Consider the following 56,287-nt stretch of genomic DNA (forward strand, 5'->3'; position numbering starts at 1 on the left):
GGAGATGAAGCGGGCCGAGCTGCTTCAGACGCCCAGGCATGATCCTGGGGAAATGCAAGGAGGCTCGTCTCAACCCTTGAGACAGTCGAACCCCGACGTAAAAGTGGTTCGGTCTCCTCCTCGTCAAGAAGAGCCGCTACCACCCCCTCCAGTTGCTTCGAGTGCGGAAGGGGGTCCTTCCCAACCACCTGTGAGGACCCTTTCCCACGGCGCTCAGATCCTAATCCACTCACTGGAGAAGAATTGCACGGTTCGAGAGAACCCGGGTTTTTCTAAGGTCTTGGGTCCTCCATCTGCCTTCGGGAGGATCGGGATAGGCTATCCCCGAACAGCCTCAATAACATCTTGACCCAAACTATGAGCCTAAACGTGGAGAGCTTTGTGAACCAATACATTGTCCGAGAAAAGGCTCACCGCTTGAGGCAAGAGGTCGAAAAGGTGGGTCAGGAAGCCGCTTCCCTCCAGTCTCAACTTTCATCCGCCCAAAACTACATATCTGAAATTGAGGGGCGGATGAAATTCTACGAGGATAAGCTGGCCGAACAAGCCCATGTTCTTGAAGAGGTTCGGGCGCTTCGAGCCGCTAATGTCGCTCGCCTCACTGAGGAGCTTAAAGCAAAAGAAGAAGAGCGTGTGACGAGGAGGTGCTTATGTGAACGCCCATGGGGATCTCTTAGCCGAGCTCAGGAAGCGATATCCCGAGGAGGACTTCTCTTGGATGGTAGATCTGGCTCCCCAGGACGATGGTGAGGATAGTGAGGAGGAGGCTGAGGGTGAGAGAGGAAGCGAACAAAATGTAGATCAGGCTGGGGGTGATCCTCCAGCCGAATGACTTGTATAAACTTGAAATGAAATGAAAGCTCCCTTTTTGTTCAATGTTTGGATGTGATCAGAAAGTCTCTAAGTTACATAAGCACTTGATTGTCTGAGCATATTAGAACAACAACTAAAAGTGATTATTAGTCTAAGTGTAAGAGGTCAGAAAACACTATAAGCTTGAGATCGGCTGGGAACCAACGCTAAACGGGACTTAATTAAAATTGAAAATTTGACTTGAACACTTAAGATCGGAATCATCATTAAACCGGATCGGAACCTTAACTTTATTATTCCCAAACTTTTAAAAGAGAGATCGGCAATAAGACTGGTGACATAAAGGTCTAGTGTTGGTTCAATTTTGTTTGACAAGAGAGATCGAAAATGTAACTGACTAGTCAGGAGACTTGGCAATTGGTTTGAGAGATCAGTGAGGCTTTAAATGATATGGGGACTTAGTATTGATTCGATTCCTTTTGAGGAGAGATCGGAAATGTGATTGACTGATTAGGAGACTTGATTCAGGGGATCGGTTTCAAAGTTTATTGATTTCGGGGATCGGCCAAAATATGGTGTCGACAAAGGTTATTTACCAAATTTTATTATTGCTTTGAATAGAATCCATGATGGTTTTACAAGTCCTATGCAAATGAAATTAGTAAACTTGTATTGTAGTATTCTTAGCTCTTTATAGATTATTCTTTAAAATAGTTGTTATGTTACCTCTAGATTGAGCATATACTATACATGTGTTCTAAGTGCCTCAATGACATAATTATACTCATGTTCAATTTCAAATCAAGTTGATTATGCACATTTGCTTAACTACCATATAACCACCTTAATGGTGTCACTTTTTGTGCTCAAATCCATGGTGGTAAGCCTTTGGATAATGCCATAATTTTTGTGTGTTTTTCCTTCTAGAGTGCATTTTGATGATGCCAAAAGGGGGAGATATATAGCTAGTGGATGAATTAGCTAAGTGGATAAACAATTCCAAATTTTAAGCTTTAAACATGATATATAAATGATGATTTAGTGGGATACATGTTTTGGGTATACTTATGTGATGCTTCTTGGTAATCCTTTGACACATATTCTGAATTGTTTTTGATATAAAAATAACTTTGCATCATCATTCACCTAGGACTCATGACATTGCATTCATTGAGTCCAAGCCTCTCTTATGTGCTCTTCAAATTCTATTTAGTAAGGCACAAACTGTTTTTGAAAGGGAGAGTACATTAAGGGGGAGAATTTCTGAAAAACACACACTTGACTTGTGCTTAATTTTTCTCATCCACTAATTCTTTATCATCATCAAAAAGGGAGAGATTATTGGACCTAGGTGTCTTAACCCATATTTTGATGATAATAAACAATTAATGTGCTACTAATATACTTTGGAAGTGTTTGTGTTGTGTTTGTAGGCTATAGATGCAAAATTGCCAAATTGCTTCAAATCAAGATTAAGGAAGAGCAACATAAGAACATAAGGAAGCAAACATTTATGGGAACCTACAATGTAACTTTTATTTATTTTATATCTTGTAAATCCCATTTTGTTAATTATGTTGGCTCAAGTCTAGTTGGTATTAAGAATATCTTGTTCAACTTAATTTTCACCTAATTTTTTATCAAGGGAAAATTAAATAATTTTTCAAAAATGAAAAATTAATTTTGAAAAGCATTTTAGTTGCAAAATACATTGAATTAGCTTTCCAATTGTTCAAACGGTTCAAAAATCTGAGTTCGGATAAAAAATTTATGAGTTTTTTAAACTCTTAATTTCTTAGTGTCTTTACTTATAACTTTTTCTTGACCAAGGGGGACTAAAATAAAATTTTCACATTTGATAAATGCAAATTTGTTTTTGAAAGTGCTTTCATTGAAAATTTTATGAAATTAGCTTTCCAACGGTTCAAATGGATCAAAAATCCAAGTTCCGATCAAAAAGTTATGTCTTTCCGAAGTCGAAGTGTCCTTTTGACACTTTCTGTCTAGAGAGCACTTTGGCAACTAAAAGTGGGAACTTTGGCTGCCAAAGTTTACTCTTTAAATCATGGTTTTTGAGCGTTAAAAGTCATTTTTTCTAGAGAGTACTCCGACAGCCGAAAGTGGGAACTTCTGCAGCCAAAAGTGACTTTTCAAAAGCTATTTCTTTTTTGCACTTCAACCTTTAGTAGCCAAAGTAAATAACTCTGGCAACTGAACTTGGGTTTTACAACTCAATAAAATAGAGCTTTGGGTAGTTGAACGGCTAGTTTTGCATTTAATGCATCCCCAATGGCTATTTTCTTGCAAAAATTATAAATAGGCACTATTTATTACTGGAAACAAGTTTTGACAATAATAATCTTTTGGAAATTTATTGTGTTCTAAAGATTTTCTTCATTCTCTCTCTCTAGAACTTGAGCTACCATAGTTAATGTTGAGAACTTGATATTTGAGTTTTGAGAGTTTATTCAAGGTTATTGTGAGCACTTAATGTAATTTTGAGTGTGATAGAGCTTTAAATAGCTCTTGAGTGTAAAGAGATTTATAAAAGAGCAAGGGTTTGCTTTTGTGGTGATTGTAAGGTACTTATTCTTACCCAAAGAAGAATTTTAGTGGAGTTAACTCTCAAGGAGGGCCTTAAGGAGAGGACGTAGGCTTGGGATAGTCGAAACTCTATAAATCTCTTGTGTTATCATTCTTCCTTTTCTCTTCTTTGTGTTTAAATTTCTTTTAATCTTTAATTTTGCAATTAGAACCTAATTTAGCCCCCCTCTTGGGTTGCTACAAGGGACAATAGTAAGCATCTTCTTGCTTAACACAGGTTTTGAAATGGACTTGGGCCTGTACACACCTTGGGTTTATGCATAGGCTTAGGTTCATCTCAACTACCATTAGAACTTATGGTTTGAACTGTAAGGTTATAAATCCAGTACAACAAAAATCTACGGAGTACCTAGGGCTGAAATCTATGGCTCATAAGCTTCATCGGGTAGGAAAAGAGTCACCCATGCGAGAGCTTGTCCATTACACACAACGGCCGGAGCTGTGGCTCTTTTATATACTCGAAGGTACGGGTATGGGGTGCTAGGATTCACCATTTCATCATAGCTCGAGTAGAATTATGGTCTCCTTGGCTAGTACTAATGGGGCTAAAAAGGATAAGGGTGATCCGTGTGATAGTGTAGTGCAATGCAAAAAGTTTAACAGAGGAATAATATTAGAGTAATAGAAACATGTTGGAGTAACTATCCATTTAGTCCCTAGTGGAGTCGCCAAACTGTAGGAGCCGAGGCGTGAGGCGAAATATCATCCACTAAAATTATATAAAATGCACCAAGTAATGCCCAGGAAAGATGGTGGAGTCACAATGGTCTCACTTAAGTACAACCTCCTTAGACAACATTTTCTAGACATGCACTTCATACAATCCTAATAGAATCAAATCATTAGTAAGTACCATCTTCCCATAACACTACCACGATACTAAGGATTTATGCCACGAAGGCATAGATAAACAAGAATCGCCACCCAGGTAAAAACCACGACATATTTAGTGTTTCTTCCGAGGGTAATAGATGGCAACTTACTCCTTGCAGAGTTTCCACAACCGTCATTACCATAACCCAATGTCTAGATTCGGGATAATGGGTATGTAAGGGGAAGGTGTTAGGCACCCCTTACGCCTGGTCTAACCTCATTAATTCGAGTGTCAACCCTCTACTAATGTTTCTAGAAGTCTTATTTATTATTCCTTTATTAAACTTTATCTTAAAAATGCAATTCAAATCCTACACACGCAAGTAATTCACAAAAGGGTTGTTGTTTACAAATAATTTTTATGCACAAGTAATTCATATCTATGGGGTTGCTAATTATTTAAATGATATTTACCAGAATACTAAAATTAATTTATTATTGATAATTTAATTTACAAACAAATTCAATTTCAAATAACCCTAAATTTCTATTTTACCTAATTAATTACCAAGTTACCATAAGGATAATTAAACTAAATTAATTATGTACATGAGTAATTTATTCTAATATCACATAAGGCCTAGAAAATCAGAACCTAATAAAGATTTCTAACATGTAAATTTATTTTACAATTACCAAGTATTAAATTAAATTTATTTTACATGCCAAGGTTAGTTTAATTTACAAACAAGATTAATTTTAATTTATAAAGTATTTATTTAAATTAATTATATGCAAAAGTCAATTAAATTAAAACAAAGTTAATTTTAATTTACCAAATAAAAACCTATTATTACTACAATTTTATGCCAATGGTTATTCTAGGAATTTAGGATTACTTACTTGTTAGTAATTGTAATTGTCATTGGGGCAAGCTACCCTTAAAAAAGGGTCTTCTCTTCTAGTATGGCAATGATATCCCTGACTTACTCTCATTTAGCTCCATATAAGCTCCATGTAAATGCCCTCTTTGCTACTTACCTTAAAGTTACGTACCAATTTTGTTTGTAATAAAAATAAAGAAACTAAAAAATAAAGAACTAAAGAAAATAAGAAAATACTAATAACAATTCATATTTGATTTTAACTCTAGTCTACTAAGGCGTTAAAATTTCTAATTAGTTATAACTACTTAAGGGTCCAGGTCTTTTAACATGATCCAAACACTTCTTGGATTAAGAGAACTCAAAAAAATAAATCAAATATCAATTAGAACTCAAGAACACACAAGAACATACATAAATATATAATTCTCAGATTCTGGCAGATTGATAGTAGGAAGAAATTTAATTTTTGAAAAATACTTATACATGCCTAAAAATCATGAAAAAAATTACAGAAGATAGCCAAAACATCATATAACATCATAAAATTTATAGATTAAACAAAACCTTAGCCAAATAATCTACACAAATCGTAAATTTTCCTGATGATAGAATTGCACTATTTTTTTGTAAAATTCATAACTCACAAACCATAACAGATATGAATGCGAAACTAATTGGAAAAGATTCACAAGATTTCAAACTTAATTTTAGATACCATATTTGCACAAAAATATTAAGAAACAAGGGAGATATGGGCTCCACAAATCGGGTATCCTGCAAATTGGATTTTACAGGAACACTAACTTCAAATAGCCATAACTTACAAAATATTAAAGCTTTTTTAGCAATTCTTGAGCCTAAAATTAATAGAATTTCATGTGCAATATAAATATACTTTTTTAAAATTTTTTTACAGATTCAAAAAATAAAGAAAAATAATAAAAATATGAGAGATAGAAAACTAAACATGTGCAGAGTTGTGTATCCCCTCAAACTAAACATGATTACATGATTTATATCAACATACAAAATAAATTAGAAACAAGAAACATATAATTAAATATTACATGGCATAGATCTTGAAAAGAAAAATAAAAGAACTAACCTTCAAGAAATATTGCAAGAAAGAAAGAAGAACTAAAAGAAATTTTGACAATTTCTCTCTTTAAAAATTTTTCCTTTATTTTTTATTATTCTTCTCCTCCTTCCCACACATTTTTTTTTTCAATAGGGTATTTATAGGGTTTTGGAAGAGAGGTGTGATAGGGTTTAGAGTCCTAGGGTGATAAAGTTCAGATAACTCAAACAACTAGGATTGCAGAATTTGGGTGAGACTGCGATACGAATGAAGAGTTTCAACCAATAGGAAGAGAGGGGAAGGGGAAGGCACCAATAGGGAGTGAGGAAGAGGTGTGGTAGGGTTTGAAGTCCTAGTGTGATAAGGTTCAGATAACTTAAACAACTGTGATTGAAGAATTTGGGTGAGATTGGGATAAGAGTGAGGTATTCCAACCAATAGGAAGATAGGGAAAGGGGGTGGTACCAATAGGGAGTAAGGAAAAGAGTGGGGCCAAAGTGGGAGAGAGAGTTTGCATGGGAGAGGGATAGAGAAAAAGATATTTTCTTATTTTAATTTTCAAAAAGTAAATTAAATAGATCCTATTTAAAATTCCTTAGTAGGCTTTTTTAGGCCCATAGGGCCCAATTAAACTTAATTAGGTACATTTAAAAACTACCCATATTAAATCTAAATAAAATAAAATTTTATTTAAATTTAATTAAATTCACTTCCCAAAAAAAACATATTATTTTTTTTTTCAAGATAATGCCACGGAATTAATAATTCAACTCCATGCCTCCAATTACATTTTACAGTCATATAATTTTTCATCATCAGGTTTTCCACAACCTCAATGCACATACTCATCACAAAATAAGGGTCTACACAGCTGCTTTTATGGACCTAATGAACACAATTTTTAGGCCATATCTAGATCAATTTATTGTGGTTTTCATTGATGATATTTTGGTGTATTCGAAGAATGCAGAGGAGCATGACAAGCACCTGAGAATTGTGCTGCAGACTTTGAGGGAGAAATAGCTGTATGTCTAACTTTCTAAATGTGAATTTTGGCAGAACGAAATTGCCTTTTTGGGTCATATTGTATCAGCATAGGGTGTAACATTCCTAATTTTTAAATTATTATCATTATTTTTTTTTTATTCTAACCCTGGTATTGTGGACTTCGCGTATGTACTTTCATTTCGTGGAAATTCGATCGTCGCCCAGATCTGTAATTTTGGGCCGAGCAGATAAGCTGCAGGAACCATTTCAGAACCAGGTCAAGATTAGAGGCTACCCCACCATTTTCAGACGTTCTGGACACGTTCTAGTTGTCAGATTTGGCATAGGTAAACTCGAACTCTACATTACTCAATTTTTGCCTTGTACTGGGTTAGAGTAAAATTTATAAAATATTCGTAGATGATAAGAAAATTACGATTCCTATTGCAATAGTCTTATAATATTGTTAAGGACCGCGGGGTAGGTTTATAGAATTTTCAAAGTTAGTTTGGATAATTTTAAAAAATATTAGTTTTGAAGTCTTATAATTGAGTTGTCTGATGGTGTGATTATTGCCTCGTTTGGAGGGCCTAAGAGGAGCCATATAATGATGATGAGATATGGATTGAGTTTAGAAGTGTTATTTGAACCGTTTTATAGGTTGGATAAGTCCTAGGTATACTCCTCTGCTGAATTTTCGGCACGACTTAGGACATCTTTGGTCTTTTCTTAGTTTGTATTGAGTCAAATGTATTAAATAATTGTAATAAAATTGACAGGTGAGCTGAGATAACCTTCCTCCTCCGCCTAGCCGCCACAGTGACTTCGGTTAAGTCTGTGAGTAAAATATTAATTTTAATTGTAATTTCGATATTATTATATGTTCAAGTATGTCCATGCATCACTTATAAATATGTATCTATGTAGTTAAACACTAGGCACATTTTATATTGCATTCATAATTGTTAAAGTGCCATAGATGTTATTTGTGGTAATTTGGAGCAGTTTGTGTGCGTGGCGTATGTGTGGTATGGTATTGGATATGGACAGGACGGGTAGACACGGATTGAGAGACATTCACTGGGACTCTGCATTTGGTTTATTAAGCAAAAGTCCTGCTTGAGAGACACTCGCTGGCAGAGGTTGGATTAAGAGGGCTGTATAAGGGATCAGCTCCCATATATGTATTGTTTGATAGTAATGGGTGTGTGAGTGCTCCAAATTGCCTTTTTGCTGTTATGATATGAAAATTATGACGATATTGCATTTCACTCCACATGGTGCATTAGCTTTAGATAGCTATAGAGATTATGGTTAAAATTGATATTTTACTCTCTGAGTCGAACGCTCACTCCTGTTCATCTATTTTTCCAAGCTATAGGAGGATTATTTGTTGTGGCTAACCTGCTCTTCTTCTTCGCAGGTCCATTAATAGTATTTAATGTATTTTGTACAATTGAGTTAAATTTTAGACTCCGCATGTGTTAGAAGCACTTATTTTTATTTTGGGCCTGTATTATAAAAGTTATGTTGGACCTGTAAAATTATTAACTGTATGCATGATGGGATTGGATGAGGGAGCTGAGCTCCTATTTGAGTTATGACATTTTGATTATGTTAAGGGCAAGCTGAGCTCCCTATTTTATTATATATTGTGTTTATAGGTCTGGCGAGTCAAAAACTCTCTTTTGAATGGTCCATTTTATTGTCGGACTCTGTCTAGTTGAATTCTCACTGAAAGAGTCATATGTGTCTAAAATAAGAGTTATGGAGATGAGAATGTTAAGGTGGATGAGTTGCCATACTAGACTAGATAAAATCCATAATGAGAGTATTAGAGAAAAAGTATGAGTAGTGCCAATTGAGGATAAGTTGAGAGAAGGGAGATTGAGGTGGTTTGGTCATGTGAAGCATAGACATACGGAGGCTTCAATTAGACAAGTAGAGCACATTAGGTTAGAGGATAGAAATAAAAGAATGGGTAGACCTAAACTGATTTGAAGAAAAGTAGTACAATATAACTTAGAAGTATTGCACATTTCCGAAGATTTAACTCAAAATCATTTAGAGTGGAGTAAAAGAATCCATATAGCCGACCCCAAATTTTTGGGATAAAGACTTAGTTAAGTTGTAGAGTACATTTAATACTATAAATACATGTTATTTAATTATTTTACTAGAGAATTTATTTTTATGCATATTATAATTGAAAATTAATAAAAAAAATTGATATTTGTTCATCTTCCCTTTCTGAATATTTCTTGTGTTTGCATGACATATACATTGAAGGTGCCAACAGAATACTTGTCCTTCACTTAAACCACCAACAAAACACAAAATAACCAAACTTGTTGTCCTGCAACACAAATCTGCAACTTCAATTTCCAAATTAAGGGTTAGGATATGAACGTTTGAACTATGCCTTGTTGCTTTGATTAAGAAAAAAATAAAAAAATAAAAAAAGAAAGAAAGAAAAACCTATGCCTTGTTGAGTAAAGGGACCAAGCTCATTGAGTAAGGAAGCACAGTAGGACAAAACATGGAATTCGTACCAAACTTTGAAATGTCACAGACTTCATCCATCTTACACCTCTCAATGTGATATAAGTAGATAGTGTTTGATACCCTCAACAATAGGACCCCATCTTTGAAGGCTAAGGGATCCATCCATGGGTTACCAGTCAGCCGCTGCTTCACTCTCTCCTGTAAGTTGTAGAAAAACTGACCATGTTCCTGTTCCATCGCCGCAAGAGTTTTGCAGTGCTTCATTGACCATTTGCAGTCAAAATAATCCTCAAGAAACCACACATGAAGTCCTTCTTCGGAGATCATTATATAATGTAAGCAGCCTTTAGAGTCTCAATGCAAGACTCAGGTACACTATTGAGTTCCATAGCAGGAAGTGGTGCTGAAATCAACCAAGCGAACTCGTTTTCAACATTAAATGTGAGGATCTGATCACCATCAGTAAGCCAGTGTAAGATCCCTCCAATGAAAACACCTTTGTTCTTGTACAAATTGCTGTTGCACCAACAAATCTCCTTTGATAGTTTCCAGCTCCTAGTCTTTGAAGAATATATTTCAAATGAGAAGTAGAATTCTTCCTGCTCAGTCTCTGATTGTGAAACGCTAACCAGTTTGAAATTTGCTGAATTGTCTGAAAAATCCTGAAAGGGATCAAATGCCAGAGCAATGCTTTTTTCTTTGTCAGGTTCAGCCCAGTCTAGTTTAATCCATTCCTTGTTCAAGGGGTTGCAGACAAAGATAGCTGGCTGCTCAAAAGGAAAGCAACTTCGACAACAAAATAGCCCATTGCAGGATGTTAAGAGAACAACATCCTGAGGGAGGAAATCAAAGACTTTTTTGTGCAATTCAGCTCCTTCCCATTTCATAGGAATGTAGTTGATAATTACAATGTCATCCTGGCACCACTGGAACCTCTGCTGGAAGAAGAAACCTGATAGTGGTTGTATTCTTTGTGACTGAACTTGGATAAAGGAAGGATCGGTTACCAGTTGGTGCCAGCCTTTTGAAACAAACTTCAACTCAACCAAATCCTTTGTTGGTAATCGGGAGAGCACATCAAAAGGAATGTCAGTGTTCAAGTTCCCAAACTTATCCATTTCCTAATGCAGAAAACAAAACAAAATGATGAGACATTGCATGTTCGTTCATAACTCATCAATAATTTATGCAAATTATGTTAAATTATACTTCTTCATTGATTAGGGACTAAAGGAACCAACAATCAGATAGAGAGACCTTGAAATGTATTTATTACTCGGTTTGTTAACAATTTCATTTTCTTTCCATGCTAGCAAACACAAAGTCTTCTTTCTGAATTCTATGCAGGGAAACATCTAGTCAGCTTGTGGATGGAAGATTCCAGACTGTGGTAGTATGTATAGTATATATCTTATAGAGAATTGGGAAATCTCAAAAGCCACAACATATCAGCAGATGTTGGCGTGAGACGGTAACCCAAATAGAACTCTCTTATTTACTTGACAAATTTGGCTAAACAGATTACTCAAAATCCTTTTTAATGATCCTTGAATTAAATTTCCCTCATCCCTTTTCACTAAAAACAAAAAAAGAAAGAAAAGAAAAGAAAAAGACACTCATTGATTTTCTTCTTCATGGGATGAAGAATGGTTAAAGATGAGTATAGAAGGTCCATAAGATGCAGTGAGAGGGTTGAGTGGCAAAGCCTTTGTGAAAAGTACTATCTCTGTGTAGCTTGTCTATCCAAAATCCTGCCCTGTTTGGCAGCTAAGAAAGAAAACAATAGAAAAGGAAAAATCATCTTATTTTCTTGTACCTAAAACAGAGTATATATTGGATGACTGCATTTATTATTTTTCACATTTGATGCAATAAAAACACAAAAGGAAATTAGAGTTTTTATAGTAATTTTATTTTTCGCTTAAAAATTATCATCAAATAAATCGTTGAAGTTAGTAATGATAGAAGAAACCAAAAGAAATACAAAATCCTAAAGAAACCCAGAAAGGGAGATAGACAAACTTTAAATATTCAAATTAAAATAGTAGGCTTCTATTCATTTTCCTAAATGCTTTTCATTTTCTTGCCAATCAAACAGGGCTTAAACTCACTAATGCTTCTAAACCAGTTTTTAAAAAATGGGATATCAGTGAATCACCATTGAAAGAAAACCGCATGGTATACATAAGAAAAATACATAAGAAAAATACCATAACAATCAAAAGAAAAACCAAGCAGAACTGTGTTTTCTCACGGTTTCTTGCCAAGCACGTAGCAGAGACACCAGCACCACCATGCACCAAGCTATTCTCACTTTCTTTGCTCTCCCTATCCCTATATAGGAAGCGATAGTGAAAAAGAAAGATCTCTCTCTGTCTAACGTAACAAAATGTGCATTCTGTAGCGCCAGTAGGTTAGCAGTAGCTCAGCATGTAGGCAGGTACTGGGAGACGGTACAGATGCCAAAAGGTCTCACTTGGGTGTATCGAGGTTCAATATTACGATACTTCAAATAATCTGATCAACGGCTGTGATGGGAGGGACTTGATGCTCTAAGCTAGCACCCAAAACACGGGGATTACACCGAGGACTTCTTTGCACCAAGGAGAGAGAGGGAGAGAGTGCACGCGCATTGAGGGGCGTGACAAAAAATAGAAACGTGGCTTGTTGTCGGGAAGTGGCTAGGATGTTTTAAGCCCAGGGAAAAAGTGATGCTAGTCTATTTTGATTATAATCCAAAAATTGAACCGTTTTAATTAAGTTTCTTTTTTTATTTAAATAATATACTTTAATTATTATTTTTCAGAAATTTTAATTTTTAATTCAATCAAAAGTATTTAGCTGATTGAAATGAGTTACTATTAGGAATAGCTTTCATTAATTATTGGTAGATTCATTAATCATATAAATTTTTAATCTATTTTGTGATATTACTCACTCGTCTATAGTGTAGTCGAGCAATATATGTCACACTCGGTATAGAAGCATCAATCTTATTTTACTTTATTTTTTTAATAATTTTATTCTTATTATATTTTAATATCAATTATTTTTCTATGAAAAAATCAGCGAAATTTCTCCTATTTTATTTTTGTTTGATATATTTTACTATTCACTTACTTGAAATTGTTCAATAATATTCTACAATAAAAATCACATCAATTATTCTCATAATCATCTCATATTTCATTAATCATCTATATATTTCAATTTTGTCTTCAAACCCATACAATCTCATTCATACTCAAATTACATAAGCAAAATTTTCAAATTTCATTAATTTACATGCTTTACAAAATAATTACATAATTTCATAATTTACATGATATATAAATTACTTACGTATGAAAAAACTACTTTATTAATTTACATCACATTCCTATTAATTATATTTTCATAATCTACATTATAATACTATAACTAAGCATTTTATACAACATACAAATTATAACCTATATGGGCTCTATCTATATGCATTGCTGAGGAGGTGACAACTTTGAATACTCTACAGATCAGAACTCTAAAATCTCTGTTTAATATTCGTTGACTTTACCTTCAGTATCTGCGCGAGGAAACAAATCCATCGTGCTAAGCATAGCTGCTTAGTGGTGCAATAATATAATAAAGAAAATAATATACAAATAAAGATAAATATAAAATAAAATTCGGATTATTAAGATTTATTTATACTTCACATGCGATTTCTAAACTTTAATATGTTTTATCCTAATTTAGTCTTCTTTGGAAGTGTTTTTTTCGCAAATAGACAGTAATAATGTACAATAGAAAAATAATCTAAAAATAATAAATTTATGCTTATATTATTATGTAAGTCACATTTACAATATTTATTTATGTTATAATTTCCTTTGCTAATATTTTAGCATTTTCTCAATACTTTCTAGGTTGTTTCAGATTATTTCATAATAAGTAAATTTTAATATCAGTCCAGTTCATTTCGATTCTTTTTAATAAATAACTATTCTAATTTATTTTAGATCATCTTACTCATTTATTTTATTCAATTTCTAATATTTTTAATTGCTAATATTCTTAACTTATTTCAATAAATTTCACTGTCCAAGTAACCTATGACAGCTGACTAAACTAGATAACGAGTCGTTGGCACTGGACACCGCGGTGCCTCAGGCCGTCATACCATGGGACGCGTAAACTCAGTATGTCAACCACGTATGCAGTTAGTATGGCTAAAAAGCCATAATAACATATGAGTATGGCTAAAAGCCATGATAACAAGTAATCGGACATAAAAGCCATGAGTGCAAGTATAAAGCCATGAATACAAGCATAAAGCCTTATGCAGTACTTCTAAAACAATATTCTATTGGCATGTCAATCTATCCAATTTGACATATATGTCTAGGCAATACAAGGGCACATAATATCATTATTTTATTAAATACTCCGATTCTAATTTATAGCATTTTAACTTTTATTCATAGCAAAAGCATAATGTGACACCCCTTACCCGTCTATAGTGTAGCCGAGCAAGTTATGCCACTCAGTGTGCCGAAGCACCAATTTATGTTTCTATTTACAATTTATCCCTTTTTAATTCATTTATTTACAATTTTGATAAATCTGAATTTTCTACAAATTTTATAGAAAATCCGGTGAGTCTTGTGATAAATTGGAAAAAGCAGTTCTTCGAACTGTTTAAAAACACTTCTAATATAATTTCCAAATCCAAACTCCATTATTCACATTCAAGTCAATCTCAAAATCTCAAACTCAAATCACAACATTATTTTCAAAACTTTTTTGTTCACTTCATCACCAGAAGCTCATTCATAAATATTTCTCAACAATTCATTTATCAACACACATTATACAGAAAATTTCAATAACATGAAATTTCATATATTTACATCATTACATAATTACAAGAGTTTATATTTACAACCCAAAACTAATACAAAATGCCAAAATACAAAATGCTCCCAAAATCCTATGTCCTACCATATGCACTGCAGGTGTGAGGTGACTCGGGACTCCGGATGCAAATCTGAAGGCTCACCGTCGATGTCTCTTTGGGCTCACCCGGCTAGGTCTCCGATTACTGCGCGTGGCAAAGCGATGCTAAGCAATTCTGCTTAGTGGTGACAATATAAAATAAAATAAAATAGAATAAAATAATTATGCAGAATGTATGATTTCATTTTTTGGTAGACTTAATTTCTGGTATTATTTGTAGTATTATTCACTTAAAATTTGATAAGATTTATTATCATTGCCCGAGTAACCCATATTAGTTGGTGGATTTGGATAAATGGGTAAAATAGCCTTTGAGTACTAAGTACCTCGGACCATCACATCATCGGTCTGCTGTGTCTCCCGATTGTGCAAGCGACTAATAATTTGTAATAATTATCGGGGTTAAAACCCAAGTGTAATAGTTCAAATAACATAGCCAAAGGCTATTATGTCACAAAATGGCATGGGAGCCATGAAACACAAAATGGCATGAAGCCATATGCAGTACTACTAACAGAACCCTATTGGCATGCCAAGCTATCCAAACCAATCTTGTTAGGTATACTAGGGCATTTTACACTTTTGAGTTTTACAATTTTTGAATTTCAAGTTTTGGTGTTACTATTCACTTCATTAGTCAACTAAAATGTTGACTTTTGCATAGATAATAGATACATTGATTTTAATACTCCCAACATACCATATTTTGCATTTAAAATTTATTAGTATTGGTTGCCAATACCATTTTTAAGCTTAATGTTAATTAAGCAGAATTTTCAGTTTTCATGCTTCATCTTTACTGTTCAATTGGTCATTTTTACAGTGGGAATTTGGCAAAATGATCAACATAACAGTTGTTCCTTATTTTGTCTAGTTGAATTTCTTTTTTTGAATCACTCCATTTGGAGTTTTTTAGCTTAAGTTATGGTCCAAAAACCACAACTGGCCGGATTAAAATTTTTCTGGACTGACCATATCTGCGGTGCAGTGAATAGTGACTGCAACTCACTTGTTGGATACGTTCTGATCATAATTTGAGTTAGGTTCCTTCATGAAAGTTGTTGGTCTATATCTCAGCTTATTGCTGGTAAAATTTTAGGTCAATTGGACCTTTCTACATTGAGTTATGGCCAAATGAAATTGTTTATTTGGTCATTCTGCAGAAACAGACTGCAGGTCACCCGGATTAAGGCAAGCTTTTGGTCCACTTGGTTTGGTTTTATGGGCATGGTTTCTTCACCAAAGTTGTGTCATTATGTGTCTAGTTTCATGTCTAATTGTCTTTGCACCAATTGAACCTCTACAATTCAAGTTATGGCTGCCCAAACCTGCTGGACTCATGTCCAGTCTGCAGTCACCTAGAGCGACCACACTAAACAAATCCATCAATAAACACACTTCATTTTTTATTCAAACCAAACCAAATGGTCACTAATTGACCATTAAAACCTACTTCCATCATCACATGGTCAAAGTCCCATTTTTCCACCCCAAACCCTAACTCAAACATTACCCCACATGCATTTTCACTTCATTTCATCAATCCACTTAGTAAATACATGTTGTGGATAGCCATGATAGTCTTTTAATTTCATTAAACTCAACAAAATCAAACCCTAACCATGGCTACCAAAAATCTAGGGTTTACATACAAATGGTATTCAATAATTTTTTTTTCTTTGTAATTTATACTCATTCAAAGTCCTTAACATGAATTTAAAGTAAAATTCATGGTTAGGTCACTAACCTCAAAGGAGTGAGATTTTTCCACTTGCTAAAGCTCTTGTTTTCCTCTTCTTTTTGCTCCCAAAAGAATCACCAAGGTGTAAGAGCAAGTTTTTATGTTGAGAAGTTTAAGTTTTAATGGATGAAAACCCAAGAAATCAAGCTTGGTAAAGCTTTGGTTATAGAGGGCAAAGGGGCCGGCATGAAGAAGAAGGAGAGAGGAGCTTCACAAATTTTTGGACTTCTTTTTCTTTCTTTTTCTGCCAATTAAGTCTTTTTAAATACCTTGGTGACATGTGTCAACACTTGATTGGGTTGGAGACTTTTAATGACATCCTTATGATGTCATAATTTTAATTTCTTTCATTTTTCCATCCTTTTCTTGTCCAATTAATTTCAATTAAATTTTTAACAACATTTAATCATATTTTATGTTATATAAATTATTTTTTTAACTGGACAAGTTGGCCCAAAAATCATCTCTAAAGACGAAATGACCAAAAAGCCCTCCGTTTGGCTTAACGGGCCAAAATTATCTGTACCGATTAAAAAATTTTTGTAAGTATTTTCTTGGCATTCTAATGCCATAAGAACCTCAATGACCCTTCTCTAGAGTCCCAAAAATTATTTTATAATTTTTCATAAATTTTTTTCTTATTAATATTTGAGTTAATTTTTGGTTCCTTACTTTAATTTAAATATTTTTCCGAACGTTCTAGGTATGGACCGACAGTCAGTCCACTTGATGGCTATGCGGATTAGCTAAAATGAGGATGTTACAACTCTTCCCCTCTAATAAAAATTTCGTCCTCGAAATTTACCTGATGCAAACAGTTGAGGAAATTGTTGCCTGATTATCTCTTCATTTTCCCAAGTTGCCTCTTGAGTGTTGTGGTGCCTCCAAAGCACTTTCACTGGTGGAATTTGTTTATTTCTCAGTTCCTTCACTTCCCGAGCTAGGATTTGTATAGGTTCTTCTGTGTATGTCAAGTCCGGTTGGATTTCAATCTCTTCCATGGAAATGACATGTGAAGGGTCTGAGCGATATCTTCTTGGCATGGAAACATGGAATACATTATGAATTTTATCCAGTTTTGGTGGTCAAGCTAGCTGATAGGCCACTGGTCCCACACGTTCAATGACTTCATATGGGCCAATGAACCTAGGGCTTAACTTACCCTTTCTTCCAAATCTCAGTACTTTCTTCCATGGTGAGACTTTGAGAAACACTTTATCACCAACTACATACTCTATCTCTTTTCTCTTCAGGTTGGCATAAGACTTTTGTCTATCTGAGGCAACCTTCAAGTTAGCTTTTATTATCTTCACTTTCTCCTCAGTCTGTTTCACCAGGTCTGGTCCTACCAGCTTATCTTCGCCCAATTCAGTCCAACACACTGGGGTTCTACATTTCCTCCCATACAGTACTTCATACGGAGCCATTTGAATGCTAGCTTGGTAGCTATTTTTATATCACAGTGCGGTGGGAGGTATCTATCCCAACTCCCCTCAAACTTTATGACACAACTCCTTAGCATATCTTCCAGGATCTATCACATAATTCACATTGTTACTATCATTTCAATTTATTAACTATAAAAATTCAATTAGTTCTTTGGTTTACCTGGATTACTCGTTCTGACTGTCCATCCATCTGGGGATGAAAAGCCGTGCTAAAACGGAGTTGTGTGCCCAAGGCTTCTTGCAACTTTTTCCAGAATCTCGATGTAAATCTTGGGTCTCGGTCAGATATGATGGAAAGTGGGATTCCATGTAGTCTAACTATCTCAGCGATATGCAATTACGCTAGCTTCTCCGATGAGTAATTAGTCTAAGCGGCGAGAAAATGTCTTTGACCGTCAATCTATCCACTATCACCCATACTGCATCATGCTTCCTTTGGGTGAGAGGTAGACCACTAACAAAATCTATAGTGACCCGGTCCCATTTCCATTCAGGTATGCTTATAGCCTATAGCAATCCTGATGGAACTTGATGTTCTGCTTTAACTTGCTGACATGTCAAACACTTAGTCACATAGTCAACTATATCCCTCTTCATACTTGGCCACCAATAATGAGGCTTCAAATTATTATACATTTTTGTGCTCCCCGGGTGCATAGCATAAACACTAGTGTGTGCTTCTTTCAAAATACTAGTCTTCAGTTCCCCATCATCTAGTACACACACTCTTCCTCTGTAGTACAGACACCCATCTGCTTTCACCTCATATTCAGTTTCCTTTCCCTCAGGAATTTTTCCCACAATGGCCATTAGTTTTTCATCTGCCCTCTGCCCATCTTGTATCTGCTGTAGCAGGGTTGGCCTCACTTGTAACTCAGCCAAAATAGCTCCATCTTGAGCTAAGGACAGACAGGCATTTAGTGATCTTAAAGCTGTGATGGACTTCCTGCTCAAAGCATCAACAACTACATTTGCCTTTCTAGGATGATAATCTATCACACAATCATAGTCCTTGAGGAACTCAATCCATCGCCTCTGTCTAAGATTGAGCTCCTTCTGGGTTGGCAAATATTTTAGACTCTTGTGGTCTGTATAGATGTAGCATTTTTCACCATATAAATATTGCCTCCATATCTTGGTCACGAAGATAATTCTTTGCTAACTCTAGGTCATGAGTAGGATAGTTACATTCATGTGGCCTTAATTGCTGGAAGCATAGGCGACTACTTTCCCCTCTTGCATCAATACACCCTAGCCCATTATGTGAGGCATCACTTTGTAGACCACAAAGTCTTTTCACGACCTTGTTTGTGTTAACACTAGTGCTTCACAACATAGCCTTTAGCCTTTCAAAAGCGGCTTGGCACTTGTCATTCGACCAAATTTCACATTCTTGTTCAACAACTTGGTCATTGGAGGCGGTATAAGAAAACCCCTTTACAAATCTTCTGTAGTATCCAGTTAGCCCTAAGAAACTTCTGACCTCAGTTGTATTTCTGGAAGGCTTCCATTCCATCACTGCTTCTATCTTTTTGGGATCCACTCTAATCCCCTCAGCTAATACTATGTGTCCAAGAAAAGAGATCTCACTCATCCAGAAGTCACACTTGGACAACTTAGCATACAGCTTCTTTTCTCACAGGGTTTGCAGAATAATCCTCAAATGTTCATCATGTTCTTCCCTGGTCTTGGAATACACCAGAATATCATCAATAAAGACCACTACAAACCGATCTAAGTATGGATGGAAGATACAATTCATAAGGTCCATAAATGCTGCTGGTGCATTTGTTAACCCAAACGGCATCATTAAAAATTCATAGTGCCCATATCGAGTTCTGAATGCAGTTTTTGACACATCTGCATCCTTTACCCTCAATTGATGATACCACGATGCGAGATCAATTTTTTAAAATACACCGGCTCCCTTCAACTGATCAAATAGATCGTCAATTCTGGGCAATGGATATTTATTCTTCACAGTTACTTTGTTCAATTGCCGGTAATCAATACACAATCTCAAGGTTCCATCCTTCTTTTTCACAAACAGCACCGGAGCTCCCCATGGTGACACACTGGGGCGTATGAACCCCTTATCAAGCAACTCTTGCAACTGAGTTTTCAACTCCCTCAATTCAGTGGGTGCCATCCGATAAGGAGCAATAGAAATGGGTGCTGTACCCGGCATTACCTCAATAGCAAACTCGACTTCCCTTTCTGGTGGTAAACCAGGCAACTCTTCAGGAAATACATCTGGGAAGTCTTTTACTGTGGGTATATTACACAGATTTTGCTTAGCTTGCCTAGTATCAACCACGTGTGCTAGGTAAGCTTCACAGCCTTTTCTCATCAATCTTCTTGCAACCATGGCTGATATAACATTGGACAGGAAATCTGTCCTTTCACCCACAACAGTAATCTCATTACCCTCAGAAGTTTTCAGAGAAATCCTCTTCAATTTACAATCAACTATTGCCTGATGACGTAGACAACCAGTCCATACCCAAAATCACGTCAAACTCGTGGAAGGACAATTCAATTAGGTCTACCAAGAATTCATACCCCTGAATCCTCAACGAGCAACCTTTATACACTTTATTCACTACCACACTGTGGCCTAGTGGATTTGTGACCAGAATGTCTTTATCACTCTCCTCAACTGGAACTCCCCTCTCTATGGGTAGTTTGATGCAAATGTAGGAATGAGTGGATCCAGGATCCACCAATGCATGTATAGAAGTGTTGTAGAGGGAAAACGTACCCCTGATGACATCTGGGGCATCTTGCTCCTCCTGAGCTCTGATGGCATAGGCCCTGGCAGGTATTCTAGTGTCTGGCCTCTCAGCTGACTCGGATGCAGGCCTCAGTGATGGACCAGCTGCCTCAAGTTTATCGGGCTTCCTACCCCTTTGTGGTGCAGGAGCAGGTTTGTCAATTTGTGTTGGAGCAACTGTAGTAGTCCTCTTCTGACAATTCTTGATCTGGTGTTCTCTCGATCCACACTGTAAGCATGCACCGGTCACTCGCCAACATTCCCCCTTATGCCACTTCTAGCAGTACTGACAAGCAGAAGATGCAGGGGCTGGTCCCCTAAACACCGTCCCTGGAGAGCTACCCATTGATGGTGTGGACTGGCCTCTCCTAGGTGTAAACTGTGGTCTGGGCCCCTGAGACTAGCCTTGACCCTGTGGTGGTCCTGAACTCTGAGCAGGAGGACCCTTACTCTTCTTACTGGGAGCAGAAAATGCACTGGACTGACTCGGACCCCTCTTCTGCTGTCTTTCCCTTCTATTTTGTTCATTGATTCTGACCCTTTCCACCTTTGATTCAGCATCTACTAGCTTAGCAAAATCAGTGATCTCCAATGCTATGATCATGACTTTGATGTTGTCATTGAGCCCTTCTTCAAACCTTCTGCACCTCTCTGCCTCTGTAGGGACTATCTCCCTCCCATACCGGCTCAGTTTGACAAACTCACGCTCATACTCAGCCACTGACAACTGTCTCTATCTCAAACTGATAAATTCCCTTCTTTGCTCTTCTAAATACACTTTGCTAATATATTTCTTCCTGAACTCTGTGAGGAAGAATTCCCAAGTGATCCGTTCAGGTTGCACCTCACTAGTTACTGTGTTCCACCACTGATATGCATCATCCTGAAGTAGGGACACAACACCCACTAGGTTCTGCTCAGGGGTGTAATTTAGCTGTTTCAACACTCTGATGGTTCTATCCAACCAATTTTCTGTGGCCATGGGATCATCTACCCTCTTCCCAAAGAAGTCCACAGCTTCCTCGATTTCTCCAAATGAGATTTCTGTGGTTCTAGTGGAGGTTGTGGCTATAGTTGTGGTGGTGGAATTGCCCCCATCATTTTCCGGTAAAACTCGGTCATTTGTTGAAATAGTGCAAACTGAGGTTGGGTAGGTGCCTCAGCTGCTGGTGGAGTAGATTCTCCCCCGCCCCCAAACTCAGCCCTTGGTGGAGCATGACTCTCTACCTCTTCATCAACTGCTCTTTGCGAAGCAGGATCCATATCCTATTCAAAATAAGAAAACAAACAGATCTGCATCAGTGTCACCTCAACACTTACAAATGCAATGCAATGGTATGTACTCTATATAGGCCTAGAAACGCCTAAACCGATGCTCTGATACCACTAAATGTGACACCCCTTACCTGTCTATAGTGTAGTCGAGCAAGTTATGTCACTCAGTGTGCCGGAGCACCAATTTATGTTTCTATTTATAATTTATCCCTTTTTAATTAACTTATTTACAATTTTGATAAATCTGAATTTTTTCGCAAATTTTATAGAAAATCCGACAGAGTGCCAATTGTAAATTGGAAAAAAAGCTCTTCTGAACCTGTTTGAAAACACTTCTAATATAATTTCCAAATCCAAATTCCATTATTCACATTCAAGTCAATCTCAAAATCTCAAACTCAAATCATAACATTATTTTCAAAACTTTTCTGTTCACTTCATCACCAGAAGCTCATTCATAAATATTTCTTAACAATTCATTTATCAACACACATTATACAGAAAATTTCAATAACATGAAATTTCATATATTTACATCATTACATAATTACAAGAGTTTATATTTACAACCCAAAACTAATACAAAATGCCAAAATACAAAATGCTCCCAAAATCCTATGTCCTACCATATGCCTTTGCAGGTGTGAGGTGACTCGGGACTCCAGATGCAAATATGAAGGCTCACCTGGTCTGATGTTTGCTGGGCTCACCAGCTAGTCTCCAGTACCTGCGCGTGGCAAAAGCGTTGCACTAAGCAATTCTGCTTAGTGGTGACAATATAAAATAAAATAAAATAGAATAAAATAATTATGCAGAATGTATGATTTCATTTTTGGGTAGACTTAATTTCTAGTATTATTTGTAGTATTATTCACTTAAAATTTGATAAGGTTTATTATCATTGCCCGAGTAACCCATACTAGTTGGTGGATTTGGATAAATGGGTAAGCGCCTTTGGGTACTAAGTACCTCGGACCATCACACCATCGATCACACTGTGTCTCCCGGTGTGCAACAGAATAGCTAATAAGTTGTAATAATTATATGGGTTAAAACCCAAATATAATAGTTCAAATAACATAGCCAAAGGATATTATGTCACAGAATGGCATGGGAGCCATGAAACACAGAATGGCATGAAGTCATATGCAGTACTGCTAACAGAACCCTATTGGCATGCCAAGCTATCCAAACCAATATTGTTAGGTATACTAGGGCATTTTACACTTTTGAGTTTTACAATTTTTTAATTTCAAGTTTTGGTGTTACTATTCACTTCATTAGTCAACCAAAATATTGACTTTTGCATAGATAATAGATACATTGGTTTTAATACTCCTAACATACCACATTTTGCATTTAAAATTTGTTGGTATTGGTTGCCAATACCATTTCTAAGCTTAATGTTAATTAAGCAGAATTTTCAGTTTTCATACTTCATTTTTACTGTTCCATTGGTCATTTTTGCAGTGGGAATTTGGCAAAATGATCAAAATGAAAGTTGTTCCTTATTTTGTCTAGTTGAATTTCTTTTTTTGAATCACTCCATTTGGAGTTTTTTTATCTCAAGTTATGATCCAAAAACCACAACTGGCCGGATTAAAATTTTTCTAGACTGACCATATCTACGATCACGATGAGCAGTGACGCAACTCACTTGTTGGATAGGTTCTGGTCATAATTTAGGTTAGGTTCCTTCATGAAAGTTGTTGGTCAATATCTCAGCTTGTTACTGGTAAAATTTCAGATCAGTTGGACCTTTCTATGTTGTGTTATGGCCTGTTCATTTGATCATTTTGCATAAACAGACTGCAGGTCAGCCGAATTAAGGCAAGCTTTTGGTCCACTTACTTTGGTTTTATGGGCATGGTTTCTTCACTAAAGTTGTGTCATTATGTGTCTAGTTTCATGTCCAATTAGCCTTGTACCAATTGAACCTCTACAATTCAAGTTATGGCTGTCCAAACCTGCTGGACTCATGTCCAATTCTGCAGGTCACCTAGAGCAACCACACTAAACCCAAATACCATCACTAAACAAACTTCATTTTTTATTCAAACCAAACCAAATGGTCACTAATTGACCATTTAAACCTACTTCCATCATCACATGGTCAAAGTCCCATTTTTCCACCCCAAATCCTAACTCAAACATTACCCCACATGCATTTTCACTTCATTTCATCAATCCACTTAGTAAATACATGTTGTGGGCAGCCATGATAGTCTTTTAATTTCATTAAACTCAACACAATCAAACCATAACCATGGCTACCAAAAATCTAGGGTTTACATATAAATGGTATTCAACAATTTTTTTTCTTTGTAATTTACACTCATTCAAAGTCCTTAACATGAATTTAAAGAAAAATTCATGGTTAGGTCACTAACATCAAAGAAGTTAGATTTTCTCACTTGCTAAAGCTCTTGTTTTCCTCTTCTTTTTGCTCCCAAAAGAATCACTAAGGTGTAAGAGCAAGTTTTTGTATTGAGAAGTTTAAGTTTTAATGGATGGCAACCCAAGAAATCAAGCTTGGTAAAGCTTTGGTTATAGAGGGCAAAGGGGCGACATGAAGAAGAAGGAGAGAGGAGCTTCACAAATTTTTGGACTTCTTTTTCTTTCTTTTTCTGCCAATTAAGTCTTTTTAAATACCTTGGTGACATGTGTCAACACTTGATTGGGTTGGAGACTTTTAATGACATCCTTATGATGTCATAATTTCAATTTCTTTCATTTTTCCATCCTTTTCTTGTCCAATTAATTTCAATTAAATTTTTAACAACATTTGATCATATTTTATGTTATATAAATTATTTATTTAAATGGACAAGTTGGCCCAAAAATCATCTCTGAAGACGAAATGACCAAAATGCCCTCCGTTTGGCTTAACGGGCCAAAATTGTCTGTACCGATTGAAAAATTTTTGTAAGTATTTTCTTGGCATTCTAATGCCATAAGAACCTCAATGACCCTTCTCCGGAGTCCTAAAAATTATTTTATAATTTTTTCTAAATTTTTTTCTTATTAATATTTGAGTTAATTTTTGGCTCTTTACTTTAATTTAAATATTTTTTCGAACGTTCTAATTGTATTGGATGACCTTAGTCACTTGACGATGGTATGCGGATGGCTAAAATGAGGATGTTATACATAAATACCCAAAATTTCATTCCTACACAATTTAAACAATTCACTATACCCTTTATGATAATTTCAATTAAGATCAATAAATTTTCATATACCATTTGTACATCGAAATATTTTTCTCTCTTATGAGGAGAACTATTGTCAAATTTACACATCCATTTATTTATTACCCTATTTATATAAATTATTATTCATATTCCAAGTAATCCATGAATATTTCATGGATTTCAAATTTATCTAAATTTTCCTTAAATCCTAGTGTCACTCAAATTCAAAAAAATTTGAATCAACTATTTATATAATTTATCATTTGCAATTCAAGAAGTATTTTTGCTTACATAAAATTTATGATTCCTCTTATTTTCACTCATGCACCATTAAGTGTTAATAGGTTTTTATTTTATTTCCTAGTGGAAATACTATGTCCAATTTCATTTTATCTCATGCATATATTCATAAATTTCATCTATCTGATTCACTATTTATCAATCTCACTATCTATTTATTATTTAGCTAATTTATTACACTAATTTATAGGTACCTAGGTTTAAGCATTTTCATTTATATGTACCTAGATTCAAGTATTTTCATTTATATTCATAAAAGGAACCTAAGTCTCAAATATTATTTGCACATCCTTTATAGTCATTTATAAATCACATTTCAAATTAAATTAACAATATCCCCTAAATTCTATTTGTGATGAGAATACAAACCTCATCTATACATTTACATAATTTAAACATTCATTAAATCATTTAAGTGGAGTACCATTCACTCCATTAATTTTGATTGTTACTATTCACTTGACCATTCCTATACAAAAGTTGACTTTTTAATTCATAATAGATTTGTTAAGCCTAAATACCATGGTAGCGGATTGCCAACTTTCCAGTTTTCTAGGTGACCAAATCTATAGTGTTTTGTATAGTGATTGCAGGTCACCTTTTGAACATGTTATGGTCAAAATTTGGGTTACATTTCTTCATAAAAGTTGTAGATATATGTCTCAGCTATTTGCTAGTAAAATTTTAGGTTAATTGGACCTTTCTATACTGAGTTATGACCAAATGAATAAATACTGTTCATTTGGTCATTTTGTCCGAGCAGAATGCAGGTCACTCGGATTAGGGTAATCTTTAGGTCAACTTGGTTTGGTTTTCTAGGCATGATTTCTTCACCAAAGTTGTGCCATTATGTGTCTAGTTTCATGTCCAATTGGCCTTGCACCAATTGAACCTCTAAAACTCCAGTTATTGCTGCCCAAACCTGCTGGACTCATGCCCAGTCCTGCCGGTCACCAAGGGCAGCAACACTAACTTCAATTCCCACTACACAAACCACTTCATTCCTCATTCACACACAGCCCAATGGTCAGTAATTGACCATTCAAACTCTCTTTCACCAAATACATGAACAAAGTCTCAATTTGGGTCCAAACCCTAGCTCCACCATTCTAGATTGTTGCATTACTTGCACTTCACCTTCCTAATCAATGTATTAGTGTTAAGGGCAGCCACAATATCATTTTAATTCTAAGAAATCTTCAAAACTCAACCAAGTTCAAGGCTGCCAAAAATTTAGGATGGGCATACACATGATGTTTTACAACTTTCTTTATAAATTTACACTCAATTATACTCCTTCAACATGAATTGAAAGAGAAAAGGCAAGTTAAGTCACTAACCTCTAATGGAGTGAATTTCAACCTTGCAAGAGTTCTTCTTTTACACTTCTTTTTGCTCCCAAAAAGATTCACCAAGATGAAAGAGCAAGTTTTTGTGTTGGGAACTTAGGCTTTAATGGGTGAAAAACCAAAGAAATCAAGCTTTGGTAAGCTTGATAATGGTGGACAATGGGAGAGAGGGTTTCGGCTTGGAGAAGAAAGAAGGAGCTTTTGATTTTTTTTTTTCCTTTTTCTGCCCATTAAGTCTTTTTAAATACATTTGTGCCATGTGTTAACATTTGATTAGGTGGGAGGATTATAATGACATCATTATAATGTCATAAGTCCAATTTCTCTCATTTTTCATCTTTTTCTTGCCTATTTAATTCCAATTAAATTTTTAACAATATTTATTAACATTTTATGTCATATAAATTATTTATTTAACTGGACAAGTTGGCCAAAAATCATCTCTAAAGACGAAATAACCAAAATGCCCTCCGTTTGGCTTAACGAGCTAAAATTATGCATGTATCGATTGAAAATTTTTTCTAAGTATTTTCTTGGCATTCTAATGCCTTAGAAACCTCAATAACCCTTCTTTGGAGTCTCAAAAATTATTTTATGAATTTTCCCTTGGGTTTAGGATTGTTAACGGCCTTCACCATCACTTCTCCTTTGGGTTACTCATCAACTTGGGTTTATTTCGTTTAACCTTAGTGCATTTCATTCCAAAAAATTTTTCTTGATTTTTATGAGCATTATTTGGTTTCTTTATAACTCCCCACTCTAGTCTAATTATAATTTCAAACATTCTAGCTGCCCGGATTGATATTGGTCAGGACGATGAAGTATGGACTAGCTAAAGTGAGGATGTTACAACTCTACCCCTCTAATAAAAATTTCATCCTCGAAATTTACAGATGCAAACAGTTGAGGGACTGTTGTCTCATCGTCTCTTCACTTTCTCAAGTTGCCTCCTCGGTATTATGGTGCCTCCAAAGTACTTTCACTAGTGGAATTTGTTTATTTCTCAATTTTTTCACTTCCTGAGCCAATATCCGTATAGGTTCTTCTGCATATGTCAAGTCTGGTCAGATTTCAATCTCCTCCGTGGAGATGACATGTGAAGGGTTTGAGCAGTATCTTCTTAGCATAGACACCTGGAATACATTATGGATCTTATCTAGTTCTGGTGGTAAAGCTAGCCGATAGGCCACTAGTCCCACACGTTCAATGACTTCGTATGGGCCAATGAACCTAAGGCTTAACTTACCCTTTCTTCCAAACCTCAGTACTTTCTTCCACGGTGAGACTTTGAGAAACACTTTGTCGCTAACTGCATACTCTATCTTTTTTCTCTTCAAGTCGGCATAGGATTTTTGTCTATCTGAGGCAACCTTCAAATTATCTTTGATTATCTTCACTTTCTCCTCAGTCTGTTTCACCAGGTCTGGTCCTACTAGCTAATCTTTGCCCAATTTAGTCCAAAATACGGGAGTTCTACACTTCCTCCCATACAGTGCTTCATACGGGGCCATTTGAATGCTAGCTTGGTAGCTATTGTTATATGCAAATTCTGCTAGTGGGAGGTATCTATCCCAACTCCCTTCAAACTCAATGACACAACTCTTTAGCATATCCTCTAAGATCTATCACATAATTCACATTGTTACTATCATTTCAATTTATTAATTGTGAAAATTCAATTAGTTTTTAGGTTTACCTGGATTACTCGTTTCGACTGTCCATCCATCTGAGGATGAAAAGCCGTGTTAAAGTGGAGTTGTGTGCCCAAGGCTTATTGTAACTTTTTCTAGAATCTCGATGTAAACCTTGGGTCTCGATTAGATATGATGGAAAGTGAGATTCCATGCAGTCTAACTATCTCATTGGTATACAATTCTGCTAGCTTCTCCAGTGAATAGTCAGTCCTAACTGGCAGAAAATGTGCTGACTTCGTCAATCTATACACTATTACCCATACTGCATCATGCTTCTTTTGGGTGAGAGGTAGACCACTAACAAAATCCATAGTGATCCGGTCCCATTTCTATTCAGGTATGCTTATAGGCTGTAGCAATCCTGATGGAACTTGATGTTCTGCTTTAACTTGCTGACATGTCAAACACTTAGTCACATAGTCAGCTATATCCTTCTTCATAACAGGCCACCAATAATGAGGCTTCAAATCATTATACATTTCTGTGCTTCCCGGGTGCATAGCATAAACACTAATGTGTGCTTCTTTCAGAATACTAGTCTTCAGTTCCCCATCATCTGGTACACACACTCTTTCTCTGTAGTACAGACACCTATCTGCTTTCACCTCATAATTAGTTTCCTTTCCCTATGGAATTTTACCCACAATAGCTATTAATTTTTCATCTGCCTTCTTCCCATCTTGTATCTGCTGTAGCAGGTTTGGTATCACTTGTAACTCAGCCAAAATAGCTCCATCTTGAGCTAAGGACAGATAGGAATTTAGTGATCTTAAAGCTGTGATGGACTTCCTACTTAAGGCATAAGCAACTACATTTGCCTTCCCAGGATGATAATCTATCACACAATCATAGTCCTTTAAGAACTCAATCCATCGCCTCTATCTAAGATTGAGCTCCTTCTGGGTTGGCAAATATTTTAGACTCTTGTGGTCTGTATAGATGTAGCATTTTTCACCATATAAATAATGCCTCCATATATTTAGTGCGAAGATAATTGCTGCTAACTCCAAGTCATGAGTAGGGTAGTTCTGTTCATGTGGCCTTAACTGCCTGGAAGCATAGGCGACCACTTTCCCCTTTTGCATCAATACACACCCTAACCCATTATGCGAGGCATCACTGTAGACCACAAAGTCTTTTCTCAATACTGGCTGTGTTAACACTGGTGCTTTTATCAACATAGCCTTCAGCCTCTCAAAACTAGCTTGGCACTTGTCGTTCTAGCCAAATTTCACATTCTTGTGCAACAACTTGGTCATTGGAGCGGTATAAGAGAACCCCTTCACAAATCTTCTGTAATACCCAGCTAGCCCCAAGAAACTTTTGAGCTCAGTTGTATTTCTAGGAGGCTTCCATTCCATCACTGCTTCTATCTTTTTGGGATCCACTCTAATCCCCTCAGCTGATACTATGTATCCAAGGAAGGAGATTTCACTCATCTAGAAGTCACACTTGGACAACTTAGCATACAACTTCTTTTCTCATAGGGTTTGCAGAACAATCCTCAAATGTTCATCATGTTCTTCCCTAGTCTTGGAATACACCAGAATATCATTAATAAAGACCACTACAAAACGATCTAAATATGGATGAAAGATACAGTTCATAAGGTCCATAAATGCGGTTGGTGCATTTGTTAACCCAAACAGCATCACTAGAAATTCATAATGCCCATACCGGGTTCTGAATGCAGTTTTTAACACATCTGCATCCTTTACCCTTAACTGATGATACACTGATCTGAGATCAATTTTTGAAAATACTGTAGCTCCCTTTAACTGATCAAGCGGATCGTCAGTGCAGACATGAGATATTTAGTCTTCCCAGTTACTTTGTTCAACTGCCGGTAATCAATACACAATCTTAAGGTTCCATCCTTCTTCTTCACAAACAGCACCAGAGCTCTCCATGGTGACACACTGGGGCGTATGAACCCCTTATCAAGCAACTCTTGTAACTAAATTTTCAACTCTCTCAATTCAGTAGGTGCCATCCGATAAGGAGCAATAGAAATTGGTGCTGTACCCGGCATTACCTCAATAGCAAACTCGACTTCCCTTTCTGGTGGTAAACTAGGCAATTCTTCAGGAAACACATCTAGGAAGTCTCTTACTGTGGGTATATCACACGTTAGAACAACTTTGCTTAGTATCAACCACGTGTGGGTAAGCTTCACAGTCTTTTCTCATCAATCTTCTTACAACTGTGGCTGAGATAACATGGGACAGGAAATCTGTCCTTTCACCCACAACTGTAATCTCATTACCCTCAGAAGTTTTCACAGAAATCCTCTTCAATTTTCAATCAACTATTACCTGATGACGTGAGAACCAGTCCATTCCCAAAATCATGTCAAACTCGTGGAAGGGTAATTTAATCAGGTCTGCCGAGAATTCATACCCCTGAATCCTCAACGGGTAACCATTATACACCTTATTCACTACCACACTGTGGCCTAGTGGATTTGTAACCAAAATGTCTTGATCACTCTCCTCTACTGAAACTCCCCTCTCTACGGGTAGTTTGATGCAGATGTATGAATGAGTGGATCCTGGATCCACCAATGCATGCACAGATGTGTTGTAGAGAAAGAGCGTACCCCTGATGACATCTGGGGCATCTTGCTCCTCCTGAGCTCTGATGGCATAGGCTCTGGTAGGTACTCTGGCCTCTGGCCTCTCAGCTGACTCAGATGCAGGCCTTAGTGATGGACCAGCTGCCTCAGATTTACCAGGCTTCCTACCCCTTTGAGGTGCAGGGGCAGGCCTATCAGCTTGTGTTGGGGCAATTGTAGTAGTCCTATTCGGACAAGTTTTAATTTGATGTTTTGTAGATCCACACCATAAGCATGCACCAGTCACTCGCCAATAGTCCCCCTTATGCCACTTCTGGCAGTATGGACAGGCAGAAGATACTGGGGCTGGTCCCCTGAACACCGTCCCTAGAGAGCTACCCACTGATGGTGTGGACTGGCCTCTCCTAGGTGTGAGCGTAGTGCAGGCCCCTGGGATTGACCACGACCTTGTGGTTGTCTTGAACCACGAGTAGGAGGACCCTTACTCTTCTTCTTGGGACCGGAGAATGGCTGGGTGACTGGACCCCTCTTACTGTGTCTTTCCCTTCTATTTTGCTTATTTATTCAGACTCTTTCTACTTTTGATGCAGCATCTACTAATTTGGCAAAATCCGTGATCTCCAATGCTGTTATCATAACTTTGATATTGTCATTGAGCCCTTCTTTCAACCTTTTGCACCTTTCTGGCTCTGTAGGGACTATCTCCCTCCCACACCGGCTCAGTTTGATGAATTCTTGCTCATACTCTACCATTGATAGTTGCCTCTATCTCAGACTGATAAATTCTCTTCTTCTCTCTTCTAAATACACTTTACTGACATACTTCTTCCTGAACTCTGTTAGAAAGTAATCCCAAGTGATTTGATCTGATTGCACCTCATTGGTTACTGTGTCCTACCACTGGTATGCATCATCCTGAAGTAGGGACACAACACCCTCTAGGTTCTGCTCGGGGGTGCAATGAAACTGTTTCAACACTCTGATTGTTCTATCCAACTAGTTTTCCGCTGTCATGGGATCATCCTCCTTCTTCCCAAAGAAATCCATAGCCCCACGTTTTCGCAGTTTCTCCAGATGGGATTTTTGTGCTGCTAGTGGAGGTTGTGGCTGTGGTTGTGGTGGTGGAATTGCCGCCATCATTTGCCGGTAAAACTCGATCATTTGTTGAAATAATGCAAACTGAGGTTGGGCAGGCGCCTCAGCTGCTGGTGGAGCAGATTCTCCCTGTGTCAGTTGACCCTTGGTGGAGCATGACTCTCCACCTCTTCATCAACTGCTCTTTGAGAAGCAGGATCCATATCCTGATTAAAATAATAAAACAAATAGATCTGCATCAGTGTCACCTCAACACTTACAAATGCAATGCAATGGTATGCACTCTATCTAGGCTCAGAAATGCCTAAACCGATGCTCTGATACCACTAAATGTAACACCCCTTACCTGTCTACAGTGTAGCCAAGCAAGATATGCCACATAGTGTGCCGAAGCACCAAATCATATTTTCATTACAATTTACCCTTTTTAATCCATTTATTTATAATTTTGATTAATCTGAATTTTTCGCAAATTTTATAGAAAATTTGGCAGAGTGCCAGCTGTAAATTGGAAAAATAGTTCTTCTAAATATGTTAAAAACACTTCTAATATAATCATAATTTCAATCTCAGTCAACCACCAACATCTTTCCGCAATTTCTCAAATGACATCAATATTTCAAAAATTCAATTCATTCATATCATACTTAACTCCATAAGAAAAACTCAAATTATTACTGAACATGGTTCATAAATAATTACATCAAAAGCATAATTACATGTGTTTAAGATATACATAACAAAAGTTTACAAATACAAAAGACCAAAAATAGCCTAATGTCCTACCAATGCACTGCAAATGTGAGGTGACTCTGGACTCTGTGTGCAGGTCTGAAAGCTCACCCAGTATGAGGTCTGCTGGACTCCCTAGCTATGTCTCCAGTACCTGTGCATGGCAAAAGTGACGCACTAAGCAACTCTGCTTAGTGGTGACAATATAAAATAAAATAACTAAAATAACATAAATATGCAGAATGTATGTTTACATTTTAGGTAGACTTAATTTCTGGCATTTATTGCAGTATTATTTGATTAAAATTTTGTAAGATTCATTATCATTGCCCGAGTAACCCCTACTAGTCGACTGGACTGGATAAATGGGTAAATTGGCACTGGATACTAAGTACCTCAGACCATCACACCATCGATCACATTGTGTCTCGATTATTATGAGCGACTAATAAGCGTAATAATCATCGAGGATAAAATTCAAGTATAATAACTCAATTAACATAGCCAAAGGCTATTTTATCCTGAGAATGTACGTGAGGCCATAAAACACAGAATGGCATGAAACCATATGCGATGCATTCTTGAGAACCCTATTGGCATGCCATCCTATCCAAACCAATCTTGTTAGGTGTACTAGGGCATGTTACACTCTTAAATTGTACAATTCTTGAAATTTAAGTTTAGGTGTTACTATTCACTCTATTAGTCAACAAAAATATTGACTTTTGCATAGACAATTGGTACATTGATTTTAATACTCCCAATATATCACATTTTGCATTCTAAAATTGTTGTTATTGGTTGCCAATACCATTTCCAAGCTTAATGTTAATTGTTCAAAATTTTCAGATTTCAAGCTTTGTGTTTACTATTTCATTAGTCATTTTTGCAGTGGGAATTTGGCAAAGTTGTCAACATGAAAGTTGTTCCTTATTGTGTCTAGTTACATTTCATTTTTTGAATCACTCTATTTGGAGTTTTTTGGCTCATGTTATGGCCTAAATACCATGACTGGCCGGATTGCCAACTTCCCAGATTTTCTGGACTGACAAAATCTACAATGTCTTGTACAGTGACCGTAGGTCACCTTTTGAACATGTTATGGTCAAAAATTGGGTTAGTATTCTTCATGAAAGTTGTAGATATATGTCTCAGCTATTTTATGGTAAAATTTCAGGTCAATTGGACCTTTCTACACTGAGTTATGACCAAATGAATAAATACTGTTCATTTGGTCATTTTGTCCAGACAGAATGCAGGTCACCCTGATTAGGGTAATCTTTAGGTCAACTTGTTTTGGTTTTCTGAGCATGGTTTCTTCACCAAAGTTGTGCCATTATGTGTCTAGTTTCATGTCCAATTGACCTTGCACCAATTGAACCTCTAAAACTCCATTTATTGCTGCCCAAACCTACTGGACTCATGCTTAGTCCTGCAGGTCACCAAGGGTAGCAATACTAACTTCAATTCCCACTACACAAACCACTTCATTTCTCATTCACACATAGCCCAATGGTCAGTAATTGACCATTAAAACTCTCTTTCACCAAATACATGAACAAAGTCTCAATTTGGATCCAAACCCTAGCTCCACCATTCTAGATTGTTGCATTACTTACACTTCACCTTCCTAATCAATATATTAGTGTTAAGGGCAGCCACAATATCATTTTAATTCTAAGAAATCTTCAAAACTCAACCAAGTTCAAGGCTGCCAAAAATTTAGGATGGGCATACACATGATGTTTAACAAGTTTCTTTATAAATTTACACTCAATTATACTCCTTCAACATGAATTGAAAGAGAAAAGGCAAGTTAAGTCACTAACCTCTAATGGAGTGAATTTCAACCTAGTAAGAGTTCTTCTTTTACACTTCTTTTTGCTCCCAAAAAGATTCACTAAGATGAAAGAGCAAGTTTTTGTGTTGGGAACTTAGGCTTTAATGGGTGAAAAACCAAAGAAATCAAGCTTTGGTAAGCTTGATAATGGTGGACAATGGGAGAGAGGGTTTCGGCTTGGAGATGAAAGAAAGAGCTTTTGATTTTTTCCTTTCCTTTTTCTGCCCATTAAGTCTTTTTAAATACATTTGTGCCATGTGTCAACATTTGATTAGGTGGGAGAATTATAATGACATCATTATGATGTCATAAGTCTAATTTCTCTCATTTTCCATCCTTTTCTTGCCTATTTAATTCCAATTAAAATTTTAACAATATTTATTCACATATTATGTCATATAAATTATTTATTTAACTGGAAAAGTTGGCCAAAAATCATCTCTGAAGACAAAATGATCAAAATGCCCTCCGTTTGGCTTAACGAGCTAAAATTGTCTATATCGATTGAAAAATTTTTCTAAGTATTTTCTTGGCATTCTAATGTCTTAGAAACCTCAATGACCCTTTTGTGGAGTCCCAAAAATTATTTTATGAATTTTTCTCTAGGTTTAGGGTTGTTAACGGCCTTCACCGTCACTTCTCCTTTGGGTTACTCATCACTGGGGTTTCGGCTCATTTAACCTTACTGCATTTCATTCCTAAAAATTTTCCTTGATTTTTATGAGCATTATTTGGTTTCTTTATAACTCCCCACTCTAGTCTAATTATAATTTCAAACATTCTAGCTGCCCAGGCCGATATTTGTCACCAGAACAGTAGACTGTACGGACTAGCTAAAGTGAGGATGTTACAAGTAGTCCGCACATTCTCTTTGTTAGATGACTAATATCTATTCGGACAACTAGGATATCTGGAACTACACTTAAATTAGGGTGAGGAGACATAAATTGATTGAATAAAGACTAAGTAAAATTAAGGAAAAATAAAAGAAATGAAATGCTAATGGGTTAAAGGAGCCGAGATCGCGGCGATGGGTGACCTTCTTGAGAAAGCATTTGTGGGTCGGTTGCCAACTCTAAACTCGTGGGAAACCTATGAGATAAATATTTGGGATTTAATTGAAGGATTTATGAGGTTTAAATGATAATAAAAATATGAACGAGATACAAGAAAATTTATGCTAATCGGTAAAGACAATTATAACTCGATGAACACAATGAAGGGCATTTTAATCATTTCACCCTTAGTGTTGAACCTTGACCTAAATGTCAATAAAAAAGAGTGAGAATAAAACATTAAAAATAAATTAAAATCATGAATTATATTATGAAAAAGAGAAAATAAAGAAAAGAAAAATAAAATTAAATTATGACATAAGTCTTATCTCATGATGACCTACGGATGACTTAGGCATGATGACAAAATGACCTCATTAAAAATTTAATACAATCACATAGAATAAATATAAATGCATATGGAAAAATTTCATTAATTAAATGTCATCTTCTTCCTCCCTTATTCCTCTTGGCCGAACCACTTCCATGTGTGCTTCCACCATTTTCAAGCTTTTCAAGCTTGATTTTCCTTCCAATTTCACCCTAAAACCTATACTTGCCTTCACTAAAAATTGATCCTACACCTTGGGAAAGCTATTGGAAGCCAAGAATTAAAGAGAAACTTAAAGTTTAACAAGTCAAGATTGGTCATAAGTGAGGTTAGTGCAAGAATCCCCTTACCTCTCTTCTTTAATTATGATAAGCATGTAAAAAGGAGTAGGAATTGTATGAAATTTATAGAACACTATGAATAAATGGAAACCCTAGATTTTGGCATCCATGGGGATAGTGATAGTTTGATGGTTTTAATTATTTTAAACTTGTTAGTGATGGCATGTGATGAGTATAAATGAGTTAGATCATGAATTACATGTGTAGAGTGAAATTATAAAATTGAAAGTTATTTTAACCTAAATTGGGGATTTTGTGTTGTAGCTTGAAATTGATGTTGTTGAGGTTGATTGTTGACTATTTGATGTGTAATGAATGTGATTGAAGTTTGGTAGTTGGGTGGAATTAAGATTGGGAGTGTTGAATTTCTGTGTAGGGAATTCTAAACCTTGAGTCCAGTGTGGTTTTGTGGCCATAAGTAGAGTCACATTGCTCCAATTGGTGTGAGTCTAATTGGAGATGAAACTTAGGACAAAATGCCACATTTTTCATGCAGAGACCCTGCCCAGAATCTGAACCCAACATGACCTAAATTTGGTTTGAATTCGGGTAACCACTTGCTAGACTTGGAAAAATGACTATATAAATAGTAAATGTTCAAATGGCCATAACTCACTCTAGGAAGATCATAATGACCTGATTTTTGAACCATTGGAAAGGTTAGACATAGTAGCACATTTTTCGTATGAACATAGAGCCCAATTCTGCCTCTAACCCAACCAATTTGCTAGAAAAAATTAGGTCAACAATTCTAACCGTAACCAAAACTAACAAATTGCAGACTTGGACCTGCAGACTAGTTTTGGCAAAAATGCCATAACTTGGTCAACAAAACTGAAAATGTAGGAAACCAAGGCCAAAATTTTTATAAGACCTAGAACTACAATTTTGATTTTTTTACCAAAACCCATAACCTAAAGGGACTTGGACAAATTGTTAGGAGAATTCAGTATTCCAAATCCTGAAATTGAACTAAATAGCCACTTGACCACAAAACAATATTTATACCATATCTCCCATTGGGAAACTCTAATTGGGAATAGAGAAATTGTTCTGGAAACTTAAGAAATAGGAATCCAACTTTGATTTCGAAACTTTCCTGAAATTTTAAGTGTAAGGACCCTAAAATGGGAATCAAAGACACTGACCTGAACTTGAAATCTTGAAGGCACAGGGTTCAAGAGTCCAGGTTAGTTAATTAGCCATAACTCAACCTACATAACCTAAAAAATTGTGATTTTTGAACTTGAGTGACCCTAAGACATAGGGTAACAACTAAAATGAAGGATATTAGGCCTAAAAATGACTGTAGCATGCCCAAATGACTAGACAAATTTTGATTCCAGAATCTGCCTGGTTCTAGAACCAGAAAAGGCTAATGATCCCGTTTTGGTAATTTGACCATAACTTGAGTTATAAAACTCAAAATGACATGATTAAAAAATGAAAATAAAGAAAAGATATAGAGGAACAACTTCCATGTAGGAAGTATGGCCAAACAGTGGCTACATCTTGACCAATTTGCTAAGTGAATTTAAGACACCAATTCTAGACCTAAAGAAAGGTTCATGAAATAACTTGTTATATGGTAAGGAATTAATCTAAATGATTTTCCAAACATAAAAGTGACATGAATATATATGTGGGACCTATATTCCCATTACAAATGGAATGAATGGTACCAATGAATAGTACCAATGAATAGTAATCGTGAATAGTGTATAAAATAATGTAATAGCACTAAATTGCCCAAAGTATACCTAGACTTATGTGTATAGCTTGAATCAATTGGTATACCAATTAGGGACTACAGATAGCAGTACTGCCTACATGAATGATCATTGATAGACAATATCTGTCTAATATGGTTGTTCTACAAGCTTCATGCCTGCTCGTTGGCCATTGCGCCTAATATGATTTTTGACTTTATGCCTGTCCGTTGGCCTTATGCCTGACATGACAGATGTATACATGATAGACATATGGATGTTGAACTAGTATACTCTCGTGTATCCAGTTTTTATAGTCTGTCATAGGTTACTTGGGTACAGATATGAGTAATAAGTTTTAAAATTTAATAACTTCATGAAAAGATCCCAGTCAAATAATATGCTCCTATGGAGCAACCAAAATTATGAAACGACTCATAAATGACAGAAATACACATTATGATGATTTCACATATCAGAATAGGCATTATTATTTATTTAGTTTATTTCCTTTTATTTTATGCACCACTAAGCAATTTGCTTAGCGCGTTGGTTTTACCAGCGTGAGTCTTTGAGACCAGTGCGTGATGGTGCCCACATAGGGATTTAATCAGATCTGCCATAGTTTGGGAGTCACCTCAGCAGTCTATTTTTGGTAAAGCCCATGTGTGTTTAGATTTTGTACTTTTTGTTCATTGTACATAAGTAAAAGATGTATTTCATTTTAGGATTGTATAATAAATTGTAATTATTGTACATTATTTTATATGAATGAAATGAAATATATTATTTGAAATTTATATGAGCAATGATAATATGATATGATATGATGCATGGAAGAATGGTATGACATATGAAACTGTTTTTAACAGGTGAATAATAGAACCCACCAAATGCTAATAAAATAGAGTAGACTCTGATCGGGTCTTTACAAAAATAATTTGTGATAAAAAAAAAATTTCCAACACATGAAATATGTAACACCCCTATTTGCATAGCTGGTATATTTCACTGTTCCGATGACCGAAGTCGGTCTAGACAATTAAGGGGATTAGAACCATACTTAAGACAACTAGATAAACTATTAACACAAATAATTAGTAATGTCCAATTAGTTAAGTATAAACAAGAAAAATAGAACCTAAGAAGTTAAACGTGAAGGAACGAAAGCGTGAAAAACACAAGTTTATACCATTGAATTCAAAAATTTTCACCTAGGGTCACATGTATCATGCAAGATTTATTTTTATCTATTTGATTTCAATGATAAACAACATATTAAAACTCTTTTAATATGTTTTTGGATCTGTATTTGCCATTTAAGATTTTAAAATTAATCAGATTAATTTTAGAACCCTAGATTAAATCAAGAACGATTACACTAACCTCTTGATGCACTGCAGCGTGTCTGCGCCTTTGAGATTCGTCTTCAGGACACCAGATGTTGTCCCTCTAGCTTGTCCACACCAAGAACACCTATGGCAGCCCTTGAATAGCTTCTAAAGCTTTTTCTATTAATTAGAAAATCAAGTTCTGCCTTTTAAGAGATTAAAGATGTAAACAGGACACTAGAAACAATTTCTAGTGTTCTTAATTCAAGAGATTGATGGCTAATCTCTTTGAATTGATAAGAGATGAAGAAGAAGAGATGAAAACCCTCAAAGTGGCGTGACAAAGGAGTGTGGCTGCTGGTTATATTTTATTTTCTCATAACAACACTTAAATAGCTAGGTTAACACATTAAACCCTTGCCACATGTCACCCTTTGATTAGCTCTAGGTTTAAGTGACCCAATCACATTGTGCCAAGTGTCAAACCTATATTTAATCTTGATTTTAATCATCTTACATGATTAAAAAAACATTTGGCAAGCTTATGTGTTATGCCATGTGTCACCATCTCATGGTGCCACGTGTCACACTGCAAAATGACCAAAATGCCCCTGTGTCTTAATTTTGAGTTCTTAACCCAAAATAATTATTTTCTTCTTCTAATTAATTTATATCAAGTATAAATTAATTAATTAATCTCTATTAATTAATTTTTCATTAATTAAATTCATATTTAAACACTTTAAATATAAATTTAACTTATATTATACATCCAATAATCTAGATTTGGTTTCAAGTCATGCTAGGGACTTTGCAATCTAATTGCAAACCAAACCTATTTAATTAATCAATTTAAACTCTTTAATTAATTAATTAAATCATATTTAATTAGGTGATAACTTGTGTATGTGTGTGACTTACTAGGCTCATCACTAATTGGCAATGAGACATGATATCAACTCTTAATATCATCAGAACTCTTTCTTACCATAAATGATTTCTCTAAATCATTTTATAAACCTCATAGACCATGGTTAACACCTAGCATAGCATGCCATGGCCACCCAATTAGTAATAAGGTTTACCTTAAATGAACCTATAATCATATGTTACCATGCACTAGAATCTCTCTGTTATAAAATCCCAACTCAATCTGGAGTCATGGTTTATGTCAAACTCCATTTGCTATGAATATTATGTTCTCTTTTAATTCCAGTTCTTGATTAAAAAGATTTTCTCATCAGAAACTCTTTCTGAATAAATCTATCTCTGTCTGCCAGAACTTGAAACATCAAGAACAATTAAATGAACATAGGATTTTATCTCCATTTACTTAGAGGAATGATTCCATCTTGATCAACACCTACCTCCATATATAACTAGTAGGAGCCAACACATGCCCATATACCCATACACAGTACAAGTATGAAAGCAGTATCAAACTCAAACTACCTATATACAAGATAACTGTGCTATCTCAGGTCTAAAGATTATATGCACTGATATGATTTATGACAAAACATTAACAAGAGTAAACTCCAAGTGCTTGTCATAAGTGTCACTGGTTCGGCCTACTTATCATTTATAAGTGCCTATCATGTTTGTCATATGGCATGAGACTCACCATTCCATCTTATTTATATCTCATATAAATAACTTGGGAACAAACATGAATACAATCTTTCTGGATAAGTCATGTCCTTATTATGAAGTATCCTCGATTGTGAACCTATTTATGATACTTTGTGCTAGAAATATTGTCACTCATATTCTTAACAACTTAAGAATAATATTTCTAACAAAATATCAATAGACCTTTTCTATTACACATAAATATATTATGTAAACGGAAAAGTGGAAATGCCTTTTATTAATAAAAATATATACAAGATACATACTAAATAATATGCTCTAGGGCATACTACTGACAATCTCCCACTAGCACTAGAGCCATTCTTTACAATACCTTAGACCCATCTTCTCAAGATGTCAGTCTAACTGAGCTTGTGACAAAGGCTTAGTGCATGGATCAGCTGAATTTTTTCAGCTGATGTTATTTTTCTGCATGGCTATATCGCCTTTGCCCAACTATATGTCTGATAATGTGGTAGTGCCTTTCTATGTGTTTGGATTTTGGGTGAGACCTTAGTTCCTTAGCCTGTATGACTGCTCCATTGTTGTCACGCGATGTAGTGGAACTGGCGACTCAATGGAAGGAACTACGTAAGTTACATCACGAACTTCTTTATCCAAAGCTTCCTTTGCGGCATCGATGCGAGAATATACTCGACTTACGTAGTGGAATCTGCGATGTGCTCTGCTTGGAACTCTTCCAACCGTTGCACCTCCATTACAAATGAACACATATCCGGTAGACTTTCTATCATAGATATCTGATTGGAAATCAGAAGCAGTATAACCATCCAATTGCAAGTCTCCATCTCCATAAATCAAGAATAAATCCTTAGTTCTTCTCAAGTACTTAAGAATATTCTTGACAGCTATCCAGTGTTCCAAACCTGGATTGGATTGATACCTGCTAGTCAAACTAACAGCATATGCGAGATCAGCCTAGTACACAACATTGCATACATTAAACTTCCAATAGCCAAGCATATGGAATCCTCGCCATCTTATCTCTTTCTTCAGGTGTCTTTGGAGACATCTATTTAGAAAGGTGGATACCATGTCTCACTGGTAACAATCCTCTCTTGGATTCAAGCATGTTAAACCTCTTTAACACCTTTTCCAAGTATAGACTTTGGGATAAACCAATTATTCTTTTCGCTCTATCTCTATAGATGTGAATCCCAAGAATATAGGTTGCCTCCCCTAAGTCTTTCATGGAGAATGTATTTGATAACCATACTTTTATAGTTGTCAACATACCTGTATCATTACCCCTCAATAGTAAGTCATCCACATATAAGACAAAGAAAGTGATAGCATTGTCACTAACCTTCTTATATACACATGGCTCATCCTCATTTTTGATAAAACCAAAGGATTTAATGGCTTCATCAAAACGGATGTTCCAACTCCTCGAAGCTTGTTTCAACCCATAAATGGATCGCTTTAGCTTGCATACCTTGGAACCATCTTGGGATTCAAAACCCTTAGGTTGTTCCATGAAAATGTTTTCTTCAATGTATCCATTGAGAAAAGATGTTTTTACATCCATCTGCCAAATCTCATAATCATAGTATGCAACTATTGCTAATAAAATCCTAATTGATTTAAGCATGGCAACAGGCGAGAAAGTCTCCTCATAGTCGATTCCTTGCCTTTGGCGAAACCCTTTCGCTACTAGCCTTGCCTTATAGGTCTCTACCTTTCCATCAGAACCAATTTTCTTCTTGAAAACCCATTTGTTCCCTATAGGTATAATACCTTCAGGTGGGTCAACAAGATCCCAAACTTGATTCTTATACATGGAATCAATCTCGGATTTCATAGCATCAATCCATTTTGAAGAGTCTATATCTGATATAGCTTCTTCATAGGTAAGTGGATCATCTCCATGATCTACTTCTTCATGAGTAGACAACTCTTGTTCTTCTTCATGAAGAAAACCATATCTCAGTGGGTGAGATACTGGTTGTTCTACGAGGAGCAGTGTAGATGTTTCATCAAGCGGGTATAGGTTGACTAGATGGATCTATATCCATCGATATGTTAGTTGGTCGAAATTCTCCAATTCTAACTCTATTTGCCTTGCTTTGCCTCCTTCTTGAACAAATTGTTATTCAAGAAATGTGGCATCTCTACTTATCACAACCTTTTGTGAAGTAGGCAAATAAAAATAATATCCAAAACTATCTTTTGGATATCCAACAAATCGACCCTTTTCTGATCTGGTCTCCAATTTATCGTTGACTTTTGATATAAATGGACAACCCCAAATCTTAACATGCTTAAGACTTGGTTTTCTTCCATGCCATATCTCATAAGGTGTGGAAGAAAGCTGATTTTGATGGAATCCTATTCGAATATACAAAGTGATTCTAATGCAAATCCCCAAAAGGAGATTGGCATATCGGTATAGCTCATCATACTACGTACCATATCCAATAGGGTACAATTTCTCCTTCGAGATACACCATTCGGTTGTGGTGTTCTGGAGAAGTCACTAAGAAACAATGCCATGCTCTCTCAAGTATTCATCAAATTCAGACTCAAATATTCACCTCCACGATCGATCGAAGAGCTTTAATACTCTTTCCTGTTTGATTTTCTACTTCAGATTTAAATTCTTTGAACTTTTCAAAAAATTCATGTTTGTATTTCATCAAATACACATACCCAAACCTTGATTTATCATCAAAAGGTAATAAAATAATGAAAGCCCTCTAGCCATTTCTTTAAATGGACCACATACATCACTATGTATTAGCTCCAAAATATTTTCACTCTTAGCCTGTCCAACAAAGGGTGATCTAGTCATTTTGCCCTCAAGGCAAGATTTACAAGTTAGAGTAGGCTCGAGTCCAATAAGGATAGAATCCCCATTTTCTCCAATTTTGTAATCCTATCTTACGCAACATGACATAACCTTAAGTGCCAAATATATTTTGAACTTGAGTTGTTTTTTCACCACGGCATTGCTTTCATTTAGATTGCTATACTCGCCGGTGGAAACACTTTCTTCGGTAATGGAAACACTTTCTTATTGGCAATGGAAACACTTTCCTGTTGGCAGTGGAAACACTTTCCTTTGCCTTCATCAGCTTTAGTCTTCCTTTTCTATTTAGCTATTTTCTTAGAAGGACTAGGAATCTGAGGTTTCTTTTTCTTATTGCCCTTCTTCTTGTTGGACTTTCCAGTAGAAGAAGATGCAACCAAAGTTACCTCTTTTCCTTTATTGCCCGACATATTCTTTTGGGCAATAACCAGCATTTTGAGTAAACCAGCCAGGGTGCATTCCTGTTTAGTCATATGGAAATTTGTCACAAAATTTCCCAAAAGACCCAGGAAGGGACTGAAGGATCAAATCATTCTGTAGTTGGAAATCCATGTTAAAGTCAAGATATTCCAACTGCTCAATCAGCCGAATCATCTTGTGGACATGATCCCCAACATTCATCCCTCGGACATCCTCATGCGGAATAATTTGCCTAGATATCTCATACCTAGCATTCTGCTGTGCTCACCATACAACTCTTGTAGGTGAAGGAGGATCTCACTCGCACTCTGCATGTTCTCATGTTATGCTAACTCATTACTCATGGAAGCAAGCATGTAACACTTAGCTCTCATATCATGCTCCTTCCACTTGTCCAAAGTTTCATGTTCCTCTTGTGTGGCCTCTGGAGGTAAGGGACTGGAACATTTGAATCTAGAACATATCCTACATGTTCAAGGTTCGGGACAAGTTTCAAATTTATTAGCCAATCAGACAGATTAGGTCCTGTCAACCTATTGTGATCAAGTATGCTTGCAAGGATATTGGATGGTGGTAGTTGTTTTGTGCTCATTTTTATCAGAAAATTAAGCGCAAAAATAACCAGATTAATTAGTAAATGTATCATGTAATTAACCAAAATGATTATGGTCTTTTAATCAAATTGGTCCTCCCACTAACTTAGCGAATCCTACACTTCCAAAGTAGAAAAGCAATCCCATTGGATGGATTTCTAGTGGGTGATTGAATTTTATAATTCTATTGATCATCCTCAGTACATCCATTATTGGAATTACAATAAACTATAAGTGAGCAACTCTTTGCCCATCACATCTCATGTGAGTTCAATCCTTTACCTAGCCCCTAATGCTCAAAATCTCGGTACATCCATTATTGACTTATCTTGCATTAGTTAAGTTGATCCCATTGAGCGATAATTATGCAAATAATTTTAATGTCCTCAGTATATCCAATATTGGCCACTAAACCATTTACATATTTACAACATCTCATGCTTAACAATTATTCTTAAGAAAATCTCTTAAATAAATTGCATCTTATGCAACTATTTAAAATTTCTTAAAATAATTGCCCCAATGGAGGGCCTATGTTATAATTACTTTAATTATAGCATTTCCAACTTAATCATTTGTTTGGAAGATTTTATGGTCATTCTATTTACTATTAAGGTCTCACTTTGCACATTATCCATTTAGCATGCATATATCATATAATTGCATACATTCCCATACATCTCATGCATTCATGGATAAGCAGTAAATATGGTATGATCATGGACTTTCTAAGGGATTCAATTGAGCCACCAAGAATTGAATCTGGGCATTCCTAGGTGCATTTCATTCATTCATTTTACAAGAGTTGCTGAAGGAGTACATAATCAACACTTGATCTTGAATTCCTCCCACTGGTCCCACCAATGCTCTTGACCTCCTTGAACTTCTTGCAATCCAATATTACATAGTAATCCTTGGCATACCAAAGCGAATTTACAAGAACTTAAATAAATGAAATTACAACCCAAAAATTATTACAAACTTAATAATACATGCCCAAAATAAATTAAAATAAATTAATTAATTTACAATCCCAAAGAAACATAAAAGAAATAAATCCAATCACATTGGTCTTTTATAGTCCATGATCATCCATCATGCATATCACTATTTAACAATTACATAAAACATACATACTTAAATTAAATTGAATATCTCATATTCAACTTAAAAATCCAGATTTGAATATGATTCAAATAAATTTAAAAATTCAGATTTGAATCTCATTCAAATAAATTTAAAATTTTAGATTTGAATCACATTCAAACAACTTTAAAAATTCAGATTTGAATCACATTCAAACATTTTTTAAAAAATCAGATTTGAATCACATTCAAACCTTTTTTAAAAAATCAGATCTGAAAATAGACACAAAATGGAACATTTTTCATTTCGGAATCCTGCCCAAAAAGCGATCAAAACCTAGTGAACAAATTGACCAAATCCGGATTAGGCAATCTGACCTGTATAAAAATGATCAAATGAACAGTATTTGTTCATTTAGCCATAACAGGCTAGGCAGGTCTAAATGACCTAAAATTTTACTAGTAGAAAGATGAGATATAGACCTAAAACTTTCATGAAGAACATAAACCCAAATTATTCCCTTAACCAAGTCATTTAGTCACCCAAATTTTGTGACCTAAAACTACTAGAACCCATAATTTGTCCAGAAAATCTGGGTTAGATCAATCTGGTAGCCATGATTTAAATGGCTATAACTTGAGCTAAAAAACTCTAATTGGAGTGATTAAAAAAGGAGAATAAATTTAAGACAATAAGGAACGATTTCTATGAAGAAAACTTAGCCAAATTCTAACAGCAACATGACCAATGGAACAGTGCAACATAGGACACCAAAACTGAAAATTTGCAATTTTGCCTAAAAGACTTAGAATTTGAGAAAATAACCAAAACCAACAAATTAGGTAACCAAAATGTGGTATGTGGTTGAAATTAGAATTCCCATACCTATTAAGCATTAGAAAGTCAATAAATTGACTTGAATAGTGTCATGAATAGTAACCCCGAAATACAAATTTTAAAGAACATCAAGTTTGGCATATTAAAGCTAGGTATAAGTATATTTGAATTTATTTTTGGAGTTATGATAAATGATGATACTGGAACACTGTGAAACTGTGTGTTTCAGTGAAAAAGAATATCAGAAAAGAATCCGAGACATCGAGTTAAGGCCAAGAGGCGACTCGTATAAGGTTTGTTCACAACTAACTATTTTGTTACTTTTCACTTCTAAATTGATTTGAACAAGTCTATTTTATGATTTATAATTTTATTGTGTTGAGGATTTTAATTTGTTGAATGAAATTGTTTAAATTAAATGTAAATTTTCTTATGTATTTAAGGATTTATTGCATGGTTTTGAGGATTGTAAATTTTAAGTTTGATGTGTTGCCAACCTTGAGCATGAATTTATGATGATTAAATACGTTAATGATTTGTAAACACTTTGTAAATAGAAATTGTTTTGAATATGATTTGAAACCGCAGTTGACATGGCAAAATATGTTGTGAATTCTCATTAGCTTGTCTAGTGAGATATCTCCTCCACTAGATGGGGCGAGTTCCTTCCTCTCTGGCTTGCTAGTTGGGGAAGAGTTTGAATGAGTACTCATATATACTAGCTAGTCTTTGTTCCTCCCTTTTAGCCTCGGTTATTGGGAGAGTGTGAAATGTCGTGGTGTACAACACGGCATCTATTTGAATTTTGGGTCATGGGTTCAACTGTGTGAATTATTGGCAACGCCCCTTAAATTATGCATAGATTGATAAATTGTAGTTGAAATAAATAATTTTTCAATGATTCAAAATATTTTTGTATTGTTTAGGGATTTAAAAGAAATGTAGATAAATAGTTACTATTTGATCAAAATGTTATTCAAATGAATAATTTGCATGAATGAAAATATTGATTTCTGAATGTTATGAATTTTGAAGAATTTAGAAATTTTAAATTTTTATTTGTTATGAATTGTCAAGCATAACTTTTATTAAGTTTTAAATTATTAGTTTGTGCACCACTGAGTTCACCACTTAGCGATAGCTTTGTATGCTGTCGCAGGTGAAAGAAAATATAAAGTAGCTAAGCAAGATTACTAAAAGGCATAGTGAGACTATCTTCAGGTATATCATAGGTATACCCTTGTACTTTAGATTTTGATGTAATTCTGTAATTGTATGCATGAAATTTACTTTGAGCAGTTGTACCAACTCTTTTGTAATATATTTTTGGATTGTAATGAAATACAAATTATTATAAGGTTATCTTGAAATTTTATGTATTTATAAAGTTTTGCACTACTAAATTTTTAATGATCCCATGAATGTAAATATTAATTTTATTATCTTAACGAGATATTTCAATGTTTGATTTAATTTAAATTGCGTATTGAGTTGCTTGTGTTGATTTGTGAAATGAGATTGAATAATAGAGTTGTGATTGAGAAAAATATTGGGAGTGTCTTTATTTTCAGGTTTTTGAAGAACTGCTTTCTCAAAATACAGACGGCACCCTGCCGAAATTTTTGTAAAAAATTACAGAGATTTTAAATATCTAAAAATTTGATTTATGTTTGGACATTAAATAAAGGTTTTTAATATCTGAAAAAAAAAGTTTACCCACCAATTTGAAAATGAACGAAAATTATTTTAAAACCCCTTGTAGTATATTTAATGGATTACCGGTAGGCGAAGTACGGTAATTCATTAAGTGTACTACGGGAGCATATAACATCTTACAAGGAGTAGGGTGTGACAGATTCAATAACAAGAGGAGAACTTATAGAGAAAACAGTCAATGAAGCTTTTAAACTTCTGGAGAGGATTGCATACCATAATTTTGAATGGTCAAATGAGAGAGGAGACATGAGGAGAATAGCTGAAATCTAAAACCAGATGCCCTGAGCATGATTAATGCTTAATTTGACTAACTCACAATGAGACTTAACAAGATGCAAGCCAATGCAATAGGGGTAAGCAATCAGAACTGCAACAACTATGGAGGAGGCCACATGACTTTGGAATGTAGCAACTATAATGAGCCCTCCGTATAATAGATGAATTATGTGAATAATGGAAGAAACTTCAACCAAAGGCAGAGGAACCACCCTGAATGGAGGAACCACCCAACTTCGCATGGTCAAACTCATAGAATTAACTGAATCAGCCTATCAATAAGCAATAAGGATACAGACCACCACCACTACCAGGTTTTCAGAATAGAGGACAAAACCTTTCTTAACCACCACCACCCCCTCAACCTCAATAGCTTGAATCCAAGATGACTATGGAATCTATGATGCAAAGCTTCTTAGCAGCACAACAACAAAATGAGATGATAAAACAACTAGCTTCCAAAATGGACCAACTGGCTACTCAAAACCTAATGCTTGAGAACTAAATTACTCAACAAGTTAGTTCTTCAAGCAAAGCCATTGGTAAATTGCTTAATCAGCCAGAGATGAATCCTATAGAGCATTGCAAGGTAGTTGCCTTAAGGAGTGGTAGAATTCTAGAAAAGCAATAACCAGAAGATAAGCAAAAATTAGTAGAAAAAACTTCTGGTGATTCTAACAACCAAGCAAAGGGGAATGAGAAGGAAGTTAACAAAGATAAGGAAGAGGAGGAGAAAAGAAAAAGGAGCTACTCGAGCCATGCCAGGCCCTTCTACCTTTTCCTCAAAGATTTCAGAAGCCAAATTGGACAAGCAATTTGGAAAGTTTTTAAAAGTATTATAGAAACTTTACATTAACATTCCTTTCACTTAAGCACTATCTCAAATGCCTTTCTATGAAAAATTCTTAAAGGAGATCCTTTTAAAGAAAAGAAAGCTAGAGGATTATGAGATAGTTGATCTAATAGAGAAATGTAGTGCTATTTTACAAAACAAGTCCCCTCTAAAACTTAAAGACCCTATGTTAGTAGTATGCCCTAGAGCATATTATTTAGTATGTATCTTGTACATCTTTTATTAATAAAAGGCATTTTTACTTTTCCATTTACATAATATATTTATGTGTAATAGAATAGAAAAGGTTCATTGATACTTTGTTAGAAATTTTGTAACACCCTCACTGTAGCAATTGTGTACATTCTACTGTTCCGTTGACCAGTGTCGGTCCGGACAGCTAGAACGCCTGGAAAAATATTTAAACTAAAGTGAGGAACCATAATTAACTCAAATATTAATAAGAAAAATTTAGAAAAAATTTTAGAAATAAAATTCAACCAAGTTAAATGAGCCGGTGCCCTAGTGATGGGTAACCCAGTGGGAAGTTGTGGTTCTTGCAACTAGAAGCCCTAGACCAGGGGAAAAATTCATCAAATAATTTTTGGGACTCCAGAGAAGAGTAATTGAGGTTTCTATGGAATTAGAATGCTAAGAAAATGCTTAGAAAAATTTTTCAATCGGTACAGATAATTTTAGTCAGTTAAGCCAAACGGAGGGCATTTTGGTCATTTCACCTTCAGAGGTAATTTTTTGCTGACTGGTTCAGTTAAGTAAATAATTATCATGGCACAAAATATAAATAAATATTGCTAAAAATTAAATTGAAAATGAGTAAAGAAAAAAAGAAGAGGAAATGAGATAAAAGGCTAATTATGACATCATTATGATGTCATTAAACAAATCCCACCAATCATATTTAACTAACACTTAAATTAACTAATAAAAAGGGGATAAAGGATACAACAAAAATTAAAAAAAAAAGTCATCAGCCTTCTCCCTCATCAACCAGCCGAAACCTCTCCTCCATACCCAAACCTCCATTAAAGCTCACCAAGCTTCATAACTCACTAAATCTCACCTTGAAATCACTACCTAGCTTCACAAAAATTTGATCATGCAACTTGAACATCCTCTAAGCAGCCAAAAGAGGAAGGAAAGAGCAAGTTTGGTTAGCTTGTTAGTGTCCAAACGTTTGCTATTTTTGATTAAGTTCATGTTTAATGGCATGAAGTAAGTAGGAAATGTAAGAAAATAAAATAAAAGTGTGTGTGTGTGCACCCTAAAAATTTTGGTAGCTAGGGTAGGTTAGGGTTTGATGATTTTTCTTGATAGCAAAGTGGTTATGAGCAGCCTTTGCAGTAAATGAGTAAATGAACATAGTTCTGTAAGTGAAATGCAAAGATTAGACATGTATGAACATGAAAAATTAGACATTTGAACACTATTAGGATTTGCTCATGCAATGATATGTTAACCATGTAATGGTCAATTAGTGACCATTTGAATGAGTGTGAGAAGGAATTAAAGTGAGTAAGGATGTTGGAGTTGAAATTTGGTATGCTGCCCTTGGTGACCTGCAGGATTGGGTTTGAGTCTAGCAGGTTTGGGCAGCTATAAATGGAGTTGTAGAGGTTCAATTGGTGCAAGACTAATTGGACATGAAACTAGACACATAATGGCACAATGTTTGTGAAGAAAACCTACCTAGAAAACCAAACCAAGTTGACATAAAAATTGCCCTAATCCGGGTGACTTGCATTCTGCCTGGGCAAAATAATCAAATGAACAGTATTCATTCATTTGGTCATAACTCAGTGTAGAAAGGTTCAATTGACCTGATATTTTACTAGTACAAAGCTGAGACATAGACCTACAACTTTTATGAAGAAACCAAACCCAAATTTTGATCATAACATGTTCAAAAACTGACCTGCAGTCAGTATACACAACACTATAGATTTGGTTCTGTCCAGAATATTCTAGAAATTTGTAATCCAGTCAGTTATTGTGTTTAGGCCATAACTTGAGTTACAAAACTCCAAATGGAGTGATTCAAAAAGAGAAATGTAACTAGACACAATAAGGAATAACTTTCATGGAGACAACTTTTCCAAATTCCTACTGTACAAATGACCAATGGAACAGTAAACATAATGCTTGAAATCTGAAAATTTTGAATAACTAACACCAAGCTTAGAAATGGTATTGGCAACTAATACCAACAACTGTAGAATGCAAAATGTGGTATGTTGGGAGTATTAGAAACAATGTACCTATTGTCTATGCAAAAGTCAACATTTTAGTTTACTAATAAAATGAATAGTAACACCTAAACTTAAATTTCAAGAATTGTAAAATTTAAAAGTGTAACAAACCCTAGTACACCTAGCAAGATTGGTTTGGATAGGTTGGCATGCCAATAGGGTTCAGTTAGCAGTACTGCACATGGCATTATGCCATTCTGTGATTTCATGGCTTTTAGCCATTCTAATATTGTGTTGATACTTGGTCTTGTGTCTAATATTATTACAGCTTATTAGCTATTCTATAGCACACCGGGAGATATAAATGTGACTGATGGTGTGATGGCCCAAGGTACTTGATACCCAGTGCCAGTTTACCCGTTTATCCAGTCCAGTCATCCAGTATAGGTTACTTGGGCAACCAAAAAAGAAAGTGGATAAATTTAATGAAATAATGAATATAACAAGTACAAAACAAATAAGACTACAAATAATTATCGAAAAATTTTCTGCATAAGACATCAGAACAGTCACTACATATTTATTTTCTATTATTTCTTTTTATTCTATTATTGGCACCACTAAGCATTATTGCTTAGCATGTTGCTTTTTGCCACGCGTAGGTTCTGGAGAGTCCGATAGAGAGCCCAGTAGACCATAGACTGGGTGATACCATCTGCAGCTCTGCATAGTGTCCGTGTCACCTCACCGTCTTCAGTGCATTGGTAGGACACTAGGTTTCATTTTGGTATTTTGTAATTAACTTTTATTTTCTCATGTGTAATTGAGACTTATGTAATGTATTTTGGTATTAATGTAAATAGTGGAAATTTGTGTTTATAAATGAAAATTTGAGTATTTATTTATGACTTGTACATGAATATCATGAGGAATGAATGAATGAGTGTAACACCCCTATGTTCAGTAGTGCGTTCTACTGTTCCGGTGATAGTGTCTGTCCGGACAGCTAGGATGCCAGGAATTATATTTAAATATTAGTGTGGAGATATAAGGTATTGAAATACAATAGAGGAAAATGCAAGAAAAATAAAAGAGAGAAAATGGAACTAAGCTAAACGGACAAAACCGTACCGATGGGTAATCGCACTGGGAAGTTGCGGCGTGGGTCGTTGACTAACCTTAGACCGCGGGGAACCCTAGAAAATATTTTTGGGACTTAAATAAACATCTATTGAAAAATAAATGGTATTAGAAATGTCAAAGAAAAATTAAATAATTAGTACAAAGAAAAACGAAAAATCAAGAAACCGATAAAAATTAGTGTTACCGAAAAAGCCGAAAAGCAACCCAAATAGGGACATTGTGGTCAATTAACACCCCAAGTTGCCTTTTGACCTAAATTTCCATGAAAAATAAGTGGTATTACATTTTGAAAATTTAATGAAAAATGAAATTAAAGATAAAATGTAATTTAAGGGAAGTTGAGGGTAAAAGTGCAATTAAAGGAAATCTTACATTAATCCAATTTTTAATTACATTAGTGGAGCACTATGGAGTATATAAATACTCAAGTGGACAACCAACTCCACTAACTCCATCTTCTTCTTCTACATTCTTCTCCAAGCCAAACCAAATTCTCTCAAAAATTCTTCCATGGCCGCACCATACCACAAGCTCCATCAATCTATGTTCAAGCCTTGATCTTTATAAATTTCTTCACTAAAGTTGATCTACACATCATGGGCAGCATGTAGGAAGCAAGAAAAAGGAGTTTTGGTGAAGTTTGATCAAGCAAAAAAAGAGGTTAGTGCTTAATCTTTCCATTTTCCTTCAATAATCCTTGTGTTGAGCTTTGGGTAAGTTGAATTGCTAAGAAAAATTGAGGAAATGATGAGTATTGGTGAACCTTAATTTTTGCAGCCATGGAAATGCAGGGTTAGTGACTTATTCTTATATGTATTGGATGGGAATTAAGGTTGATTAACTCAAATAAAAGTTGTAGTAGGTTAATATCTAAGTATGTGCATGTTAGTGCTTGAATTAAGGGTTTGAAATGGGACCTTGATGCTTTGGCAAACTGCCATGTTTGGTAGCCTATAATATCATAAATTTGTGTGTGAATATTAAGTTTATTAATGAAATATGATAGTGTTAAATTGTGGGCAGCATGTGTAAGTGATATTGAAGTATGAGTATATTAAAGTGTATGTGCAATATTGATATTGAGATATGTTGAATTTTGGTGGAAGTGAATGTTGAGCTTGAATGGTGAATTGGGTGCATTGAGCACTTGAGTGTTCTGCCCAATATGCTTACTGGAATTGTGTACAATATATATATGGAAGTGCCATTGATTGAATATTGAAGTAATGAGGAAGAGAAGGAATATCAAATTGGAAGTATAAGTGTTTTGTGCAGGTTGTGTATTGATGGCAGTACATAAATTAGGTCATAAGTGCCAAATTGTGAACCTAATTGGTATGAGGCTAATGGGGGGTGAAACTAGACACCAAATAGTCCAACTTTCATGCAGAAATATTGCCAAAATTCTGCCTAGAAACTAACCTTAAAAATGACCAAATCCGGATTAGTGACTTAAAAGCCTGAAAATTGACAATTTGAGCAGCAGTTAGTATTTTGATCATAACTTACTCAAAACAGGTCCAATTGACCTGAAATTTTTACCATGAATAGTTTAGAAATAGATCTACAATTCTTATGAAGACACCAAATCCCAGAAATGGCCAGAACCAAGCCAAATAGCTTGCACAAATTCAGGTACCAAAACTGGCTGAACCAAAAGTGACCTAAAAATGACCTAAGCCTACCATTTTAGTGTATTCTATCCAGCATTGGTAAATTGACTATATCTTGGTCTACACAGCTCAGAATGACCTTAAATTTTGCCCCGCGTGCAATAAGACATGGACCTATAAGTTTGTAGTTTGGACCAAAACTCGAAAACCAAGGGAACTAAGTCATCCGGCTAGGTCAAAATAGTACACTGAAATTCGATAAATTGCAATAAAATGCAATACACTTAGAAATGAAATTGGTAACATATACCAACACTAAAGGGCTATAAAATGTGACATATTGGTAACATTAGAATTGACTCACTTAGAGTGCATCAAAGGTCAACATTATAGGTTGACTAATGAAATGAATTGAAGGGAATAGTACCAAGAAAATTTAAATATTGGATTTTATTGTTAGAAACAAATTCATTGATTACTGAAACACTTTAAATTATGTGTTTCAGTTGAAAAGGATATTGAGAAGCATAAGGAACACTGAGTCAAGGCCTAGAGGCAACTCAAACCAGGTTTTGCACAATACTTATATTCACTGCTTTTACCAGAAAATTTATTTGGAGAAATGAGTTATGAATAATTTTTTATTATTTTGGCTTTGGGAATCTTAATTGAAAATTATTGTGTTGCCTACTTTGCAAATGAAAATTTTGAGATAAAATATGATTTGTGGTTTGTATGAAATATTTAAATATTGTGATTTGGAATTATCTTGATTCACACTTGGCATGACAATATTACTATGTTCCTCCTCCAAAAGGATATTGAGAAGCATAAGGAACACTGAGTCAAAGCCTAGAGGCGACTCAAACCAGGTTTTGCACAATACTTTTTATATTAACTGCTTTTACCAGAAAATTTATTTGGAGAAATGAGTTATGAATAATTTTTTATTATTTTGGCTTTGGGAATCTTAATTGGAAATTATTGTGTTGCCTACTTTGCAAATGAAAATTTTGAGATAAAATATGATTTGTGGTTTGTATGAAATATTTAAATATTGTGATTTGGAATTGTTTTGATTCACACTTGGCATGACAATATTACTATGTTCCTCCTCCATTTATGGGGTGAGTGTGATTATATTCTTTCCTCTTTGACTTGTCAGTTTGAGGTGAGTATGGATGAGTACTCATTATTTAGCTAGCTACCTCCCTCATTGATTTCGATTATTGGGGTGAGTGTGCCTTGTCGTGATGTACACATGGCATGTTCGGAAAAGTTTGTGTCATGACCTAAATTGTATTATAGATTGGCAACACTCTGTTATTCAATTGTTTGACCAAATTTGTGTTATATGAGCTTTGAAAAATTGTGAATTGTTTGGATTGTAAATTGTTAACAAAAGTTTTACATACCACATTTTAAATTGTTATTGTGCACCAGTAAATTTTATTCATGATAGCTTTTCATTCTTTGTCGCGAGTGAAATGACAGACAGTGAGAAAGTGAGTAAGTGCTTGTACTACATTTTGAGATTTCACAGTATATTAAGCATACCATATTTTGTAGTTTTGTTGTAATGTATTTGCCTGTATGTATATATTGTACTTGGTCTTGGCGATTGTAAACTAAAATTA

The 56,287-nt window shown here is 35.3% G+C and overlaps 1 pseudogene; it reads right to left on the bottom strand.

The window, feature by feature from the left end:
* Positions 1 to 9,650: 9,650 nt before the first annotated feature.
* Positions 9,651 to 12,200, bottom strand: LOC131176694 (F-box protein At5g49610-like; annotated as a pseudogene).
* Between the last annotated feature and the right edge of the window lie 44,087 nt (positions 12,201 to 56,287).

The sequence above is a fragment of the Hevea brasiliensis genome, unplaced genomic scaffold, assembly GCF_030052815.1.
Source record: "Hevea brasiliensis isolate MT/VB/25A 57/8 unplaced genomic scaffold, ASM3005281v1 Scaf224, whole genome shotgun sequence".
Taxonomy (NCBI): Eukaryota; Viridiplantae; Streptophyta; class Magnoliopsida; order Malpighiales; family Euphorbiaceae; genus Hevea; species Hevea brasiliensis.